Source organism: Indicator indicator, chromosome 9 (genome assembly GCF_027791375.1).
Source record: "Indicator indicator isolate 239-I01 chromosome 9, UM_Iind_1.1, whole genome shotgun sequence".
NCBI lineage: Eukaryota > Metazoa > Chordata > Aves > Piciformes > Indicatoridae > Indicator > Indicator indicator.
In genome coordinates, this window is record NC_072018.1 from 19,104,649 (window position 1) to 19,176,737 (window position 72,089).

General features: G+C 36.2%; 1 protein-coding gene across 1 annotated transcript; it reads right to left on the minus strand.

The window, feature by feature from the left end:
* Positions 1 to 24,214: 24,214 nt before the first annotated feature.
* SUPT3H (SPT3 homolog, SAGA and STAGA complex component) lies at positions 24,215 to 55,617 on the minus strand. The gene is made up of 8 exons (XM_054383780.1): positions 55,588 to 55,617; positions 54,318 to 54,408; positions 52,810 to 52,946; positions 31,468 to 31,543; positions 28,746 to 28,858; positions 28,021 to 28,128; positions 25,025 to 25,135; positions 24,215 to 24,298 (listed from the first exon to the last, which is right to left on the minus strand). Exons 1-8 carry the CDS (start codon positions 55,600 to 55,602, stop codon positions 24,215 to 24,217), a joined length of 735 nt encoding a protein of 244 aa, XP_054239755.1. The 5' UTR covers positions 55,603 to 55,617.
* Positions 55,618 to 72,089: the final 16,472 nt, after the last annotated feature.

Genomic DNA, 72,089 nt, shown 5'->3' on the forward strand with positions numbered 1-72,089 from the left:
ATGCTGCTCTGTTTTTCTCTTTTTCCAGTTCTCAACATTTGCCCTCTTGTCCTGTATCATTTCAATTCCACTGCTGTTTGGAAGAGATGATGATGGTAGCCTTTGCAATTTCCACAGTGCTTTTCAGCCTTGTTTCAACTGATGGATGACATAAAGCACCACAAATGACTAAAATGCTTTATAAATTCTATTCTGCATAAACCCAATGTAAACTCATTGTATGCAAACATGATAGATCCAGACACCAAGATAATTACATGTACAGCAATGCTTCTGTAATGATGTGCTTTAGTAAATGAAGGCTAAAGTGATGATTTACTTCATTTAACATGGAATTATCATCGCTTTTTCTGAGCTTCTTTTCCTCCAGGATGCTGATACACCAACATCTTCAAGAGCAACCCCTACTTTAAAAGAAATATGGAACAAGTTCACCAAGTTGGGCTACAAAATGTGAAATGGCTTCACCTCTGTTTTATTTAAAGAGATCTGAACTCCTGCCTATCCAAACTAATTGGTATTTTAAAGGTTTTTTCTGGTTTGTAAAGCTATTGACAAACCAAACACCATGGTCTAATGGACTAAGCAAGCAACTGCATGCCACAGATTCCTGAGTTTTAATACAGGCTCTCCTGGTGCTCACCTTCTTGTTCCATAAAATTGAGATAATATTTATCCTCTGCTTCACGAGGGTGTTGTGAGAGTGAATAAATGTTTGGACAGCTCTTCAAAAGGTCAAGTTCTAACCTAACAGGCACCTGTATTTTACTGAAGTTTACCAGATTCCCATGATGAGATCAGAGTCTCTTGGATCAGTTCATAATAACCGTCCACATCCATGATAACCATCCATGTGCATAAAGTTAGGGGCTGATTTGGGGCTTCAGAGTGAATTCATCTGTAAACCCATTACCTATATAAATTATCCCTCTGCCACAGGAGTAATTCAGAAAACGTAAGTACTAGGAAGATTCTAGTTTATCACTGATATTAAGCCAGAGGCAAGATGTCTCCCAAAGTGTCAGTAATGTCTGTCAAATTTAAAATAGTCAACTAAGGGCTGAATTAGATGAAAACATAAAGTAGAAAAATATTTTATTTTATAGAAAAATGTTTTATGAACATTTTTCTTCTAGATACTTCAGCAATTGATGCTCTATATAAGTTTAAAATAAAGGCTTTAAAGTCCCATGTTTTATTTGATGGGCAATTCCAGAGACTCGGCACACTGTATAATCCCATCAGTGGTTACTTCTCAACAAACAAGTCACATATGGAAAAAAGACTCTAGGCCAAGGCAGGAGGCAAAAAGAGGTTAAATCAGTTACAGCCAGGTTTTTCCTCAGTTTTAACTCATAAGTGATGACATAAACCCCAGAAAAAAACAGCTCCAACTTGAAAATGATTTAAATTTCCCAGCTCTAGCCATTTCTGGAAGTGAGCCAGCCTTAATTTTGATTTAGGCTTCTAAAAGTTTGCACAGCTCTAACTTTAACCTGCTGCAGCTTAAAAGGTGGACTTGGTTAAGAGAGACAAAAAATATTCCACGCAATTCAACACAAGTGAAAGTTTGTTCTATTCAGGTACCTGAGTGCAGGATCAAAAAGTTTTAGTTGCTTCGTTCCAGGAGAAGGTGGTGCCATGTCTCTATGAGCAAAGCTGTCCACCTTAGAAATGCCATCTGTACCCATTTAATGCTGCCTAAGGATAATGCTCACAACAGGGAATAGGACTTGTTTTCCAGGAGGGAATATTTTCAGAGTTGAGCTTGTAATTTGTATTTGCAAATCTCCAAATTCAACAATTTCTCAGCCTCTATAAACTTGCAAATGGAAAGATCCTGTATTTGGAATAAATAATGTCTAGGCTTCACCTTCTTTACAGGGCATTTTCTGTCAGAAGAGTGCTATATCCTGACTCCTGGAATACACAGAAGCCCTTTGTAGTAAAGCTATCACACCAGGCTGTTCCAAGTACACAGCTGAGGAGGTTAGCATTAATAGTACCATAGAAGGATTGAGGAAAAAAAAAAAAAAAAAGAAAATATCCCAACAAGCATTGATTGGAAAGGCCAATAGCTCTCTCAGGATCCTGCCTGAAATTTAAGTTTTTTTTTAATTTTAATATGTAGAAATTAACTTTTGTACTTGTTAAAAAAAAATTCACAACATTGAAACATAAGTACGTTTATCTTCTTACTATTTTTCCAAACTTTTCCCCCAAATCTGCTGGTTATTAAAAAATTGCTGTGTAAATAAAAAAGGTTCTGCTTTATAACTTGCCTTCTCTTTTCCCTGCACATACACAATGTGATCGTTGTTCACTAGATAATGTTCATTCCCATAGCAACAGGCTTTGATGTCACACAGCAAGTGCTATGACTTCATTATATGTATACAAAAAAAACCCAGAAAAATTCTGTGAAAACATTATCAGTCTACACGATAGATGTCCAGTTTCTTAACCAAACACACACAGAAGCTTTGGAGCAGGTCTCTGCCCATCAGGAACATATAGCAAATATACAGGCCACACTGGGGTATACAAGACTACTGTTTACACCTACACAGTTTTGACATCACTCCTCCCAATTGCATTAAAGCCTTTCTTACAGGAAAGCAAAATGGGAAAAAACCCTGCTTGTATTCTACTTATTAACAGCAAGTCGACGACATTATCATTAACATCTGCAGTTCACAAAAACCGCAAGCAGCAGTAATATCTGCAGCGTGCAGTAAGACAGAGCAACTTCATACAGTGCTGAAGCCTACAAAATGAGACTATAATGTTAGCCTTATTACTATTATTAATAAGCATCATCTAAAAAAATGCATCAGATACCGAATGCTGTTGAAGGGGATCTAATGCACAAAGTCATGCAGCTCTTAAAGATGACTGCACTTTCTATACTTTCATAGCTAAGGACGACTTATTTCTGAAACACAATTGGCCACATAGAGTGCCCAAGTGGAAGGCAGCCTTTTTCATAGATCATACAGCCTTTTTCATAGATCATACAGCCTTTTCCATAGATCATGCAGCATGTGATAATACCATGACGACTGTGCACATGGCTGCTCTGAGGGACAGTGTTTAGGAATTCAGCTTTACAGCAGTGACAGTAAGTTCTGACCTCAAGTGAAAACAGTCTCGGGGAATATTCCTGGACTTTCAAAAATCCCTCTATCCTTAAATTGTTTGACTAGCCCTACAAATGCTTTTGGTACCGGTCAGCTACCATTCTCCAGTGTCGTGACACGACTCAGAGGTATGCAAGGGCCATAAACCGTTTCCAGGAGGCAGTCTGGAGACAGTTACCCTATTTCGGAGGATAAGAAAATTGAATAATATGGACATGGGCCATTCCATGCTTGTTAGCTTCAGTGTTAAAGAGCACAGACACAGTTAATCTCTCAGTACAGACATAGCTTTATGCAGTCAACTCCCTAGGCTCCTCTGAAAACCTCAGACTAGATAGCTGGAAGTGTGTCCTAATTGAGAAGCTAATAATTGCAGTGCAAGCAAATATACTCTCTAACTTAAAAGTAACTATTTCAATATCCACACAAGAAACACACTTTATTGAGGAAGCTGAATGTGAGGCAAAACAGGTATCTTTGTGTAGTCGTGCAGGCTGTGCTCATATGCTGATAAAGTCTTGTTTCACTAACAAGGGGGGAAAAATAGCCTTCACTTTCAGAAAAGATAACTGATTTATCTGGAACAGCCTCCCAGAAAAGCAGTGTCCTTGTGCACTAAATGGGCAGCCTGCCAGCTCAAGCTAACTTGCCTACAAGGAAGAAGACATAATATTTCATTTAGTATTGGAAAACATTGTAATTTGCTTTTTGCTTGCTATTTTATCTGACAAAAACAAGATGGTTTGGGAAAAGAAACAACATGAGGTGTGCCTGCCTGCCGGCAACTCCTTAACCCTATCCGGTGGGGAATGCTTTGCTTGGTTCAGAGCAAACTATCACAGGGCAGATAAAGACAGGATCAATAAAAACATTAGGCTGAGAAATACGTTCATCAGGATGAGAGAGAGAACAGTCCCGGATGGCAGAGCTTACAGTGGATGAACAGCAGAACAAGGTAGAGAGAAGGCAGAAAAGGATGTCCTAATTTCAGCTCCCATGTAAAAGAACACAGGAAAAGAAACAATCACATTTAATCCTGTCACTGAGAGAGATTAATACTCATATTTATATGAATGCTTATATCACATGTATTTCTATTATAGGAAAACCTCTTCCTAGGAAGTGTAACTTAGAGAAACATGAAGTGATTGTGCTAGAGTTTTAGACGTTATTTATTCTTCCTTCCATTTTTTCTATTCATTCATGAATGCTATTTGTGAAATTATTTACACTTTATTACTATAATTACATCCCATATTTCACTGTCTCAAAGCATATGGGGCACTTCAAGGATCCCTCACAGAGCCCAAAGAACCAAAACCAAAAACAAGGGAAAAGAGAGAAAGGTCAAAGATGATGATAACTAGATCATTAAATGCAGGAGTAAATGACAGTGCAGAGTAGCAAGGACTTTGTGGAGCTCTTCTGGGTGAGTAGGTAAATTCTCTCCTCAGCTTGTAGAAGAAGGTAATTAGGTTTTATTTGTTTTGGCTGTGTTTTTTTTTTTTTGTTGTTGTTTGTTTCTTAAACATATACACTGCATTACCTGGTTAAATTGTTTATTTTGGGTATATGTGCAAGGCACTGAATATTTTGTTTCAGGTGTAATTTGCAATAGGGAGTGCATTTCTGGATTAATATAACATGCCTCTGATAGTGTTTTAAGGCATGAAGGCAGAAGGCTGGATGACATAAACTACCTGAGATGTACAATAAAACCCCAGAAATGCTCTGGATTATCTTAGAGCTATTATACAATGTGATACTTGTATTATGCAAATAAATAAGAACAGTTATGGCTGTGTACTTAGTAAGCCTTTTTCACATTATTACAGCCCAAGAGCTGTTTAACAGCTGCCACCTCCAGAACTCTCAATCACCTTCCCCAACATGCATAAAGTTGGCCTCAAGATCAAACTTAACGGGTACACTTGTAGTCTACCTGTCCTGGTTCATTTAGCTGCCTTGGAGATGATCAGATGCATATCCTTAAAAATCACAGCTTCCTTTGGTAGTCATGCCTTTATCCTCTCCCCATTCACCTTCCACTTTTCATCCCTTTAGGATCTTCCCTGCTGCTTCATCCTTTTCTCAGGGGACTACAGCAATTCAGCTGCCTTCTATTTACCTTCTAGGTTATTTTGAAGTCATTTCAGTGCTGGCTTGAGCTAATGACTTGCATCAAGTGCCCACACCTGCCTTTGGACTTCTCTCTCATCTCTCCTGTCTGATCCTGCCTCTCCATCACTGTCCTTGGCATCTCCAACTAAATATTTCTTATTTAAATCCACTTCACACATCTAAACTGAGACTTGCATTCATACACTGCTTACCTCAATGAGGTCTGAAGTTCCAGTTAAGAGCCTTGGCTGTGATTTTAACAAACATGACCAAAAAAATGACAGAAATCACCAACAGTATAATGGATTTTCAAATTCATCAATTGCTTTAAATTTCTGGGAGCCATGTTTCTCAGTATTTGCCTTGCAAGTAAATATCTGTCTATTCTTAACACTGAATCAGATTCCCAAATGATGTGGTGTTGAGTCACTAAGTAATTACAATGCTGTCTAATATCACCATCTGTATGATTAAGACACCCCAAAAATCTTTTCTCTTTATTTGAGGTGCATTCATCTCAATTAACTTTTTTCATTTTAAACCACAGACAACTCTCAGTCTGAGCTAGTCATCTCCACTTCCATTTACAGCCAGCACTGAGAAAGATGCTGTTTAGAAGGACTTGTATCACTGAAAGTGCCTTCTCTTATATGCCTACATTTGGCACCTGGTCTCATTTTTTGGAAAATTCAAAGTTCTTTAATTTAAACATAGAAAAACTTTATTTGATTATATATGCTATTTTAACCATGTTAGCCACATAAAGTTGAGTTTTCTGGGAAAAAAGGTGTGGCTAATCATGAACATTTTCATCAAATAATAAATTACTACTGGTTTCCTTTAAATGTCAAGCCTGTTGTCAACAGGCTTGAAATGTAATTTTCAGAATTCTGACAGTCCTAGGATTGATATTAGTAGTGTGCAGAGACCCAAAATTAATTTGGCTGGACAGCAGAGAAAAATGACTTTTAGATAGAATCTTGAATTGTAATTTTTATTCCTCCCACTCTCCTGGGAAAAACAAATAAGATCATAGAATGGTAGAAGTTGGAAGGGACCTCTGGAGATCATCTAGTCCAACCTCACTGATATGCACATATCAAGTTGCACAGGAACGTGTCCAGGTGGGTTTTTTAAGTCTCCAGATAAGAAGACTTCACAACTTCTCTGAGCAGCCTGTTTCAATGCAATGGCACTCTGACAGTAAAGAAATTTGTCCTTAAGTTCAAGTGAAACCTCCTGTGTTCTGATTTGTACCTGTTGCCCCTTGTCTTATCATTGGCCACCACTGAAAAGAGTCCAGCCCCATCTTCATTACCTCCAGCCTTTACATATTTATATGCATTTATAAGATCCCCTCTCAGCCTTCTCTTTTCCTGGCTAAAGAACCCCAGGTTTCTGATCTCTTAGTGAAGTCTGGAATTAGAAAAATGTACAACTAAGTGTTAATGCCTATTAGTTTGGTTTAGAAATAAGCAACAAGCAGATAACCAAATATCTAAAAAAAAAAATAACCTTGAAACCATAAAACAACATTTTACCAAGTCTTGGTCCACTTTGTAACAAACATTTTTGCTCAGTGCTAAATTAAGAAATATGCCTTGGCAAGGAGCAGGCCGTAAGATATGTTATCAGGCTGTAATATGCAATAGGCATATCTAGCCACCAGGAACAACACCCTCTTAAGAAACACAGAAAAACACATTTTTGTTTTGGAAAGGCTCACCTCTGACTGATCTTTTCTGAAACACAAAGCCTTGGCAAAAGGACTGGCTAAATTCTTTGTTGATGGTAATGAAACCATGGGGTATTTTGTGCTGCCTTTATAGAATCTACTTTGTTAAAGTGAATTACATCCAGGACACTCCAGCAGGTAACCAAATTCAAAGCTTCAAAAGTAGAAAATGATGGCAAAACCAGGCTTTTGCACATTGGCTTGAATTTCAGACTTCATAAAACCTACTGTTCTGAAAGAGGTGGATCATCTTAACTACATTTTGAAGCCAGATGATGACAGATTAGCTGAGCTTCCGGTGAAGTCCTATAAACACTTTGTCAGTTCACAGCACAGCTACTGTGATCAATTAGGTTAATTAAACCTATATGGCATGCAGGCTTCATGTGCAATTACTAGTATGGATAGAAGGGAGTCTAATGTGTTACAGTATGATTTTAACTGCAATGGGTACAACTACAAAGACTTCAGAATGTAGGTCTTGAATTCAGAGAATGATGAGAAGTCAAAAAACTTGAATTTACACATGCTCTCAACAACACTGGAATTTGCAGGCTGATTGAAGCTGGAAGGCACCTCTAGAGGTAGTCTAGTAAAACCTTATGCTCAAAGCAGGATCACCTAGAGCAGGTTGCTCGGGGATGTGTCTACTTGGGTTTGGAATATCTCCAAGGATGGAGACTCCACAGCTGCTCTCGGCAGCCTTCACAGTGAATTTTTTTTTCATTTTAAGTCTAAATTTTTTTAGTCTAAATTCCTGTATTTCAGTATGTGCCCACTGTCTCCTGTCCTTTCACAAAGAATCACTGAAAAAGGTCTGGCTCTGTCTTCTTCGCTTCTACCTAATTAAGTATTTATATGTCTTGATAAAGTTGCACTGAGGCTTCTTTTGTCCTGGCTCAACTGTTTTCTCTCCTCATATGAGAGATTGTAGAATCATAGAATCACAACATGGTTTGGGCTAGGAGTGATTTCAACACCATCTAGTTCCAACCCCCACTGCCATGGGCAGGGACACCTCCTATTAGAGGTGCTCCAGTTCCCTAAACATAGTGGCATGTCACGGGACTTGCTTCACTTATGTCCCTGTCTCTCTTGTACTGGGAAGCCAGCAGTGAAACCAGCACTCCAGTGCTGGTTTGTGGAAGGAGCACCTCCCTTGATATGCTGGCAACATTCTGCCTAATGCAGCCCAGGGTGCTGTTGGCCTTCTTTGCCACAAGGGCACATTGCTGGCACATGGTCAGCTTGGTGTCCACCAGGACACCCAAGCTCTTTTCTGAAAAGCCCCCTTTTCAGATGCTTCCCTGTGGAAAGACCCTATGTGACACATGACAACAGGGTCCAACACAGGTTGAAAACCTAAATATAAGCCATCCTGAGGACAGTATCATGCCATACTAACTAGACATAAATGAAAATAAGTGAATGGGGGCATGGATAAGAGAGGGTATCATGCTGCAGATTTTTCTAGTCAACTCCATCTGTTGACATAAACACAGCCACAACACAACAAGATCAATATTTGTCAGGCAATAACAGATGGCAAAAAACTTTCTAATCCTCACTGAAAAATATATATAAGACAAAAGAAAATGGAAAGTCACCAGCATAAGAATTAGGCCAAAAGCAAAATGCTGGGCCAGGTATCTCCTAACTTGTGGAAACTTCAGATGCAGAAGTGAGTGACATGAAGTGAATAACCTGTCACCAATATCAAGACTTAAAGCCAGCTGCTCAAGGATTTGAAGAAAAGGATTTCATAGACAGAGCCAAGTTTATAGTGCATCAAATGGACAATTCCTCTGAACGTGGAGGAAATCAGGTTCCACAATCCAGAATTTTTTGCAAACATAAAGTTTAAAAGTGAGGTTAAAAGCAAGCCTGTGTGGACAGAGGTTTGCAATTATAGGGTCTGCAATGATTCCACATACTCAGTGAGAGTAAGATAGACCTAGCAAGAAGAAAGCATTTTCCTTCATGTCGGGATAAGGATTGTTGACATTTTATTTTGACCTTGGTAAGATATATGAAAGATGAAGTTACAAATGTTAGAGATTAATTTGTTTCTCCTGGTCTGAGGTTCAGTTTTCACATTTCTTACATTGAAAGTATCTATTACTAATTTATTATCACTTACATTGCTCATTTATGACAATTATAATTGTTTACTTTAATGCTGCAGTGCTGAGTCCATTCTCACAGCCTAGGACCCTACTGCCTCAAGTAGAAGAGAAATATTAAACAAAATAAAACCTTTTTCCTGACTGTAAAAAGTCCTTCTGGCTGCACCATTTCGTAAAACATTCATGGTCACCATGCTACCTACAACAAGCAGGTGTAACCTGCACTGCAAATCCATTCCAGCTGGTCAGCATGGAAGACAGAACAAAGTTTAAAGTAACAAATTATCTTGTGACCACTCCTGGCATGGGAAGATGGACCATTTTTGCAGAAACACAGCATACAGTTGCTGATGTTAGAACTTAATGTTGTTTATACATGCATTTTAGATCTAGTTGCTCAATTTGTTTGTATGGGTACAGTAACAACTTTGGCAAACACGAAGTGAAAATACAAGTAGGTGCTCAGTATATTTAGCATTTATATCTAATCATAAAAAATAAATAAAAAATCTATGATGTTAGAAAATAATACAGAGACAAAATGTTAATGTAGTCTACTCCACATGCCAAATACTTGTGTGGGTATATGCATAAAGAATGTAGGTACTTAGAGACAGACACTAAGATCCTGTAATGCAATATTTTTCTGTTATACACACTCCAGACTTCCTAACAGCTGCATATTTTAATATACATAAACCCATACTTGAAAAATAATAAAATGTATTAGTTTTCCACATTAGGCATTTATGACCTAATTTAGGAGAGTATTACATCTTTATAACTTTTAAAAGACCCATTTTGATAAAACATCCCCATAAACAGACTGAGAAAATGAGGGTAACAAGCATCTGTTGCTGCGTTGTTTTCTTAATGGGTCAATAAAATAATAACACATTTTTATAACTTTTCACAACAATATAAAGTATTAAAATTTAAACTGATATTGAAAAATGTTCTCATGGTCCATTTTATTTTATTTTTCCACTATGTAAATTTACAGTATTTACCAGATTAGTATTAATATATCTTAATTATGTTGACACAATGGAAATTTGCCAGAGACATTCAAAGAATGGAAATAACTTGTTATTTCCACTACTCGAATTAAGGTGGTTGGTTTAGCCCATTTTATTCACAATATAATAGTAATATGAATATTTATAAGAATATACAGAGATACTGTATATAGAAATAATGATCAACATTTTCTGAGTGTTGAAGAAAATGGTTATTCCGTTAACTTTTAAGAGCAATGCTGATCTTTTTTGAATATATCTGTTCCAATAATGAATTTCAAAATTTTATTTGTAAAGGCAAATGTCATATAATCAATAGCCTCTTCCCAAGAACTTTTTACATAGCTGGATGTTTATTTTTTTAGGAGAAAAAAAAAATCAGACTAGTTGTGTAACACAATGCTAATGAACAGGTATAGAAAATTATAACTCTGAAGTGAAATTGCTATATTTAGAAAGGCAAATTACCAACATTTTTGCAAATTATTTCCTTTGAAACTGCATCTGAACATCATAGTTCAAATTAAGTAAGCATTCAAAGTGGATTTTCACATTTGCAGTTTACTGAAGCACCATCGAAGTATGAATCATAGCTCTTATGGACAGAAAGGACCGTCTAGTCTAACTTTGCTGCATAACATAACTCACAGAATTTTCTGGAACTGGCTCTCCAGATGCAATAGCTGTGGTTGAATTTCAGCATGGCTTCTGCAGAAACATCTCATCTTGATTTTAAAATTTCCAGTCATAGACAATCTGTCACAATCATTGGTTAATTTTTTTCAGCACTTAGTTAAGTTGTTAAAAATTTATATGCCTTATTTCTAGTCTGAATTTGTGTAGCTTAAATGTCAAGCTACATACTAGGAAAAGGATTATTCTCCCCTAACCTAGAGCTCTGCAATGTCAGTATCTACACGCATCAACCTGTCAAGGCAGAGAAAAAGATACTTCCACAGTATGGTTCATTTGACCCCTCTTAAATATCTGCCTTATGAAGAGATAAACTCCAGTCCAGAAATGCTTATTTCTCTCAACTGACTGTAAATGAAACCTAGTCATCATGCTCAGACACAGATGTTTGTATCTTGCCAGAGGATGCTCACACTGACCATCCTTGTAACTTTGAATGCTAGAATTGAAAAACTCTAAATCATGACATTTTTCTTCTTTAGCAGGTCCTTAAAGAATTAATGTGCATAACTTTTTCAGTTTGATAAACTCCACAGATAAAGCACTGTGTGTATCTCCATGTCAGGGATTTTAAAGTATTTTGCAATTTCTCCTAGATCTTTGAGTCCTCTCCAGTTGTTGAAGTTTTGCCTAAAACTCAAACACAAAAACTGGAATTTAGCTGTGTTTACCCTGGCAGAGCAGAAAACTCTTCCATTTCTTATTCCATTGCCTGCATACCCAAGAACTGCATCACCCACTGCAGCTGGTGTGCTGTGTTGGACCCACCAGACTCACCTGATATCTCAGGACCTGAGGATACTCTTTCAAAATCACTACTTTGCAAGATGCAGAGCCAGAGCATGTAAATGTTGTCCATTTTCCTAATTCACATATTAAATACTTAACATTTGTCTCCTCTGGAATAAAAATAGTTTGCTTATGCTTCATTTATCAAATTGGTAGCTCTCTCTGTCACTAACTTGTCCTCTTCATTACTTTGCAACCCCAAATTAACTATTTTTTCCCAAAAAAATATTTGACAAGAAAACTAGACCCTAAATAAACTATGTTTGGAGAATTTGAAAGTTTGAGTTTGTAACATAAGCTTTCCAAACCTGCAACACTCAGTATGAATGGAGAGCTCCAACCACTTGGCCTATATCTATATCTATATCTATATCTATATCTATATCTATATCTATATCTATATCTATATCTATATCTACATCTACATCTACATCTACATCTATATTACAAAATACAGCAGCATCAGCGTGTTCTCAGACTAACCAGCAAAGCCTTATAGCTTTTACATTACACTGTACTTAACTCCATATTTCTTCTGCCCCAACAAGGTGCCCAAAGGTCTTAAACTAGAATATTATTCTATGTGTCTGGTGTCTGATTCAGTTCAAAGTATCTACAATGATGTTGGTGCTTTCCTACCAGAATCACATCTTCATATGAAACAGAGGATATGTGCTGAATACATTTGACATGTGGCTTAAAAACACAATGGTGTTTCCAGGTGCAAGGTTTCCCAGCGCAGTGTTGGCAAACTAAACAGATGAACATATCCAATCCAGGATGTGTTCCTCTGAGAGAAGTTTCTCTGTCTTGATATTACAGTGTCAGTCTCAGTTATAATGGTAAAAGTCAGAATTTCCCAATATCTAGTACTGTTCTTGGAGTGTATGTCAATAAGCAGTAAAGCCAAAAGGTTATTGCTGACTACAGGCAACTGAGTACTGCCGTATCAGTTTAAAGTGAAATATAACTTTTTCAGAAAAAGACATTATTGGAAACCTTGTACCCACCACTTCTTAAAAACAAAGTTTATGGGAATTTATTCTTTCCTTCTTTCCACAAAAAAACCAAACAAACACAACCACCAACCCCCCCTGATTCCTTCAGAACCTAAAGGAAATGGTGCTCTGATGAACTGGGAAGTGTGTAATAAATTAGGGGAAGCAAATACTACTATGCATTGTAATCTTTGCTCACAGAATTGGCAGTAAGTGTTTCGTACCATATAATACAACTGATAAAGATTTTTGGCTGAATAACTCAGGGCTAGTTCGCTTTTCATGCCCCTCAGAGCTTTTGTGTCAAGCTGCCAGTTCAGGCTGAACATGGAAAAAATGGAATTTATCACCTTCCAAATCTTTCATCTCCTCCATCAAGAATTTCATGACCAATACCATCACCACCACCAAGGTGTGTAACAAAGGTGTCCTATTTTACACTGTATGCTACCCATGTTCACAGTTGGATTGAACCTATATTTTATCTTTTTCTTTCCAGTAACAACCTCAGTAGTGTGTAATTGCTTTCCTGGTCCTTTGTCCAGATTCTCATCTTTTCATTGAGGAAGTTAGAGAAATATGAATCTAATTTTGAAAAAAAATATTTTCTTGTTTGTGTCAGGTCATAAGGCTCTCACCAAGCTCATTTGTCCTGCCCACCACTTTGAGTATTGCTCTCACCTGCATATTCATTTTCCTACATGATGTATTCCTCTCCTGCGCAGCAGTACATCTACCATCTACCATGTCAGATTCCAACCTGGATCCATGCATTTGCCACCATTTGCTGTGCACACACCAAACATTCAAGCCAGCACATCTTCTGCATTATCTTTTTGGCAGGTACAAGCAAAGAGCAGATTAACTTCATCATCCACTGTCCCTTAATTCTTAAAACTCCTCTATGATATGACTCTTACAGAAAAAATCTCATACTAATTGGATAATTTATACCCTGAGGCCACTTCCTCACAAGCTAAACAACACTATCTCCCTTTTCTTCTCCTGATTATCTTATCAAATCTTGTCATTTGTCATATATACATATGTATGTATAAAAATCTGTTGAGCCACTATTAACTTCTGTTCTGCATTGTGTATTACAAATAATATAAAAACACAGAGGAACTCTGGAGCTTTATTAATGTTCTTACATTGAAAAGCATTAGTAATAAGATTTTTTTTCCTTTTAAAAAGTTAAATGATAATTTCCTTCTGTTATGGGAGTAGAGACTCCAGAAAAAGTCCCACTTTCAGGAAATACTATCATGCACTTTTAGAAAGACACACAAGAAAGTACTCTTACATATTTCATGCTAAGCATTCCAAATGTCTAGTCAGTTTTGATAATTTGGAGCTACTTATAAAATTATGTATTAAAATGAATACTCCATGATCACATGAATGGCTTTCAAGGTGTTCTAAAGTGCTGCAATTAATAGCTTCTTAGCAATTTGTTGGGCTATCCAGTTCCTCTTTTTGTATCTATCTATTGCCTAAGTTTTATTGTAGTAAATTCTGGACAAAGATGGACCTCATCTACCCAGTAAGCTGTTAAATCCCAAGCTTCCTGAAGTGGCACCAAGCATATACCTTTCTCCTGTACCATATGCTGCTTCTTAAAAAACAAAATGTACAATAGTGAGATTGTTTAACTTTCTTGTTAACGGATGCAGAAGGAGCTGTATGCTTTCTCTCAGAAGCACCTAATCTACACTCTGAATCTGCACTATATCTTCTGATGGTATTTTAAGTAGTGTATCTAAACACCAATTAGAACTGCAGACTTTTTGATGGTAAATATTAATAATTTGTCCTCCTTGTGAGAAAAAAAAATACCCAAACCCTTCACCACCACCAAAATTAACCTAATACAATTAATATGTCTCCCTTCAAGGCCATTTGCATTGCAATAATGCTTGCCTCCAGCAGTTTTATCAGCTTCTGCAGTAAAACCAACACATGTAGATCTCTAGAGAGCCTTATTTCTTTTCCTGTTGTCTCAGCTCTTTACCATCAAAAATGACAATCCTGTCAGCACATCACCACATTTAAAGACTAACGTGTGCCAGTACTCAGACTGAAATGTTGCATTAGCACAATTTCTCCAGGCTGCAGAACAGCCTCTTCCTCACCTACCTAAACTGCCAATGTCAGCAATCCTATGCAAACATTTATTAACATGACTTTTTCTTATTTATATTTTTATTATTGTTCTCCTAGCATTATGGAAATTTATATGAACTTAGAGGCATATCTTTTTTAAGCACAGCTCTTAGCCATGGAATTCATTCCAAACTGGAAAAAGAGAACAGAAAGTTTTTTACCCACTCAGGTATATTTTGGATTCCACAGTCATTCAGTGATTGAAGCCTGAAGACAACCAGCTATTTGACAAATCTTCTCAGGGCTTGGCAGAATAGCCAGCATCTTTATGAAAGACTAATACATTAAATTTTTATATGTGTGCATATTAACTAACATATATACCTACAGAGCCACAGAATAGTATCTCACCAAGGAAAAATCCTCTCTCCTGTAACTAAGTGATATTGAGAAAAAAAAAAATTCTACCAATAAATAACTAAAGAACTTAATCATTGAGAAGGGAACTGAATTTTCCAAGGTATTGCAATGAGGAGTAAGAAGCTCTTGGTTTAAAAGCAAACAACCGCCATTCTAATTGTGAAATATTGTCACTGTGGAATAGTAGATACAAGGGATGCACTTGAAAACAATGGCTGAAGCATAATCACAAAGTGAACATCAGAATCACAAATACACATATGGTACTACACAGTGCTAAAAACATGACTTCTACCTCATTAACCTTTTTTCCTAGAGTCTGATACTGCTTTCAAGAATTTCCCTTAATTTCATTTTTTTTCTCTAGTTCTGCTAAGAATACAATATTGACCCACTGCTGTATTCTATTTAAGTTTAAACTCTTTAAGTATCTCCCAAAAATTTCCATTAAGGCAAATATTACAGGGCCAGAAAAAGGATCAAATCCTCATTTCATCCCATTTTATGCTTATTGCTGGTACTTTTAAAGGACCCTTTTCTTATTCTGTCACTTACCTTTAGAGTATACACAGATACATAATTTGCACTTCCACAGCTGACCAGTTTCCATGTTTATTTTCAGAAATAGAACACACAAAAAATAACTGAATCTCAAATTTCAGTCCACCTCCTGCTTAAACTATTCTCTCTCTCCACTAAATGTATTTTTGAAATATTCCATCTTCCATTCCAGCAGCAGAAATGCCAGCATTTTGTTTTCTCCATCAAATCTGTTACTGCTGCCTGTAAGGTCACCACCACTGACAAAAGAACTACTGTAAATTAAATGTCCAGAGAAACCAAGAACCAGGAAGAATAACTCTATTCTCCATCTTTGTTTATATTTTTGAAAATCCTTTCCTCCTACAAGCATCCTTCTCCATCTTTTTTTTTCTTATGTGCAATAAATTTTAAAGTTGACATAAAGCAAAACATATCTTAGTAATAATACTGAAAGCCTCAATTTAGCACATGCTTTTATCAGACTGAAGGTATAGTTTAAAAATTAAGCAGATGATTGCTTTGCTGAACTGAGGTTTACACGTCCTTGAAGTTCGTCAGAAAGCTGGAATAATGCAAAACCTCAAGGAAGGGAAGAAACATAGAAACCCCAAACTGAAATTTATAAAATGTGTTCAGTTGCCTCAAGCCTGGTGTTTTCGTCTGATTCTGCTTGAGAAGTATTTGCAAGCACTACCAAGCCTGCAGTCAGGCTTCCTGAAATGGGTCTAGTTTGGAAAAAAGGTGAATCTTGGTGTTGATGAGGTTTTCTATCAACCATATACCAGTGTTGCCTGGAGGGTTATCAAGGGGATAAGAGGAGAACAAGTATCATTGCCACAGGGGAGAGAGAGGACAGAGGACACAAAGCAGAGGAAATCAAGCATCATTTGCACCACTGCTCAATAAACAACTTTCATTGCTGTTAGTGCTATCAAAGATATAAAAGAGAACTGACAACTCACTGTATGCAGCATGATAAACGGACAGAAAGAAATCACAAAATCCTGGTGTATACTTCAGAAACTTTTTGGCTCTTTCTGGATGCAATGCCTAGCTCAAGGGGTGCCCAACTAGGAGCATTATCACATGGCTTCATGAACAAGAGAGCAGGCAATGAGAATAGAAAATAATAGATCGTAAGAGTTATAAAAACATATTTCCACTTGCGTTTGACTGTTCCTTCTCAGATTTATGCTGTTACTCTAGAGATTTTCCAAGCCAGTGATACCAGAGATGTCCACAGGTTTAGCTTCTATCAAAGCTCAATACAATAGGACAAGCTTGTCAAGTGTTAGTGATAGAATCTAAAATGGAGATCCTTTTGATGAGAAATTGTTCCATGCAATTTTCTTCAACCATACATTAATCCCCAACCCAAACAGTTATATTAAATGATCCTAAAGTTCTCATAATGCTTCATCTAGACAGCTCACGTTTGGTGCTACAAAGCTGTGCAGCATGGCTATAGACTTATACAACTGCTGCATTTCACATCTGAGCTGCCTCAGTCCCTGCCATAGGTGAACTGGCAAACACGAGCAGTTTTTATAAAGCACTTTTAAATCTTTCAGGGAGAAAAATATGAATGCTCATTTTCAAGAGAAATATGAAGGAACTGTACAACTACAACAACTCATCTTGCATTGTACAATGGTATAAGTAGATGATACTGTCCAAAATCTAACAGACACAAAAACATGAAACCTGCAGGACGCTGCACTTATTGCTCTATATAATGACAAATAAGAACCCCCCCACTTCGTTCTTAAGATTCTTCTGTTATCGAGTTTCTATTTATGAACTGTTGTACCAGAATGTACATCCTACATGGATGCAATGTCACTATCTTTACAAGAATTAGTGTAAATTATTGAAAATGAGCATGTTTGTGTATCTTCTATTTGTATAATATCTTCCAACACTCAATAAAGGCACCTTCCTTTCCTGGTACCTGTTGTAGAACTATACTTGGTCACCTTATCCTTGAAATCCATATTTATTTATTAAATGTTAGATTGCCTTGAGCAAAGTACCAGGAGTCAGATTCTCATTTATATTAAGTTCTTTTAAGCCTCTCAGGAGGTATACAAGAACATAGACTTCATGTAAAAAGTAACATATTCTTACCTTTGGATCCTTTTACGTCAGTACTATTGTGTGTAAAATATCTCTACAATGTGCTTGAATTTAGACATACAGTCAGAAAAAAAATAATTACTTAAGTCTTACACGATTAGGAGTTGCTTTGCTTATATGAGAGATTCAGCTGGTTGCAAACTTCATAGCTCACTTATCTTCTCACTAACACAGCTAGTAAAATTATTTGCTAAATCCAACAGTTTTTAGATATTAGATATGAAAAGTAATAAAATCTTACACTTCAAGCTCCTATGTTTAGCAAGACAGACGTTTTGTATAGTACTTCCAGTGTAACATGCTTGAAGAGGCAGTGACACAATGGAGTAGTGACCCTCCATGCAGTGGTGCAAACCGCATTAGCAGAGTCATTTCATGCTGGTATCTCCTACCTCAACAGAACCACATCTATACTGCCTGAAAGCCTTGCATGCTGCTTGCAACAATTCATGTACTGTGTTGTGTAGTAAGACACTGATGTATGTGCAATTTAAGAATTTTAAATGTCCCCACAGGATATCAAATACTGTCCAGACCGTTTGTAAATACTTTCCCAGTGCTCTGCAGAAAATGAGCCTGTTCTTTGCAAATCTACTTAAATGACATTTTTGTCTTATCTAAAAATCTATGTTCCTGTTTAATAAAATCATCTGGGCAACTTACTGTTTCATCAGTACTGCAAGCTTATGGCTTCATTAATAAATTCTGTTTGAGCGTTAAGATTACCCCCAGTAGAGACAGCTGGAAAATGGCAATATAAAGTCAAGCAGCACATTTAATGACCAATGAACTTCTGGAAACTTAGTCCAAAATGATACATCATTGTGTCAGACACTCTTAAGCAATATGCAGCTTGGTCTCCCTCTTTAGAAACATGAAACCTCCTGAAACCGCTACCACAAATTGTGAACCTTTTAAATTATTGCCAAGCCACCTGCTTTTCTCCAGGAAACTTCATAAAACTCTCCAAATTAGTAATGTCATTAAGTAAAGCTTACAGAACTGTTGTTATTCTGAAGGAATATTAGCTGTTTAGTTTAAGGAAACCAATGGGGATTTTTATCATGGAAAGAATTGTCATGTATATGGTATAATCTATTCCAAATGAAATGCTTCAAAATATTCTTAAATGTGCTATTCTTTCACATCTTAACCTTTTTGGGAGAAAACTTTATAACCATATTCTCAGGACTAAACTCATATAATGAAGGTCAGTTCTGGAAGGGGTATAAGGAAGATTCTCAAACAGTTTATGTCTCTTCAGATGGTATTTAGAGCTGTATAAATCAAAAGGCTGATTTTGCATTTTTGAATAGCACTGGAAGAAGTAGTGCTTAGATCGAAGGAGCCTGATTTCCCCTGTTCATTCTCTTTTTTGTTGTTGAATGGTTCTACAGAGTGAGCAAGGATGGATTATAGGAATGCATTCTGTCAAGGAGTCGGCCAAACCCATACCATCTCATCTTGGAGTAATTTATCCAGTAAGTTGATTTAGAGGACAGTTCAGTGGCACCATTTTTGGAAGGCAAAAGCAGAGGGGAAAGAATATAAATCAAAGGTGACTGGCAGGTAAAGGATATATGCAGCAATCAGCCAAACCATGTGCACACTGGCACAAATTCAACAAGATCATTTATAAAAATTTTAAGTCAGGAGTACACAAAAGGGGGTCTGGTGCTAACTAAATCCACAGATAGATTACACGCCACTGAAATAAACACTTCCAGATGCTGGCATACAAAAACCTTTTACAGAAAGAAATGTTTTCTTTCATAAATCTGAAAGGAGGAACCTTAGGTTGGGGGTTGGGAGAAAAGGGAACAAGATTTCCAAACTGGGATTTGACTTCCTACTCATTTATAAAATAATAACTCATATTTTTCAAATGTTCAGTTTTAACACTGTAAAATAACAAATAACTACAGACAATAGCTTGAAGTACAGACAAAGACATCACAAGAATATAGCTGTTCAATGAAATACTATTTTTTTCTCTCAGAAGGAGAAGAAACAATTAAAATGTCAATTCGACACTTCCTATATCAGAAACTGAATGTGTAGCTGAAGGGGAAGTTTTAAAATGCCTTTTGTCATAAATGCATATATTTCATTTTTGAAAACCAATTAAGAATGAAATCCTGACATCTTCAAAATCAGTATCAAGTGATTCTGAATTTCTATAGGGGGAGGACCTAACATACATATCATATACAGGACCCTCAATATCAGAGATTTTTTCTTTGGCTTCTTGTATCTAATTTCTTTAGGAAACATCAATTCAAAATTTTATCATTTCAGTGCTTTAGAAAAATTCAGTTATCATGTATCCACACCATGTACAGTGAAAAAATTATTGAAGATTGTATTACAGAAATTCTCCTTACTACTATAATCTGAACTATGTAGAAAGAAATTTCTTTCAGTTAGGAAGTCTAAGTTGCAGATCAAATATAAAGCTTCTTTTTTTTAAAAATTTTAAGTTTAAGGCACCTAAACTTCCTTTTCAAAACGCTCTATTCTGTTTTTCTTCAGAGATATCATACCACCATACTAGCTTTACATTTTCAGTTTCCCTGCTTCCACGTTTTTACATTTTTAGTTTCCCTGTCTTTTGTCCACCTTGAGAGTCTGATAGGTTAGTCTCTCACAAGCTCAGCTTTGCCAGATCTTCAACTACTGTTCCACAAATTTTATTTTCTAAGTGAAATCAGTAGTCAATATAATCTTTATTAAATTGAGAACTAAAGGTTTGTGATTAACTTCAGTAACTTTTTGCAACAGAAATGGATTTAAGCATTTGCAGAAAGGCTGAGATAAGTCAGGATCAATAATGAGCACTTTTTATGTATCAGAACGGAAATTCTTAGCGTGGCATACAATTTGATTGTCAAACTCTTATTTACATGTACATGTCACACACTAAAGTGTACACAGAATACCTGCTTTAAATAATTAAGAACTTATGAGAATATAGGCAGGGCTGTGCCAGGCCAAACTAATGCAAGTCTCTGCCACATAGCACTCTGGTATTACATGTTGTTCATGCAGGTAATGTCACAAGCAGTATCATAAACATGCTTTTGTAAATATTAATTGTTTTACAGTGCTTAGGTAATTTTATGAGACTGAATTTTTTAACAAGAGATTTAGACTAGCAAGGCTTTTCATACTGAAATGACTTAGAGCCTGAAGGAGTATTCTCCCCCAAAAGCAAATACTCAACCAAAATTTGGTTAAACCCTGTATTCATTCAACACGCTCCATTTACACAGGCATATGCTGCTGAATAATGGCCACTGTCTCTCGCAGGTCTGTGAACAATTACAATTTACTTTATAAACCCAGTTGCTCTTTAACTAAGCATCTAAAACATTTTATTTCAGAACTGGCATAAACTAGAGGGCACAAAGACTGTGTTTTGGAAAAAATTTCTTATTATTCCTGCCTGTGGTCTTCCACTGCTGCAGCTGACCACTTTGTTTTTAATTTCAGAGTAGAGGATGCTAGCTGTACTTTTTACTAGAGTTATTATCTCATGGTCACAAGCACCACTTGGGAAGTGTTCATGTACTTATCAAGGTTTCAAGTAATCACCATATATTGATCACAGAAGAAATATTTTAAAATAATTACTTATAGTTTTTTACTCTTAACTGTTAAAACAGAATTGATTTGATTTATCTACAGATATTATGCTTGTATTCCTGGTAAGAATTACTCACCTGATATTTTTGTGAACACCTTGGCATAGTAAATTTTATTATTTAGAATAGTATTCAGATGAATATTAGGATTACAGCTATAGGCCTAGTCAAGACTGTAGATCATTGTCTCTATGCACTATACAGAAAAGAGATTTTGAGATTAAATCTTATTATTATTACTTTACTTTTTCTGGCCATTTTGTTGAAAGACTGATCTTGTTATAAGTTGGTATGGTATCGATTTTGATCCCATTAAAATTCTGAATCTTACTGAAATCAATGTTGCTGCCACATTGTAAAGTAAGTAAGAGTCCAGAAATAAAGTCTGGTGATGAAGGTGGGATGTACCCAAGTCATTCTACAAGATGCAGCAATTTTTGCTCTTTTCCAAAATGACCTTCCACTAACTTTCCAGTGAACTTCAATGCATTTTGTCTGTACAAGATAAGTAATCCTCTTACTCTTTTCATTCTAGGCCACACTTCAATGTGTCTAATAATTAGACCACTCATCTGAATGAAGCATGAGATTATCTAATCATGTTGCTATAGCTTTCTTGCAAAGGGTTGCAGTACCAATGTCATTGTACTTGAGATTCTGCGACAGACTGAGCTGATGTTAATTACTGGGCACTCAGGATTATTCTACCTCCTTAACTATCAAAAGGAAGAATAAGAAAAAGAATGTGTTTAGCAGAGTACAACTACAAATAGATATTATAGAAAAATATTAGACTATTCATATATACTAGTTTTATACCAAATATAAATTAATCTCATAACATAAGAAGTCCATTAATCCTAAGTAAACATATTTCCCATTTTCCTTGACCAAGGAAGCAAAATTTAGCCTGAAATCATAGAATCATAGAATTATAGAATGATCTGGATTGGAATGACCTTTGAAAATCATCTAGCACAACCCCCCCTGCAGTAAAAACAGGGGCATCCTCAACTAGATCAGGCTGCCCAGAGCCCCATTGAGCCTCATTTTGAATGTCTCCAAGGGATGGGGTCCCAACCACCTCCCTGGGCACCCTATTGCAGTGTTCCACCACCCTCATGGTAATGAACTTGTTCCTAACATCCAATCTAAATCTGCTCTTCTCTAGTTTGAAGCCATTGCCCTGCATGATCACTGCACCCCAGGCTGCCTTCAATTTTGACATCCCTGATTACTTCACTTGCATTTGTGACCAACAGGATCAACAATGCATCCCCTTGTGTAGGGCTGTTAATTCCTTGTCTTAAGAAGCTGCCATCTAGGCACTCTAGGAGCCTCCTGGATTGCCTACAGGTAGACGTGCTACTTTTCCAACAGATGCTGGGGTGGTTAAAATCCCCTAGAAGGATGAGAGCCTCTGACAGTGATGTCTCCTTGAGCTGGAGTAAGAAGGCTTCATCAATAGGCTCTGCCAAACGGGTGGCCTGTTGTAGACTCCTATCACAAGGCTCCCTTTGTGAAACGAATCCATTCACATAAAATCTCTCACTTCCTTAAATGCACAGACCACAGAGAAAGAGATTCAGGTGCTGTACATGGAATTGCATCATTCCATGTGATGACGAGTTACATATTTCCCATTCTTGCAAAATTATATGGAGCTCTTTTAAAAATAAATCATTTCTATGCTTCGTAAGAGGCTGGATTATGCTTTAGGTTAGGTTGCAGAGTGGAAACGGCTGAAAGCCTGACTTTACTGAATCTAATGGTAGATGCCCGTTTGATATTTCTCTCTGCAGTTTTTCAAGTGTCACCACAGAATCACAAGAAGCACGTTGAGTAAAGGCACCTGTCCCCATGGTTCTGTCATCCTGTCTAGAAGGTCACATAGATACACAAAGAAACTGTTGTGAAGGCAGTGGCAACAGGAGAAAGCAGATATGTTGCCGCAGTACTGTGCAAAATGCCTAGGGGTAATATTTTTTCATACAACAGTGTGAGAGTGGCAGTATCAAAAGGTAAGGTCAAAGGAAGTATCAATCTACCTTCATGCTTTCTGTGCCTGTAAGAAACTAACAGGAAATTCTGGGTACTTCCATTGTGCACAACTGTGAGAGCAATGTTTATCCTCAAAACTGCCAATAAGGGCACTGACAGGAAAAGTGGGCAGATTTGCAGACCTAATTGCATACTGTATAACACGTCTCAAAATGCACTTCCTGAACTTTTTCATTAAAAAAAGTAATCATATTACAACTCTACAACATCTGTGTGTATCTAGAAGATGACCCAAGATTCCTTCTTCACTCTTGGCTTGTTTAGAGGGAACAAGATCTGCCCTTCTCATCAGCCAAGCTGACAGTAGGTAATGTCAACAAATCAAATTATTCAGTCAGTTGTACTCTCTGGGAAGTTCTCAAGATTGCAGGAAATTAAAAACCCCAAACACAAACCCAGCAAAAGACAGTATTTTCTTATACCTTGTGGTTGCAGAGGATTTTCAAACTCTGGTTATTAATTAACCAAAACACTTTTAGGGAAGGTTAGAGAAGGAATTATTTTCTACTTTATAATAAATACATTCTGTTTTCATAATCTATTGACATTTTCTTGGTAGCATCTTTTCTTCTTCTGCTAAAGACAATTCTCTATTTTGTGTTCCTCGCTTCCAAAATCACTATTTCCTTCATATTTATGGCCTTCACATATTTCTGTATATTTTTTTGTGAGATGAATTTTCTCTAATTCAGAATAATTCTCCATCCTAATATCTCTCCAAAATCAGATAATTTTTTCCTTATATTTAGGAGCTCAGATGCAGTTTGCTGGGTTTTGTTTTGTTGCTTTTTTCTTTTCCCATAATTATTTCTTTTATATTTTATTCCTGAATGTAGATATTCTGAGGTAAGCAAGGAAGAAATCCCAATTTATGGCATTGGAGAGACTATTTTCACATTTTGATTAGCTAAGAAAATTAAATAAAAAATTTGTTCGCCTGCTCCAAACAATGGATTTGCAATTTGCATAGAAGAAAATGATGGCTAAACCTCATATCCCATCAGTGTTTTACCACAAACTCAGTTCTATTACATTTTAGTGGAGGTTCAAAGTTGTATAAAGAAACAATTCTCTTCTTTCTCCAACCATAAATGTGTCACTTGAGAGTTCAACTTCCAATAGGACCAGTATCTGACACACAACTAATTTTAGAATATAAAGTGCTCCTCAACATATTGGAATACATATAATTTAAAATAACTGTAAGCCTAAACGTTGCAAAAACAAAAATTCAAACACTAACAAAAAAGCATATTTTGTAATTGAAAGAAAATAATATTTAAAAGAAAAAAACAACACTTTTTTTGTCTTTCCAAAATGAGACAAAAATTACTAAGTTTTATTTCCCAAGAGGATTATGCCACTTTTATAAAGAAAATTACAGTCACCACAAATTGCTCTCAACAATTCCAAAGCTTCTTCATTTGACCACTTGAAAATCAAAGTTCTTTAAGATTATAAATATAACTTTTTATAACTCTGTTATTACGTACTGTGAATGGGGAAAGGGGGCCAATCTTGTGGCCATAGCGTCGAATAGCCTCTCTGATGTGGCTGGGCTGGATGGCATCGCTTTGAGCCTCTATACCACAGGCTGCAGTGCTCTGCAACAGAAAAACACATAAATTGTTACTAAATCAAAAACACACAACAGACCTACAGTGCATAAAGTATGAAAATAAACCTTTATAAGATGGACCTTTTTTTTTCTGAGAATACACATCCGTGCAGCCATACACTACATTAGAGAAAAAAAGCTATTAACAAATCAAAGAGGACTTTTACATGAACTTTGCTTAAGAGACCCAAGGAACACCATATTTGTCCTCTTAAATCTTTCACCTACTGCTGCTCTATGTTGCAATTGAAAAGAGCAGAAAATGTTCAAACAAAAATGAAAGGGTCATATAAGTCACACTGTAATAACCACAGAAACTATTTTTAAAACATTTCAGGCTCTCATTATGATGTCAAGGAGTGGGGAAAATATTGAACAAGTACCCAAAGTAGAAAGCAATTTGACACCAAAATCACCATTGAGTAATATCAGACTGACATTTGAACAAAACCTGACATAGTAGTGTTAGGGGGACGCAAAACAATTTTAATTACCTCAAACTGAAATGCTTTCAAATGAATTTTTGGATTAAGGACCCTAGATAGAAAAAATGCTAATTCACTTCTACCTGATCCATTGATTTTACAAAAATACTTATTCTCTTCTCACTGATAGTTAGACTGAAATGTTGGTTTAGGTGCCATCTAGACACAGCTATTTGCCAGAATTCAGACAATTTAACAGAATGATGGCTACTTGGTAATAAAGTAATGAAAATTATATTAGTGAATGAACTAAGAATGACAAAAAATGAAAATGAGCACTGTAGTTTAATGTACACAAACATTCTCCCCCTCATATACTTACATCATATACTAATGCTTTTATATAATTTTTTAAGAGTGCTGAGTCTGCTGAAGCTTGGGTGTGTATGCACAGAATTATTCATAATAGGATGGCAGATTCTTCCCTTGATGATTGACATTCATAAAGGGAATATGAAACTCAAGTATTTTCTGCTGGACTGGGCTTTCATGGACTAAGAATAACATTCTTCACTAAGTTAACTTGTTTGTCTCAATATTTCAGTTACATCCAGGATATACCTAACCAAATTGGATAAGACATGGGAACATTTCATTAAAACTGTGCACTTTGTAGACTCTAATTATTTTTAAAAGCATTAAGTCAAACATTAAGAATTTAAAATAAACTCACAACACTAGTGAAATATGATGTATCAAAAATTACATCTCAAGCTAAATCCTTATTCTTAGGAATGGAAATCTACCACAGAAACAAAACATAGTCAAATGTAATATAAAAAAGGAAGAGTAAAATGCAAAAGTCTTCAGAGAGGTTTATAGGATCCACTAAAGGCTTTTTAAATGGAGTATTGTAAGGGCAGAGAAAATGTGGAAGGTGTCCCTGCCCATGGCAAGGAGGTTGAAGCTAGATGGTTTTTAAGGTCCCTTCCAACCCAAATCTAAGATTCTATGATCTGCAGCACTGACACTAGAGAAAATACATATTTTTCTATCTGCCATTGTAAAAATCACTGGTTGAATTGGATGAAAAATGAGTAGTTGTTTTAGGAGAATAATAATACATAGGAGAAAATCACAAGTCACTCCATTGCTTTGCAGCAAAATGAGTACTGCCATCACATTTTTTCCAGAAGGCCCTATATGACTAACACAGCACTTCCTACCCAGGTTATTTAATCAACTTTATTTCCCTTGTGGTTTTAAGGTACATATATCTCCCTCAGATAGAATACCAAGGGTCTACAACTGAAAACAGGAATTTTAATATTTGCATTTTATGTCTGAATATTGCAAAAACCATATTTTTCACAAAGTAAACAAATATTTAGATTGAATGCAGCTAATTGGCATAAAAATAAAGCAGGTCAGTCAAAGTTGTTATACTCAAAGAAGGCAGTTGCCTAAGGCTGCTGACAGCAGGAAAATCATAACCATCTCTTTGCCTACTTTGCTATGCTAGTTCCTACTGTCAGAGAAGGGGATGATTGTTTGGGGTGGCATCTCCTGCTGCAGCTGTATCGGAGCAGTTTATCTTAGAAGCAGCAGCTGTTAACAAAACTTAGTTTGCAGGCTTTACTGAGAAGCTATAGCCTGACAGGGAAAACCACACATTTGGCCCTAAAATAATATTAGTAGTTAGCATCTGACATGGGTTAAAATTAATATTTAAAATGTTATTTTCTGAACATGCTTTGGTATCATTTTCAGACTTTTGCACTAAATACCTTTTTCCTTTTTCTTTGTTTGGATTTGGTGGAGTCCTGTCCAACTCCACCATTCCCCAGGCTTCCTGATGGGGTTTTCCCAAGATGTTGCTGTCCTGCTGATGCTGGGGGTGTGGGTGTAGGTGGTGGTGTGTTTTCAGGAGAATCAAGACTAGTCTTCACACTTGTAGATTGCCCTAAGAGATGTGGCTATAAAAGCAAAATGTCAAAGAACCATTATATAATCGAACCACACAAAAAAATTATGCCTCTTAGATCTATTGCTAGAAGATATTTAATATAGAATTGAGTTTGCTTATTCTAGAGGTCACTATAATACCTGCATCAGAGCAATGCATGCAATACAGGAGTTACTTCACTCACCACTGTTAAAAACTTTAATCTCCAAATCTGCAATAGAGAGAGCCTTCAGTACAGGAGAAGGACTTTCCACCCATGAAAAGAGCATTTATACTTGAATACAAAGATGCTGCTAAGAATTTAAAATTTGTAGCTATAATTTAATATTCCATCTCAATCCATAACTACAATGTTCATAAACTCAATAACAGAATTATCAACACCAGATAAAATGACATCTACTTTGAAAGAAATGAAATTCCAAATAAATGTTAAAATAAAACATAAAATGCATTAATCTGTGAAAAAGCAAGGTTTACCTCAGTAGAGTTGTGATACTGTATGAAGGTGGCAGATATGGCGTGACTGAATGGGTCACCAGCTTTGGGAGCCATGTCCTGCTTAACCAAAAGGGCCAAGTCCACCAACTGAAGAGGCAAAAGCAGCCAAGAAACAGACACATTTACTGACACAATACTTTGTAAGAATTGCATTGTAACAATGAAGAGAGAGAGGAGTTGCGGGTTGAGGCAGATTATTCTTAGTGTTTCTAGTTGAAAACAAAGCTATTCAGAGATATTTCAGCCCAAGGAACCTTTTTTTTTTCCTCTACTTCTGTAAATATATGGAGTAATCTATCTACCCAAGAGGGCTCGGCTTGGCACTAAGGTAACATTTTGTTTTCCAGGAAATCCTACTTTTTAATTCAATTGTGCAATGGGTTTGAATGAGCCTCAGTGCACTGCCAAAGGTCACATAGTGAAGTATGTGGTTTCAGTCTGGACTTGAATAAAGTTCGTGCTGGACTCTGTTCTCTGTAACTATTACAAAACATTTCTATTTGTGCATCACATGGATGAATGGAGTATAGTATGCATCTCATACAGTAAGTTGAAAGAGACAGGAATCCACTCAGCTTGGTTGGCTGAAGTGGTGACTGCATGCTTCTGAAGGGGCTTATACCACTATCACTTGAGGCTGAAGTACATGCAAGGGTAATTAATCCATTTTGCTTAACTAGAGTTAAATCATTATACTCCCTTACCTGTGCCACAGTCTCATATGCTAAATATGCCAAAATCTCCATTGCGACTGCATTTGGCTTTATTTCCATACTGCTACAGTCCAACCAGTCACGAAACTTGGAAGCTTTCTTTGCTGTCAGTTAAAACCATATGGGAGAAAGGAAAAGTTAGCAACAGGTATGCCAAAATAATGTGTTTTTTCCAGTCACAGAAAATACTGCAAAAAAATACTATGACACAAGGAGTGTGAATGGGATTTGACCAGCCAAGGAAAGAATTATGAAAATGGAACTAGAGGGTAAACATTTTGGAGACCAATAAGCAGCATAGAGTAAAGAGTAAAGCATACAGTTATCAATCATATGGGAGGTTTCAGAACAAGGAAGGGACTACCTAAGGAACATGATTTTGAACATATTATTAAAAAAGAAATATTCATCTTTGATGAATGACAGAAAGCACTAGAAGAAATCAACACAAATCTGAATCTAGATAACATTACATAGTTGTATGAACAATATTGAAGACAAACGAAGGACAGAAGAATTGGGAAGTCTTTGTGTTAACAATACAGGCCCTAGGTAGTGACCAGCTCACCAAAATGTTTTGCAGATGAGGTTTTTAAAGTGTGCTTTGGATATAAAGAAATGAGGATATATGTAGATCTGCAAATGTAGATCTTCTCATTCATATGAGAACTTCACACTGCTAATGGACGAGATCACTTAGGAGAAGTACAGAGGAAAATATGGGGCAAAGTAACATGATATTTGCTGAGAGAGTAAGAGAAAGATGATCTTATTTAGGTCAGTGGTGGACAAGCTGATCACAGTAAGTTGTGGATACTTGGGCAGAAAGGAGCTGGTAATACAGAGGTGTTAATGAGGGTTGCTTGTGAAGACAGGGCAACCAAAGTGAAGTAAATACAAGGGGGGAGAATAATTTGAAACAGCTCTTTCAAAGAGTATCCAATGAGTACTAAAAAATTAAAGACAAGTCAGGTGTTAAACAGAGAACAGGATATTTTTTTAGGAGAGAATGAGAAGACCACATTGGGGTTCTAAAGACATAAACAAAAATCCAGAGCAAGGAAGTGAAGATGACAGCAGGATCACAGTGTTCCCTTGAATTTAAATTTGTCATCCTGTAGTACTTGATTCTTGGATGGATCTATACTTTTGTCTGTCTTTAAAAGTCCACAGAAATATGTGGAGCTATAATTACTAATATGTGTATTGTTAGAACAGGCTTCTTGAAGTCCCTTTGAGGTTTAATCTCTTGTGACAGTTTTCATCAATTAATATTACAGTAAAAAGGGTTTACTACTTTAGACATAGCAATACATAAACATAGCAATCCAATTTTTACTAAAATATATTAAATGAAGTAAAAAACAGCCTTTGTGTTAGTTTTGAGCAAAGGTTTGGCATGGCCTTTAGTATGTTCTATCTAGCTGAATTTGTGCATGAGTCTCTCTTGCTGCTATTTTCTAAGCACTGTTAATTCTTCTATACTTTAATGACATTAAATGTCAGTGAAAAAGAACTGTACAGAAATTGTCATTTAAAAACACTGCAAAAATACTATTGAGATCCTTTTATAAATCACAACTCCTTGGTCAGTAACATTTGACTTTAATTCATGAATTTAAGATTTCCATTTGTTCCATCTCCAGACGATTATTTTGGGGTTTTAAAAATTACTTTATCACAAACCTCTCATTTCCTGAAATCACCCTAATCTGAAGCATCATTTATCTAATGCTTCACAGATGTGTGGTGCCAAATTATAACTAAGCTTACAAAACAGACTGAATTAGGAAAAGAAAATTTTATAAACCACGTTTTCCTACATTTGCTGACATTTGCTGATACAGAGCAGTAATTCAAATGTGTCATTTATTTGACATAAATGAGTCACCCTTTCATCAAATTTAAAAGGAAGAACAAGATAAGGTCTCTCATTTAAAGACACTATTGTGCTCATGTCTGTGCTGTAGGATCATGTGCTGTTTTGTCATGATTTTTACTGGATCCTTCATCTCACTTTCTCTGACATTTGACCTAAAACCTTAGTCATCACTTAACTGCTTCTGTAATGATGTTTTGCTACATGATCAAGTCCATTAATTTACAGCTCATTATAGTTGTGGCTCACAAGTACTTCTAGTAAGTTGGTTTTCAGCTCTAGTAAAGCCCTAATTCTGTCATCATGTTATTAGTGTTGGAATGGTGTATACTGATGAATTTGGCTAATGCTGAATAAATTCCACAGCAGGAGCTTACAGCTTAAAATAGAAAAGACTCTTTAGTAAGTTCTTTGTGTCTCTTCAAATAGGGAAATAAAAGCAAAACTTGCTGCTCTTCTCTAATTTCAGATGCCTTCTGACAAACCTGCAATTATGAAACTTTACTAATATGCTGAGTATAACACCACCATGAGAGACTTCAGGCAAGTATGGTTGTTTTAATACATTAACTCCTATCTCTGCAGTTCTCTCCACCAGCACAGTATTTAAGCATACTGAAAGCTTGGTAAATATTCAAACAAAATAATCTGCCTGTCAGCCTGGAACAATGCTAAATTAACTGTTCCCAGGAGTTATGCAGACAAAGAATTTAATGTTTTGTTATTGTGGATGAAACAAAAGTGCTTTCCAAAACTATGAGGTTCTGCTGTGTTCTCTGTTACATGAAATAATAATTTCACATGTTAATACAGTACAGCCATTATAATACTTACAAAAACTCAATTGCCGACTTTCACAGAATTCTGCATACTGGACTGAGTCCATCATTCGTGTTTGTCTTTCTGCTCTCTGACAAAAGAGTAGAAGCACATGATGTACCTTATTCCAACAAGACCTTCATTCCACAAAAGAAATTATAGCACCAAAGTGCCCTGCCATGGTCTTGAAGTAACCCTCCCAAATTAAACATGCATTGGATAAGTTAAGATGCAGAAATATAAACCACAGATTGGTTATTTTTCTTGTGAGTTAAATTTCCCAGAGGACCTTGTAAATTCTTATTTTAAAAATCTGCTTGTACATCACTTGCTAAAGGGCTGAGTTAGGAAAGGTGCTGTGCGCTCTTGCCCTGACTGTGGTGCACATTTAAACTGAAGCATGTGAATTGTCTGTGTGGTTACAGATGACCAGACAAATAAAATGTTCTCCTGGACCAAGGCCAATGTGTTCTGCAGTGAGAAAAACTGAACCTGTATGCTTTTAAAATGGGGGTGTTAACGACAGTGAAATAAATAAATTCCACCACATTGAGCAGACAGAGAGGAGCACTGAAGTGCCACTTCCCACACTCAATACACAGTAATAACTAAGGTGTAAATGTGTCTTTTTTTTTTCACTGTTAATTTATGCATGATTTTTTAGTGTTTCTCAATATCTAAAGATAAGGAAAGGAAATCAGACTGGATTAGAGCTCATTCAGAAAAACAAAACCGTCTTAAAATGTTTACTACAGGATTTAAGAATGTATTTCTCAAAGAGTCCTGTGTCAAAAAAAGATTGTATCTCAAAAAAGTCAAGGAATGTAACTGTAAACATTATGAACACCTTCCCCTCCATGAATACTCAACCAGTTCGATTAATAATGGAATCATGGTTGAAGCAGCATGGAAGCTCATGGCTATGTTTGAGCATGTATTTGAGTTTTGTTTACTTATCAGAGCAAGAGTCATTTTTACAAGGTAAAAATCTGTTCTCTAGAAGAGAGTAAATCAGGGGCAGGAAGTGATAGTTAAATTAAAGAGAACATTTTTTCTGCTTCAAAACAGATGGCTTCTTCAAGTCTCTCAAACAAGGAAAGCAAATTGTATCAAACACAAAGGAAAGGAACATAACTATCTTCCAAAGAATACATCAATGAAAAAAAATCATTACATCTGGTGAGAACAGGACCATAACTAAGGATATAAATGGTATCAGGAGTGGCTAATGGCACTGAGACTGCTTCTGCAGTGATTCCATACAGCTCAGGAAGCCATGCACAAAGAAGGTAAATTACAGGCGTGTTCGCATTAAGGATGAAAACCAATGTGGAAAAACCTAGCATACACACACAAATTTTACTCTGATTCCCAGGTCATTTTACAGATGATCTAATTGCAGAGTTCTTTAATCTGATTTAAAGGAAAACACAAGGGTTATCGATAAGTGTATTCAGAAACAGGCTACGCAGCCAGCGCTTGGCCTTAGCAGTTTCTCAAATCAGAAAAATAAATAAATAAAATTCAGTACTCCAAATACACAGTTTCTGTCTCTATTCTCTGCTTTTTAGGTCACTCTTCAGTCCATCACTTAGGAGATCCTGATGACAGTCAGCACATTCAATTTAGTTTTAAACAAAACCACTGACTGGCCAGGAAAATACCTGGATATACCTACACTTTTTTTCAATTATCTACCCACACAGTAATTTCTGCTGTATTTGGCAGGTGTTGCTGAGGGATTTTGCCAATAGACATTTCAGTTCCCACTATGCATTGTCTACAGTAGTTGTCCAAACTGGATTTAATTTTGTTCTTATCACACTAAATCATACAAGCATAGAATGGCTTAGGTTGGAAGGGTCTTTAGAGAGTTTTCTTATGTATGGATATTTTTTCATCTGGTGAAATTACTTACATACCTGTGAAATAAAATTGCTTTCTCCCTTCAGTTCTCCTCTCTTAAAGACTTTCTTAAAGGTGATTTCTAGAGTGATGCTCTAAACCACCATAAAATAACATCTATTCGATCATAAATAACTAGACTATATTTTCTCCTCAATACGTTTTAACAAAAACCTCACATAGAGTCATAAAATCATTTTTGGTGGAAGAGACCTTTGAGTTCAATCATCAACTGTCAATCCAACACAGCTGAGTCACCACTAAACCATACACTTAAGCATTTATCATCTTCAAGGAAACATTGAAGCAGAAGATAAGAGCAGATCATCTTTCCTTTTCACTTCTCAAGATTACAGCCATTTTTTTTGTCTTACATCACTCCTGCTTTGGAAAAAAAAGTTCCTTTATCTCTGCATTGCTAAGGTATATTTTATAAACTCAAAATTAATCAATAGCATGGGATAAAAAAAGATTAGAAATAATGAGTACATTATTGTGAACACAGTGTTACTCTGGGCTGAAAAGAGTTTAAAGGAAATGGCATCCAGTGTTGAGGAAGTCACAGAAAGTTTCTGAAAATCCTATAATCTGTAAGTAATGCTTTCTTTTAAGTCTACAGAATACCCATTTGCTCTTTTTCACAGTCTTAAGTTTCCATCTACTTTCTATTGAAAAGAAATGAGAGAGGATGTTTCAACTAAGAAACAATCTCTCTGTTACAGAAGTGAAAGTTTCCAAATTCTGCTCTTGGAGGCATTAGCAAGTCACTCCAACAGTACTGAAGTTGTCTTTAATCAGTGTAAAAGCAAGGTTGCTGGTAATCTTTCCTATGTGAAGAATCACAGAAAATCCTAATGATACATGACCTTGAAGCAATCAGCTTGAAACCAGATACAATAAATGACATCTATGCCACTCCTGCACTGGTTTATCAAAAGAATTTTAAATATACTGATTTTACTCTCTCACACAGCAGTTAAGAAGCTGTTATGTGCTGTACAGCAGAGTTAAAATACTTTGCATGCCTTCTCTGGAACATGCTGAAGGATGCAGTAGATAGGATCTGACACAGTAAACATATGTTTAGTCTTCCAAAAATGTGTTACATTATATCTTTCTTTCAGCAGAAAGACTAAAAGAGAAGACTACAAAAAGAAAGGAAAGAAAAGGTAAAAAGTTGTGTGTTGTCAACTACCATCCAGGACAGAAAATAATCTTATTTTGAATCCATTTTAAAGCTTTCACACTTGACATATAAAGCTCTTTGTGTGCGGGGAATGCAAGAGGCCAAATGTTAACTTGCTTACCAACTATTTCGTGTCTGAAGGAAATGTGCCGAGTAGCTGCTGTGCTGGAACATTTGAGAAATGCATGCAGCATGGGTGGACACCCCTGTGCTTGGCAACAAAGCCACTGATGAAGACATTGGCTTCCCAAACTGCTTGCATATTCATCTTGTGGCATGATTTCCTGATTTCCTTTGCTAAAGATCTTTTCATTGTACACCTATCGTAGCTTCAAAGGAGCTAAGTGACTACACTAAGGAAAAAACAAAATTGCCCTGCAATTGCTGATATTACTAAAAGAGCATGCTAAATATCTTTTTTTAAAATTAGACTAGAGAATAACAGGGTACTGTATGCTGTGCTTGACAGCTCTAAGAATGTAGGTCAAAACCTACCAAGATTAAAAAAAAAAATCATTTGAGAAATGAAGCACAAAGTAGCTCAATAGAGAAGAGTCTACAAAATATGCTGTAAACATATTTTTAGTCTTCTGATTCTCTTCTGAGAATCACTTTAATAGGTAAGCAAAGAAAAAAGGGGGTTAAGAATAAGTTTCCAAAGATTAAGCTTTCTTAAAGTTTTATACATAAAATAAAAATGCCATTTTGGGAAAGATCAATAACTTTTGTAATGTAATACTTGATTTGGCTATAAAGTACAGACATACAGGGAATTTTTATCATTTTTACCCACCTCTTATAGAACATACCATACATTCTGCAGCAGCCATTAATCTAATGAGTCTGCTGAGCAAACTTGAGGTCTTTGATGTAATACTGTTTCTGAGTACTTGCATGTTTAGTACAAGGTTCCCAGTGTTAGAAGAAAACATGAGCTCTTTTTCTGGCAGACCAAGATGATCCCAGTTTCAATGTATTTTCATAGTTAAGAATAGTAAAAATAGTTTTGAGTTCCCTTCCCCTGCCCCCCCAATAAACAGAGTTTCAGATGTTAAAAATCTTAACTATTACAGAAATGTTAAGTACCTGCAACTTTAAATTACTTGAAAAGAAGCTTTGAGTGAAGACAAATATTAATTAAAACAGACTTTTTAAAAACATAATTTTTCATAGACAAAAGATCGGATTCACTTGAACAAGTTAGACATCTGCAGTATGCTAATTAGTCCCTTTATAGTAAAAAAGAATTCAGGCACTTTTAGAGAACAACTTGATCCTAAACTAGATGTTTAAGAAAAGTCACATGAATCACATCTATGAATTTGTCTGAAGTTCATCAACCATGGAGGTCAAGAATGGAGCTCTAGGGACACTGACTTAGGGCTACATGTCCACAATACAGATATCCTCAGAAAAGCAAGATGAATCCTGTTCTGATGACTGAAGAACATCATCATCAACAGGACAACTTCCCTTTTGGGGCTAAGCAAAAGCCCAGACTAAAGAATGACTCAGTGAATTTGGTTCCCACTATGATTTCAAAACAATGCAACTGTATACAAAGGCGCTTTGTACCCTGGGTGTGTGTGAACTCCACTCATCCTCATCAAAGTATGTAAAATGTAATCTAACAAAGTATGTAAAGATAAGTAGGGGGAAGTGAGATGGCAAGACTATTCAAGATTATGTAAAATTTAAAGGGAATTATGAAGAAAAAAAAGCAATGAAACTGCATAGACAATAACAAAATGAATTAATTCATTCCCAGCAGCCATGATCTCACTGCTTATGGAATAAATGTAACTGACCTCCTGAAAGGGACTCACTGCCCCTGTAAGAGCCCTTGAACATATGCAAAATCTGCATATGCTGTATTTACTTGAACCAGATCCATATCATGTCCAAATTCCTTGTCTGAAATGTGGGGATGGAGCCTGCAAATGAAACATTTCCATTTCATGGTACACCTTTGATTTCTACAGCAAAATATTTTTTCTGCTGTAAAAAGTATCCTCACTAATTTTGTAAAACTATGTGTGAAATGTATGCACGCATTCCAAAAAAACGTGAAATACTTTTGGATACACTATGCTACCAAACTTAAAAAGATATGTGGGGTTTCTTAATATATTATGATACCTGACCTTCCCTCACTTTTCTGGTTGAGGCCACCTAAACACCATTCTGTGGTTTCTACCTGGCTGTGCATCAAAAACTTTACTTAAAGCAGTGATGTCATAATCTGTACCCAGCCTGCAAAAGCTGGAGAAGAAAAAAGCAAAATCAAAACTTCACAGTTGTGCGCAGGTATGAAGAGCAAGCAGATCCTAAAAATTACTATCTAAATTGAAAGGCTTTGAACAAAAACATTAAGATACCTTTATTTATTAATCGTGAACAGACACTGACACAGACAATTAATGACACTGGGAACAGAATTTGGTCCAGTGTGAATATTTTGTTAGTCAAATGTTAATGAATATGTGACACTTGCTATTCACTTGACTATGCAAAATTTTCTGTGCTGCTATTCATTATCCTCATGCCTTGTGAGCATTATGTCCACTGTATAAATGAGACATAGAATCATAAAAAGATTATTTTCCCAAAGGCAGTTTATTTAGTAGGGAAATGCTTTTTTTCTTTTTTTTCTCCTCCCCTCTACTTTCTCTTTTTCTGATTATAGAGAGGAAGGGAAAACACAAAGATGCCAGGATTTAACAATATTATTTATCATTTCGAATTAAGTTAATTTGAACCATCAGTTAATTTGGCTAATTTGCAACAATCTATTTACTCGGTCCCTTACACCATGTTGATTGAAAAATGTACCACAGAATTATTAAGCATTTACATAAAACCAAAGAAACATATACTGTCATTAATTCAAAACAATTATCACCATCCAGAGCCACAACAGGAGTCCTCTTATTAAATATCCACATTCCCTTCTCTGGAAAAAAAAAAAATCTCAAAAAATGCATATTTATATTGCCTAACACTTTCACATAATAGTTAAATTATTTATTTTGCCTTAGAATAGAACTGATACTTTCAGATGAAACTTCACTGATATTTAAAATTCAAAATTTTAATTTGTGAACAAAATTTGCCAGATTTTGTTAGTTTGGCTAAGATTAGAGGAATGAGGCTGAAAGTCAAAACGAAATTTACTGACCTATGAAGAACTATGGATGCATATGCAGGCACTTTTTATTACTGGAAATGTAGATGTAATAGTGAAATCTCAGTTTGTTAAGAGCAACCACCTATTTAATTATATCTTAATTAATCTCAGCTATATAAGGGCAAAACAAACAGCAAAGCTGTTTCAGGGAGCCTCACAGATTTTTCTTAGTTTGCATTTAGCAGAAGAAACGGGTTGCATGTGTCTTGGTCTATTGCTTTGCAGCAGTGATAGCCCCTCCCCAACACCCATAACTACTATAGACCCTTCATGCATTCATAAAAAATAATGTACTATTACAATAGTTTTCATGGCAAATTTATTTTTTTTTAATCCTGAGATGAGGGGAAAGAGAGCAAAGAGCTTCTACTGTACTGTACAACTCATTTTCATAAGCTTTACTGATAGTTTATCCTGTTTCCTAATGAAAGCAAAAAACTCCCACCGTGTCTCTATTAAAAAGCAATCAGATTTGGTATCCTGGTGACACTTTAAAGAGCACATTATGTGGGAAAACAAAATAAACATTTACCCTGGCAAATGAAAGTGAATTTGGGTTTTGACATACTTGGCAGGAAGGTAGAATTATATTCGTGTCAAGTATGCAGAAAAGCTAATATAATATTTAAATATTTGCTTAAATAATATAGAATTTAAAACAACAAATTGATGAAACTTTTAAAAAATGTTTTTTAGTATAGAACATGCCATGAAAGTAATACGCTCAGCTGAAATTTCAGACTTCTACAGCCTTTGTTATACATTCTCTTGTAACTTGGTAAAGAGTCGTCTTCTACTGACAAGTCTTTATTTATATTTCCAAGACAAAGGCAGTTCTTATACTAATTTTTTAAACTGATAATGAATATATGCAGCTTTCCAAAGAAACAACCCTGGAGAACCTGAATCTTACAAATATTGATATAATGCGCTAATGCTAACAGTATCTCAGCTAAATCCTACAGCACTCTTCTACCGTTCAATATTACACATATGCAACTATTTGAAAACTCCTTTAGTTTGCAACAAGATATCATTTGCTGAAGTCAGACCTTAATATTGCTCAGAAGGCATCTAAATGGTGTATGTCAACAAACTCTGAAATTCTTAACTATATTTAATAATCACAGAATTATTGAGGCTGGAATAGACCTCTGAGATCATAAAGTCCAGCCTATGACCTAACACCACCACACTGAGCAGACCATGTCACTAAGTGCCACATCCAATATTTCCTTAAACACCTCCAGGGACAGCAACTCCACCACCTCCCTAGGCAGTCCAACCCAGTGTCTAATTACCCTTTCCATGAGGAAGTGCTTCCTAACATCCAACCTAAAACTCTCGTGGCACAGATTCAGCCCATGCCCTCTCATCTCGTCACAAGTTGCCTGGGAGAAGAGCCTGACTTCCACCTGACTACAACTTCCCTTCAGGTAGTTGTAGAGTGTGCTAAAGTCCACCCTGAGTATCCTCTTCTGCAGGTTAAACAACCCCAGCTCCCTCAGCCTCTCCCTCCAGTCCCTTCACCAGTCTTGTCGCTCTCCTCTGGACCCGCTCCAGCACCTCAATATCTTTCCTGAAGTGAGGGCCCAGAACTGCACACAGCACTCGAGGTGAGGCCTCACCAGTGCCAAGCACAAGGGCAGAATTGCATCCCTAGTCCTGCTGGACACACTATTCCTGATACAAGTAGATGCCATTGTCCTTCTGTGCCCCCTGGGCACACTGCTGGCTCGTATTCAGCTGGTTGTCAACCAGCACGCCCAGGTCCCTCTCTGCCAGGCTGCTCTCCAGCCACTCATCCCCCAGTCTGTAGTGCTGCATGAGGTTATTGTGGCCAAAGTGTAGGACCCTGCACCTGGGCTTATTAAACCTCATACCATTGGCCTCAGCCCATCGACCCTGTCCAGGTCTCTCTGAAGTGTCTTCCTACCTTCCAGCAGATCGACGCTCCCCCCCCAGCTTGATGTCATCCTCAGATTTACTAATAGTAGACTCAATCCCCTCATCCAAGTCACTGACAAAGGTGCTGAGCAGAATAGCGTAGCACTAATTCATAAATTGAGCTGGATTGTCATAATTGAGCATGGACAATCTAAATATGCAGATATTGGTCTTTGCTTTTTGAGTATAAATCTAAATTAACATTAGCTGCATGCACCCACAAGAAAAAAATGTACCAGTGTATCAGAATTATAAATGACTATGAAGATTGAGATACAATATTCTGAATTACTTATGAGTATTTTAAAACATTTAAGAAAAAGCTTTGCTTTATGATTTTTATTTCATTTGGAGAGATATGCGTAATTAGAAAATATTGGCGAATTTGTGTAAATCTTCTTAACATGCATTAGCTGACACACAAATTGTTATGCTGCATAAATAATAACTTTTGAAGTATAGTATTCATTCATCCAGCCTGTTCTAGAAATAAATTTAACAAGAGACACTGTTAAAATTTCTTACAATGCAAAACAATACTTTCCAAAGGTGTTAGCACCATTCAATTCAACAGGCAAACTATTCAGTCACTTACAAAAGCGGAAAACAGATAATATTTTAAAATATAGAAATAAATTTTTTTAATTCAATTTTTATTCTACATTTGGTGAAACAATTTTAAATGTAGAAAGCTTTGAATTCAAGAACTTAGCAGGAGATATCCTGGAATCCTACTACATGGATAATCAACAAAAGAGGAAGTCATGGCTCTAATTCCTGTTCAAAATCAGTTATAAAGATATTGCATATATGTGATTGCTCAGGTTAATACTCTTATTGCTGGGCACTGAACTGCTTTTTAAATTTAACTTGAAAACAAAAATAATTTACTTTTGGAAATATTAAAACTTGTTCACTTTTCTAAGGATTTAAAGGGTATTTAAAAAATGTGTAGATGGTGGTGCTGAGAGATATGGTTTGGTCGTGACCTGGCAGTGCTGGGTTTAATGGTTGGACTCAATGATCTTAAAGGTCCCTCCCTTCCAAACAAAACAGTTCTATGATTTCTCCCATTTTATTTAGATTTTCTTGGAGGTTTAGGCTGACTGAAACAGAAAGATTAGGAAAAATAAAAATTTTTTTAAATCCACATTGCTCTTCCCAGAGAACAATGGAAAAATGTTTTCTGGCTCAAATATCTTATGTAACAATTTCACATAACTGGGATGCAAAGAATGATTCCTTTAGTAACAAGGTTCTGCAGCACAACTTCGAAGGTTGAAGTGCATGTATTATTAAAGGTACTTACTGTGTAGCAACACTAACAACCACAGTTTGGCATTAATTACTTGACTGCACTGTTAGAAATTGCTGTAGATTCTCTTGCCATCATATATGTTAGCAGAGAAAATTTACTATTCAAATGCAAGCCGCTTGAGTTCCTTAGAGTTTATGAATTTTCCTGACATTTTTAGTGTCAGATCTAGCATTTCTCAAGGATACTAATGCCTCCTCAGTGTTTTTGTCATTCTTTAAGATAAAATTGGGGGTAAGAAAGTTAGTGGTCACAGCAGTCATCTCACTAATATGTTTCTTTAAATATTGGAACTAGAAATCAGATCTCCAGCTTTGGGTGCATCAAGAGTTAACACTCATTTTAAGAAGGGTGTGATTAGTAGCTGGAAATCTGTCTGAGTTTAGTACATCTGAGGATGCTATTACAATTTTCAGATATAAAATAATTAGCTGATGATATGAGCTGACAGCTAATACATCTACATTAAACATAAAAAAACCCCTTATTTCCAAGCGGATGTAGAGTATGTGTTCCGTTTCTAAGCTGTTTGATATGGTCTGTATGAGGAGCTAGGACTCAACACCAGATGCTGTATGTTCTACAAGCTTCTTCTACAGATGTCTGCAGCCTGAGAAAATCAACAGTGCTTTGAATAACAGTCCTAGTAAAGGCATCTTCTTGTCAGAGTCACTGTATGATATAGGATATGAATCCCACACAAGTGGATGAACTGAATTTAAATAATACCATCTGACAATGGTAGAAAAAACTTTCAGTAGGTCTGACAAAGTCCTGGAAATGGCTGTTAGCCTTGGGAAATAAAATCCAGCCCTCTGACAGAGACTACCCATCCTTCTTTTGTTTGATCAAGTGGAAAATAAAATCTAACGATTGCCTCTGAAGTTTCAGCAGCAGCGCTTACCACTGCTACCAGAGTCCATATCTTTGCCCTGTACATGTGCCAGTCAAAAGAAAAGTCTGCAAAAGATTTATTTAAGAATGAAACATATGCATTTTAATGTGTTTTTTATATTGAAAATTCACATTGCTTTTTTACCATTGTTTTTAAAGAAATCTGTTTTAGAGCACCAAAATCATAGTGTTTATAATGCAGATACCATCACGCCGAAGAAATTCTAAAAGCCTGCCACCACCTGCATACAGAAGGGAAATAAGCCTCATCTTAAATCATAAATCCACACATTCAGCTGAGAGGAATATATATTTTTTTCTAAAGTTTAAGTTAGGCTATCTCACTTAATGAAGATCTTACTAAATTCACATAGATAAAATTCTCAAATTTATTCTCTATGCAAAATCAGTAATATTTTCTAGTGATAGCATTATGGGCTTGTATTTATCGATGTACAATGTCAAGCCAAAGAAGCAGCAATGTCTAATTTTTGCCACATTCAATTAGCTAAATGTGAACCCCAGATTATTAAAAAAAAAAACCAAATGCTGATCTCAAGAATATGTGCAAGATTAAACTCTGCATGTTCCCTCCATGAGGGCTTCACATGAGGTAGCTATGTGAAAATGAGAATCGTTACTGTTTTTCCTGAGTATCCAAATTAAAGTAACTTTTCGATTCATTTAATGAGAAGCATGTAACTGTCCAGGTATCCTCAATTTTAATCAAAGGTGGCAGAGCAAACTGGAAGAAAGGGGAGAAGACAAAAATGTAAAGCTCAAGGGGCAAAACAAATGGAACCAAGCTACCTTGAGTAGAATTAATAAACCTTACTACCCATGTTGTTCTGTTAGGAACATTGTGGGTCTGTTTCCTAGCAAAATGGATCCCATTTTGAAACATGCAGAGCTTAATTATATTACTTTACCATTTCAACAGACACTTAAGATGCTTAAATCTTGCTGCTTCTGACTCCAGAGCTGCAACACATGTGTGAAGCTATCACCAAGTGCAATTTTGCACAGCAGCCAGATCATATACTTACGGAAGAATACAGCAAGCAACATTATAGATAAAACAAACCACAATGACTGGGACAAAATGAAAGACAGAAAACCCTGTTCCTTGTATACATAAAATGTCTATTCCAGGAAATACCAGCAGTTAAAGATTACAGAAAGTGCAGAAGCTAGAAAGTCCAATTATACGCTACTTAGATTTTCAAACAGTTTTTAGAAATTTGAGATGGTTTATCATCTATGTGTTTTATAAAAGGTATTCTATTTCTACCTCACCTGCTATTTTAATATCTGAAATGGGAAACTTCAATATAGAATCATAGAATGGTAGAATAATTTACATCAGAAAAAGTTTGGAACCTTTCCAGAGATCCCAGTTTGACCCTGTTCAAATAGGTCCAGTTAGATCAAATGGCTCAGAACCTTGACCACTCAGGTTTGGAATATCTCCTAAGTTGGAAACTTCTTCAGCCTCTCTGGCCAACAAATTTCAGTCTTTCATCAGAATTTATTTTTTCCTGTTATGTATCAGTCCAAATTCTGTTCATTACCATGCACATTCAAGCAGTGTCTGGCTCCATCTCCTCTGTATCCTGCAATTAGTCAGTTGTAGTCAGCATAAAATTTCCTTTTACACTCCTCTTTTTCAGTCTGAACTAGCTCTCATTTCCCAGCCTTTTGTAATAGAACCACAGAATGGTTTAGATTGAAAATGACCTTTAAAGGTCATCCAGTCCAACCTCCTGCAATAAGCAGAGGCACCTTAAACTAGGGGCACCTTAAACTAGACCAGGTTGCTCAGAGTCCCGTCAAACCTGATGTGGAATGTTTCCATATCAGCAACTATCATCTCTCTGAGCACTGTCATATATGCTCCAGCTCCCTAAACTTCTTGGTGACCCTCTGTCAGACTCATTTCAGTACGTCAAAGTCCTTCTTTGGAGCACAAAATTGGACATGGATTCCAGAAGCAGTCTCACAAGTGCCAAATAATGGGAAAGCATTATTTCTCTTGACCTGCAGGCTAACCTCTTGCTAACACAGACCAGTATGTGGTTGGACCACAAGCTGTACTGTTGCATGATGCTATTGCATCCCACATTTGCTTTTGTTGAACTTCATGAGGTTCCCATCAGCCCATTTCTTCAGCCAACAAGTTCCTCCTCAATGGAAGGCCTGCTTCCCCAAGATTTGACTGATCTGGTATTATGACTCAGTATTTATTTGCCATGCTATGAATTCCTGCTTTTATAGTTTATAAGATTCAATAGCTTATGATGTCTGAGTTTAATGCATAAAGAGAAAGAAATTATTCAAGAAAATGCAGTACAAGAAGAAGGAACTCCCATAGTTAAGAGATGTCCTATGCTCACTTTAATTCCTTGCATGTTAATTTGTGTGGAAAGTTGATAAAATTGAATTCACAATAACATATATACTTTGTATTCTCCATTCTACTTCCATTCTATTGTTATTCTTGGTACTAAAATGATATGTCCTCTCAGAATCTGACACAGGATCCTATTTTAGGGATAATCTGTTAGGGTACAAACATAGTTCTATCAGAATAAGCTTTGAAACATTTCTAATACACTTCTTAATTCAGTAGCAAGCAATGTATTTACCATTAGATTGCCTTAAAGACTTTACCTTAGCAACAGATCATTTGGCTTTCCTAATGACAACTGAGCTCTAGTGTGACTGTAGGTGGGAAGATTGGCTCCCAGTGGATTTGGAAACAGGAACTGATATGGCAACATTTTTATTTTGCAACTGGGTAATTGTAATCAAATCTTGTGATCTGGTGGCTTTGAGACTGGAACTTATTCAAAAGAGGATAATGACACGTACATAGTGACTACTGAGTATATTAAGTGATTCTTGATCTTTTGCTTAAGTGTTACAAAGTTCACAAAATCGTACCTGAATTCAATCAAACACCATGAGCAATATCAAGCAGAAGCTAACAAAATGTCCTCTCTGCCTCTGAGCAATAAAATTGCACTACTCCTGGCTAATCCCATGGTCAGAAGGAGAAAGCAAAAATAAAACCCCAAGCAAGGACAAAAGGAGAAAAGCAAAAATCAAATGTATGTAATGAGGGACAGAAGAAATATCTGTTTAGCCCAGGCTCCAACATTATCTAGATGTGAAGGCTTAGGGGATAGTACAGCTACAAAGCAAGTCTACAGTAGATAGCTATTTTCCTGGATAGTCATACAGAACCTGGTGATCTGTGGCTCGAGCACTTAATTAACCAAATGCAACATCTGTGTATGCAACAGCTTTCAACAGATTCCACCCCACCCTGACACAAAGTTGTGCAGTTTAATAAATATGAGCTCATTTTGGTTATATTTAGCCGCAGTGCAGCCTGAAAATGCCTTTCAGTGCTCCTCTATATATGCTCCAAACTGTGGATGGAGAGGCTATGATGACACAGAACTTGCTCACTCTGCTATCAGGGGGTAAATGTCAATTTTAAAAGAGGGATTCTAAGAAATTTTGTAGAACATATTTGCAGGCCTGATACATGAGCCTGAGTAAAACTGGCTTTGGTTCCTGGCTGGTGCCTAATACTGAGAAAGACATTGTTATTCCTTTCATGAATATATGGACAGGAAGAAAAGGACTTCTCTGCTATACCTGTAATATCTAGAAACAACAGATAAATAAACCACAGATAAATTAAGTTGGTACTTCCTTAGGTTCAGATGCATGCATCAGACTTTTATGGATGAAGCAGGAAAAGATCCTTCCCTTAGTAACAGTTTGTGAATGTTCCTATTTGTAAACCTAGGACCTTGCAGGTTACATCTCAGAAAACTCACTTCTGCAGCAGTTGAAATGGAAGAACATCATCAAATCTCCTTTTATTTCAGGCAGTAGAGAACCTTCCTCTACAGTCTTCATTTATTAGAAGATCTTCTTTTTTTCCACATAAAACATTTTTTATATATATATGAATCCTTCAATGGAAGGAGAGAAATTCAGGAGCAGACATTGAAGCCTGGTCAAACGGGCTTATGATCCAAAGTGCTCATGCATCATGGAGTTTTGGGAGCGGGAATAAGAGAAGCAAGTGGTTGTGAGGCTTTCTGACGAAAGTCTCAGTGCTGAGGTTTCAGTATTACCCTTTACAATAATGTCAGAAAATTTCTTCCTTGCAACGGGTGAGAAATGAGAAAGCCATTGAATAATAGTATGTTTGACATTTTTACATCATTTTCATTTGTTTTAGAACTCCATAAATTTTTCTTTGGAGTTTTTTGAATCCTGGACAAAACAGTCTCAAAAATGGGTTTATGCAAGTGACGAATTCTTTCAGGAAAGCTTAAGATGTTAAAACAGTTCTCAGGATAAGTCTGATTAATATCTTACCTCAAGAAATAGACTTCTTGCTTCATTTAGAAAGGTCTTAAATACTAGGCTAGTGGAGCGTAGAAGAGGAGTAATTTGCTACATAAAGGTTCAAATATCTGAACTTTTTCCCCTCAAAAGCATACGAATTCAATCCTGTCTAGTATGAAAGATTTGCACTATCATATCTCTACACAATATCTCAGCAATACAAATCATTATCAGCACTGATTTGCTTAATTAAAGTATGACAGCAATTTCAATAATCTACTACCAATGGGACTTTTTTTTAGACCTCAGCTTCATTACTTGTTCCCAATTCTCCAAAGTTTAGATACACAACAACTGTGTTGTGAGTAACAAAGCTTGGTGACTAGTATGTGGAAGCAACAAACATGTTGCACATAGGATCAGAAATAAACACTGTATTAAAATACATTTAGAAGGAGAATGTTTCTTTAGTCTTATATTTGGCTTCTAATCAAATGCTCATGGAATACTGTTTATGTGTGTCCACATTTAATTATAGATACAAATAAATAATTTACATTTCCTTCCAAAGGTTATGTTGCCACACAGTCATTTGGGTGTCGAAAATACAAAATGAAACAGCCCAGAATCATCTTCTTCCTCAGAGAAAGTAAACAGTGGCAAAAAATACTCAAAGAACTAAAAGACTGAAAAGCAAATAACACCTTGTCCTCCCAGCAAAACTGCCTAAAAATGCAGTATGAGCAATGTTCTAAAATCAACAATATTTTGCCAGGAGCGAAGATCCAAACAAATAGCACAATTTATGTAACCACAGCTATCACCCCTGATGTCAGAAAACCCTAACAATCTTAGATTTGTAGCAGTCTAAGAAGCCTATTGATATTACTGGCTATACCAAGAAATCTTTTCCACTTGAGTTTTTTCTATTCCAGCAAGAATGACACAATATTTACGGATGTATACATAATAATGTAACCCCATTTTCTCTTTATTTCAACCAATTCAACCATTACCCAAAAAAAACAGTGTTTTCCCAGGATCCCAAGTGTTCCCAAGTTACGTGTAATCAGAGAAACCATTAACACCAGCAGGCTTATTTCTATACCAGATAATGGCTACAAACACTTTGAGGCCCAGACAACTAATTTACAGTTGAGATGCTACTAGTTGTGCAATCTTTGTACCCATCTGGAAACACTGGACTGATGCAGTGAAATTAATTTCCTCTATACTTACATTCATGACTATTGTGAGGTGTGTTTTGCAATATCAAAAAAACCTTGCCTAGAGAACAAAGGTATTTTTCTTGATTGATGTTCCATCTACATTTGTTTTGATCTTCGCATCTATGTATATCAAAAGAAGTACATAGCACATAGGGAGCTGGTGTTGACCTTGTAGTCTACTAAAGACCATCATTATACTCTTTCTTTCATATCACCAAGGTCCCACTTCATACATAGAACTTCAGTCTCAAAAAAGAACCATGCTGGAGGCACCAGAATTACTTTTCCTAACATCTGATTAATTACGCTCAATAGTGACTTTAAAGGGGGCTTGGGGGGAATGTGTGTGTGTGGGGGGAAGGCAAAGAAAAGCATTTTTCTCTCTGATCTAAGAAATGAACTTCCCCCTGGATTCTTTCTCTCTCATTTCTGAGTACAGAAGCTGGCCTAAGTCACTGGGATGTTTAAACTTGAAGGCAGGTAAATTCAGTGAAGTTCTGCAAAATTAATTCCAACTTGTGGTAGCAATGCACTGAGCTCTAAAAGCAGCTGAAGGGAGTGGCTTTTTTCATCACTGTCCCAGGATCTAGTGACCTTGGGCAGGAACTTTCTCACTCCTATTTGAGTACACTACTTAAGCATTATGGGTCCCTTTACAGATTCAAGACAGCCTCCTCTTATTTGGCCTGGATAGACAGGTGAGGATGGTACTGGTTTGCAATTATTTAGTCCAAACAAGAAACTATGCTAAAACCTAATATCTTTGATGGTATGGCTTGTTCATATGTGCCCCATCACTGGGATCCTTTTGCCTGTATTTGACAATGCTGGGTAAAGACTAAGAGCCTCATTTTCAAAACTTAATGTCATAAAATTTGAGGCTATAACCTGAGTTGCTGGTGTAAATGATACAGTATTACAAATCTGCAATTCTATACATAGAATTTAACCTCACATGAACAAAGGGTATATTCCAAACACACCTATACTTCATTGCAATCAAATGTATTTTACATGGGGCCATTTGTTCAGTGAGCTTTGTACAGAAGCAGACTAATGAATAGCAGAGGAAAGATTACATTGCAATGAACTTCCTAGAACAATAGTAAGTATCTGTAGTTGTAAAATACCTAATGTAATTCACAGGACAATGCATCCTAAAGGCCCACAATCCCTTTTTGTAGGGATGTAATTTAGTTTTAACATTTTGCTGGCATCCAGCCTGTTTTCAAGGTAGTATATTCTAAGGAAGTTATTTTTTCCTCCACTGTTTATGCAAACTTGAAATGTACTATGAAAGCACTATGGTAGCTACTGCAACTGAATTATTGCCATATAACATCTGAATGTTGGCAATGCATCCCTAAACTAGCAGAGTGACAGATAAATGGTGGTTCTCTTAATCCTAGGGGAACAAAAATTAAATAGAGCATTAACGGTCTGATGCTCTATGCATTCCTTTTTATGCGAGTTCAGATTTCTGATGGGAAGATTTTTTTCTGGAGGGAGAGGAGGAACTATAAAACAAATTATTTAAAAATGGTTATTTACAGAATGAGACAGAAGTCAGCTTTGCAATGACACTGACCGAAGCTTTAACATAAGTTTACTGAATTTTAGTAATGTGGGAATGGTAAAGTTGATAGTGGTTCTGATACACAGAATTTAGCAGAATTGCCATTACAATTCACAAAATCCCAGACAAACCTGCAGTTTGTTTTAGTACAAACAGGTCACCTGAGAGATTCAGAGTAGTAACATAAGGACATAAACATCAGAAACTGCATCTCTACCCAAACTGCAAAATCAGGAAAAAAATATCTAGATTAATATGCACCTTCTCCTCACATTGATTCAGCCATATCCCACAAAAATCCCAGCTCTAAATGATTTTCCAAAAGACAGAGGAAAACAAAACTGCAGTCCACTTGCAAGGTTTTATTTCTTATGGATTCTGTCACACAAGAGGCAACAGATGGGAGATTGAATTCCTGGGCACCACCAGTCTTGGTTGTTCTGAAGCCTAACCTGTACAATAAAAGGGGTATGAGGCAGATAATTACACCATCACCTGTTTAAGAAGATGACTTCTACGATCTGGATAGCTCTCCATGTGGACAGTTCAACTACATCTATGAACCAGAATAGTTTATTTCATCTATAAATGTTCTTACTCAGGAGTAGTGTTTCACTAGCGTTTTACTGACATCTTAGGATGGCAAAATACAGCTAGGAAATGAGACAGAGATGATATTCCAGTCTTAATTTTAGTTTGATTCTGCCAGTACAGTCGACTGGTCTGTCACGATTTATTGATAAATGTTGAGGTTTTTATAATAAGTCATGGTTGCACTGTATTGATAATATAATCACATACTATGACAAAGTAATGTGAATTTTGTTCGCAATTTTGTTCTGTATTTTAAGATTATTCCACTCCTCTTTGCACATTGCTATTATTATTGCTCTAGAGATAGTCTCTGCTTCAAATTAAAACCACAAGATATCAGTAAGTTTTATATATCCAATCCTAGATTAACGTCCTTTCGTTTTAACATGACAGCATTAGTGGGTGTTTTTCAGCCAAAAGTGTAAACTGTTTGTTCTCCTTTGGTAATGTTTGACAGTAGCTTGACGTTTTCCCTACTCTTCTGTGGTACAAAAACTGAATCACTTCACAAAACAGTAAGTGATCTCATGGAATTGTAGCTCTAATTTTATAAGATGCTTTAAAAGAAATGACTATAAACCATATTTGCTTTTTGTATCATAACTGAAACCATACTGCTAAACAATCATATCCTGTTCAGCCGATAATGACATCAAAAATATACGTTTATCATCTGCTCTGGACAACTTAGCATGATTTTGGCCCAAGGCAAAGTGGAACTGAAATCATTTACAGTTGTCCAAGCCAAGATAACCACACATTTCTGAGGTAATGGATACCTAAAAAGAACATTGCCTTTAGATGACAGTTCATGATTTAAGTATACTAATTCCTTAAAAAATACTATTAGACTTTTTAGTGTCTATTGTAGATTTCTTTCAAAAATTAGCATGGATTAAACCATCTACTGCACAAAGAAAAGGTGATACATGAGATTAGCCCATCCACTAACAACTCCTTTAGGGATGGATCACATTTCCTACTGTCTTTGATTCCTTTACCCACCTCAAAGTGACAAGAAAATCCCAGACAAAAAAAGCCAAAAGTATGTTAATCATTTTGAACATAATGTCTCAAAAAATCCTTCATGTTTTGTCATTAGCTTTAAAAACTAATAAGACAGAAAATGCATTGTACTTGCTTCTAATTATAATTTATGGATCTATTCTAAAACAAGTAGGTCTTGATTTTTTACCTTTTTTAAAAATGTAAACAGGGTTCACAAAATGTAGTAGAGCAGCAGAGAGAAGAATTACTTCAAATATATATATACATACACACATTACAGTTCATGAGTTACAGGTTAGTGAGAGAAAACAAAACATGTAGTCAGATGAAAGACAAATATTTGATTACAGGAACACATTCCTGGACAGAGAAACATAGAGTCAGATTTGTCCTTGCCTAGGACAAGGAACTTCATAATTCTAACAACTTGAGTAGTTTTTTATACAAAAAAATGTCCTGGAATGACAGAAGAGAATGTGAAATCAAGCAAACAATCCATTCATTCTGAACAGTGTTGTTATGTATTTTTATGTGTACAAGCCCAGAGGGTTTGCCTGCCTTTATGTAAAACATAACATTTTGAATGAATAAATAAGAAAGCAAAGAAAATAAAACCATCAGTTTCCAAAACATAAACAGTGGTTGGGAACAACTATCCTACAACACTGATTCTTAGCTGGGGAGAAATGTGACTTTTTCCTAGCTAAACTCTTAAAAATACTCTTGATTAGATTTTGCATAGTTGTAATGGGGAGAAGGAAAAGGAAATAGAATTGAGCCCAAGCCAGGACATGTCATCTGTTTTCATGGCCACAGAACTAGTCCTGGCATAGTTTATTGATTAGCACATATCTAGATTTTGGATCTTATAAATACTTTAGAGTAAATGACATTCAAGAAAAAGCTACACTGATAGAGGGGGCATAGGGTTGATAATATCATGGAATTACAGATTTATGGAATGCTTTGCCTTATAAGAGGCCTTTAAAGACCATTTAGTCCAAGCCCCCTCCAGCGAGCAGGGATATAAACACCTAGATCAGGTTGCTCAAAGACTTATCCAAACAGACCTGGAATGTTTCCAGGGATGAGGCATCTACCACCTCTCCTGACAACTTGTGACAGTGTTCCAGAACCTTCAATGTAAAGACTTCCTTATATCCAGTATCTTTGTTGAAAACCATTACCCATTGTCCTGTCATAACAGGTCCTGCTACAACAATTGTCCTCATATTTCTTATAGGCCCCCTTCAAGTACTGAAAGACATAATATGGTCTCCTCAGAGCCTTCTCTTCTCCAGGTGGAACTCAAACTCTTTCACCATATGAGAGGTGCTACATCCTTCTAATTATTTTGTGACCCTCCCCTGGACGTGCTCCAACGGGTCCATGTCTTGTACTGAGGACTCCAGAGATGGGCACAGCACTGCAGGTGGGCTCTCACCAGATCTGTAATGCACACTTGCTGTGATGTAGTACATTGTGTTAGTATAGCTAAACCTCAGTGAAACCAAGTAAAACTGATATCAAAATATCAGAACCAACTGCTATCAAAACTATCATTCCACAGACTTCCATGCCAACACATCTATACTGCTTTCTTGGTCCCACTTAGCTTTCTGAAAGTCATATGGTACTGCATTCTGTAATATAGGCATATATTTCATAAATATATAGATTAGAAAATAGGACATGGAAGAAGGATGGAGGGAAGAGCATGTTTGCACCGAATATTTTAACTTTATCTGTAAGCTTTGTTATATGAAGAGTCCTCAAATGTTACTGAAGAAATTTTCTAATGAGATGAATAGTGAAAAAAATTATTGTGACAAATGCATGTGAAATGTTTATAAACAGAATCTAATTTCTACAGGAAGGAAATACAAATACATGGCAAACCGAAAGATCCGTAACTACCCTTTCACAATCTTCCTTCTCTGCATGTGTGCTTAGATATCAGGAATCATTTGAGGGATTAGAAAAAAATATGGAAACAGGATTCCTGTAGACCATCTGGGCAAAAGGAAAAAACATGTAACAATGACACAATATGCAGCATGAAAAAGGCATCAGACCAGCACGATGTATGAAATATTTCACAGTTTTCTTTGCTGGAGTTTGGTATCAGTAAAAGAAAAGGAATACCTCCATCCGCTCTTGCTTGACATCATCAATCTCATCATCTTCAAACATGGCTAAGAGCTCTCCAGTCTGGTCAATGGAGTTGAGAAAGTCTTGAGCAAGCTTCTGCCTTTTGTTAGTGTTATTACTGTTGAATTTGTCTGCACAATGGTAAGCAAAGAACGACAAACGTAAGTTGTCTTCTCCAAACATCAAGCAAATTTAGAATCAGATGCACTATGCAGAATATGTTTGTTCTTACTGTCCTCATGCAAGTTGTGCTACCTGACCAAAGTAATGTCACTGGTGTGTTGCAGACATTCAAAACCTGCCTGATGTGTTCCTGTGTGATCTGCTCCAGGTGGTCCTGCTATAGCAGGAAGGGTTGGACTAGATGATCTTTTGAGGTCCCTTCCAATCCCTAACATTCTGTGATTCTGTGTAATCTGCAATTTCTAGTACTACTCTACTGGTCACATATCATCTCTCAGTGAAGAATCCACAGTGGACAGAGATGTAGAAGAAACTGTCTTTCTTTGGCTGCACAGAAACTTCACTCACAGAACACAATACGGAGAGGAAATACTCTTTCCTGAAAGCACACGGAGCATCCCCATTATCTACAGACTACGTACAGTAGAACGTAGAGAACCCTGGCAAGGTGATCTCTGTTTGTTTTAAACAGTGCCACAGAACTAAGTATTAGAAAAAAAAAAAACAAAACTGAACCTGTCAAGTGGGCAGCTAAACTGACAGATTGGTTGCACAAAACAATATACTCTCACATGTGGTGAAAATTAAATGCTACAGGCAGATTAAATCCCAAAGGAGTTGACAAAAAACTCATCCATAGATTGACTAAATTGAAGCAAGAAGTACAATGTTTACTTAACAACAATATAGATGCTCAGAGGAACCAAACACAAGGAAAGTAAGTAAGGGGAAAAAAAATGTTCTGAGAAAGGAAATAAATTAAATACAAAAAGTTGTGTATGGACATTGCTAGATTTAGATTTGCTGTAAGTTTTAACTTTCTACAATGCAAAGTCCAAGTCTTCTATTTATATAAATCCACAAAATTTTATACTGGCAAATTATATGACATAAAACACACTGCAAAAAAAAAAAATCCAGGCCCTATATTAACATTGAATAATTTTTGATTATGAGATCATATTGCAAAATATCCTTTTGTAGAAACTCCCAAAATTCTTTGATATTAATTTAACAATTGTTCATCCAATTGCAGACAGTAGCTGCCACATTTAAATTACACATATGCTGGAATCAGTTAATCAGCACCCATTTCTTACTTCAGCAGTGTTCTGACATTAAGCAGTCTCACTTATTATTTAGATGGTAGATGAAAATACTTTAGAAGTATATCAAACAGAAATGCAGACATTTTAGAACAAATTACTTGAAGTCAATATTTTTTGGTCTTTAAGCATTAAGCAAGTCCTTAATAGTGTGCTGTTCAGTATATTAACAAAATATTGAGTCTCCCTTAAATTAAGTGATTGTTTTTTTACCTTCGAGGAGGTCATCTTCTTCTATTCCTTTGACAATTTTAGATTTGTAGTCTCGAAAAAACATGTATTTAAGTAATCTTCTCAGCTTCTTCTAAAAAGAAAAGAAGCATTGACATTAATTAGCATTTATAGGGGGTCTTTTTACTTACACTTTGTAACACACAAATACAAGAATGTGTAATATGTTCAATAAATTTAATTTTTAAAAAGTTCATAATTTCTGATTCTGCAGAAAATCCATACACAGGAAGTGCATCAAGGCCAGTAGCAATTCCACATTAAATATTATCTAATTGAGCTCCTTTGTACTTTACTAGCTAGATGGGAGACAGAAATGAGTTTCGCTTTCAGAAAGAAAAAATTCAGAAATGAGGTTATTCCAAAATATTTTCTTAGTTTGGAAATTCAAACCTAAAAATTGCATATTTCTGTGAACTTTGATATTAATATTAACCATTGTTTTTGGAATAGCCTTAAGAATCATACAAAAAAAAAAACCCTGCAACTGACTTTCATGATTTAGTATTTTTTAGTTTTGATACAGTTTTGGTCATTATATTTCACCTATCAAAGGAGGAAAGAAAATTAGAGGGAAAATAAAAGGGGGAGATAAAGGGAGGTGACTAAGGAAGGACATAAAGGAACAATAACTAATGTAGGTAAAAAGAGATGACATAATTTTAAAAATAATTTTAAATCTGAAAAATAACACTATTTTAATCTTTACATGGAAAATTGTTTATTTTAAAAATTATTGACCTGCTTTACTTACTATTCAGACAAAGCAAGACCATCCCCAGATTTTGAGCTTTTAGTGATGTAAAGTACAGGAAAAGTATTAAAAAGGAAAATCAAGAAAGGATTTATTGACAGCCTAGACAACAAAAATTTAATGGTCACACTTTCAAATGTCATATCTACGTCCTGCATAAGTAGGAGGAAATTAGAATGATTGCTTTTCAGTAGAAGGAATAAAGGTTAAGGATCAATATTTATACCCATATTAAGAAACTAGTTTGAGTTCTAATGTACATTATGCACTCTAAACCTTGCTGAAAACAAACTGAAATTACTAGAAATAAAACCCGACTTCTCTAAAAAGTTAAACACTTATTGCACCATGCACATACAATACACTGGCAGAGCAGTTATACTTTTAAATGAAGCTATTCATGATGATGGACTCCTTTCACATAGGTTAAGCAAACACCTTAAAACACAATAATCAGCTTACTATGTAAAGTAAGAAATTTCTGTCTTATTACTGTACCTTATCTTTGCGCATTAAAAACAGGAGATCTTCAGCAGAGATGACTCGAGCTCCTCTCAGCTGAGAAACTTCAGCTGCTTGCTGCAACTAAAATAAATAAATAAATTAGGATGGCTAGTTCTGTGTGAAAAAAAAATTATTCACTAGGGTTTGTTTTAAATAAGTTCAGATAATATTTTGTGTGGTAGGGCAGAGAAAAACATGAGCTATGCACTAAAACACAAGCTGGGACTCTCAAAGGTGTCAACTCACTCGGCTCTTGTGAGCCAAAAAGCGAATAACAATTTTACGAAAAGACTGAGACTTCTGACAAATCTCGAGCAAAAGATTTTTTGTTTATATTTAAAATTATTGCTTTTAAAAAGTGCTACATCCCTTTTTTTTCTTTCCTTGCTCCACATTAGCCCAGAAAATGAACAAGTAATTCTCTCAGGCAATGTAAAAATGCCAAGTTCTTGCCATAGCACTTTATCTGCAACTGTGGAAGGGTGGCTGATCCCGTTTACAATTTTTTAGAATAACAAATATTAATTTTAAACAGCTTACCTAAGAATTTTTTGAAAGAAACTCTACTCTTCTTTGACTTATCATTAGTACAAATCAGTCCCACATGACAAACTTTTGTAGGCACACTCTTATTTCATTTGAGAGAAAGAAAATTGAAAGGAAATGCCAACTCTATCAATAAAGCAATTGGAAAAAACTTACTGAGTAGAATAGGCCATTCAGATATGAAAGAGACAAAGATGGGATTGGGCAATGAATACCACTAAAATTGATAAGAGATAGCCAAAGGAGTGTCAAGCAAAGAATTGTACTGGCCTCTATCACAACAGGCTCCAAACACTTAAAATTGTGTTGTAAAGCGAAAAATCTCTTAATAAGTGCATATCAGCCTTGAATTCACCTTCAGCAGGTGCAGGGAATTAGGCTAGTTTGTACACAAAGAGTTCATATCAAAATTAGAACAAGATTAGAAACTAAAATTGCACAAGCTGATGCTTATCAAACCACTGGGCTAAGGTGGTCCAGCTCAGAAGCAGACATCTACAGGACCTCTTCCTTTCATCTCACTAGCCTTTGGTTCTGGTGTAAGATGATGCTGCAGTTTGGGTGGGATAGAAAGGATGCTTCATCCAATATACTTTTGCCTCTAAATTCAAAATGTAGTCCAAAAGGAAAGATTTAGTCCTAATCTCTTTGCTGCTATCTTTGTTAACCATCTGATGGATGGACTGAGAGCAAGGACAGTACAAAAGTTATCAAAAGGAGAGACACCTGAAAAAATTCTTGATATTAAAACTCATACACACCTGTAACATGGTTGATAAACAGAAATTTAGTTTATTTTCAAATATCTCCATATTCTGCTTTCAGAAATGCATTAATGCACCTGAAAATAATTTAAAGAAATCCTATCCTTCATACTCACACTAGCAATGGTTTCACTCAGTATCACTGGCTGAATAAGTATATTATTAATCTGAGGTCCCATGCTGCTATGACTTGAAATAGGCCTATTCAGAAGTTAAAAAGATCAACAAAAACAGTAGCTGTTTCTAATATCCAAAGGAGGAGGAGGGGGGGAGAAAAGATTTTCATTTTGGCAAGTGTTCAGTGGGCAAAAGATTCAATCCATAAATCATAATACTGGACTGCATTAATTTTTTTTCCACACGAATCACATGCATACAAAACGTTAACTGTATCTCAAATGCACAACACAAAACATACTGCATGAAGAGTTTCAGATTTTCCCTTTCAAACCCATTTTTGGCCCTTGCAATCATAGGGACCAGAGAGATTTCAGGAATTCAGAAGTCACAGTAATATAATATTGCTTGAAAAATGTAAGAATGTGGAAAATGATAGTTCTATTTTTTGGCATAAGCAAAACTGTTTCTTATTCTGATTAGTTTGAGGGCACGCAAGCTACTTATATTTCTAACATAAAATAAAAAGAAATTTACCAAGAAGGAGCCAATATTCATCTCTGGTGTAAATCTATTGCAGCTAATGGATTTAAGCCAAGGCTGACTTTGGCCCCACTAAGCTTAAAAGTGTTATAAAACCTGACTTTAGCATGGTGATAACACAACACAGCTTTTCTAAATACCATATAAAACAACGGCAGAAATATGTGATGCACAAGTATGCTCTAGTTCCCTAACACATACAGGACATAATCTTTTAGGTCCCTTCCAACCTGTGTCATTCTGAGATTCTAGAAGACATTTATTCTCTTACCATAAAATTCAGGTATGTTAATTTTTGTGTATGGCTGGAATATATTATTTTTCTAAATTACAAACTGCTCACAGGAACCTCCCAATGAAATAAGGGAGAGTTAGGAGGCCAAATTCACGTCCCATTTGCATCTAAGTAAATCCTGAATAGCACTGCTTACTTTAATGGAGTTATTCTGGGCTAAACACAAGATCAAAATCTGGAATAATATTCTCAGTTTCTACCAAAAACAATGAAAACTTTATTCTCATATTGCCTTGACTTTTGCATCTATTTTATTTTAAGGAATGAACACACAGCATTTAATTTCTTTGGCTTAAAGAAAGCAAAATACGAAAATAATTACTTCCTGTGCAGTTATAAAATATGGATTATTTATCCAAACAGACCATAATGAGTTCCGCATTGGTACACATATTTACCTGGGAAACCAGGATATGCTCAGGTAAATATGTATCCAAGCAATTAAAAAAAAATTACGTACCACACAGCCGAGGTTGGGGGGAAGATGTATTTATAGTTTTAACACAGACATAATTGACTCATTCAAACCACAACATGCGTGCTTTGCTATAATTAGTATTATAACAGACTGTCTTATTTCACCGTCCCAGAGTTGCCATTAACATGCAGCAAGCCCCAATTCCTTAATTTCCGGAGCTGAAGGCCTTGTTGAGTCATTACCACGGCTGCGTTACACGATGAAGGGGGATTTCAGGAAGCTGTACGAAAGAAACGATCCATCTCCAAGCACATGAGCATTTATCATTCCAGAAAAGCCATTTTAGCTATGCAGCCTTGAAGTCAGGAGTTCTTTCACCCTTCACTGTAGTGGAAGTACTGGAGGTTTTCACTTTGCTAGCAGTGGGTCTACTGTGCATGACTCCAGATGATACACATGATTTAAATGATGCAGTAACTTTTCATACATGAGACTACTATATGGCAACAGTGGAGATATGACAAGAATTTCCCACCACCTCCGTTCTCCAAGCCTCAGCTATATTCAGTGTCAGACACATAATCTGGGGCAGTAACAGTTCCAACATAGTCATTGTCTTTTCCTAATTTTTTATTGATTAAAAGTATTTAGTCTACATTATAAAATATTTTGGTTTGGATTATCCTGAGGAACAGCAAAGAATTCAAATTACTCAGATTCTTAAAGAAAAAAAGGCTACATTTCCTAATACCAGCAAACAATATTTGAGGCCTTGGAGTCTGAATATATTTTTTATTACAGCCAAATTATAAACCCCTAAAAGTGAAGTTTAAATAACGGAAGTGTTGGAATGACTTTAACTATAGAAGCGCAAATAGCTCTGTTAATAATTAGGAGTTTAAGAAAAATAAGCGCATTTTACAATTTTTCACATTACAAAGAAGGCAGTATATACAGTAAGTATATTTTAAAGTCTAAGAAGAAATAGCTGGGGAATAATATTTTAAAATGTAATCACTGTTTTAATGACTTTATGAAGTTAACTTTCTTGGCAGGATGAACTGAAGTATGTTAACAGTCACCTTACGGCTATTTTCTTTTTGCAACTTCTGCAAATTATAGATTTGTTGAAAGGAGTATTCATTCTCCTCTGACAGAAGCACAGTTACTTCAATGGCACTGTCTGTCTTTCCTTTTTTTCATAATTATTTTTTCTTCCACTACCTCCAAAGTCAACAATCACCAATACTACTTCTACAAAACTCTCTTGACAGACAAATAGACAAAAAGCTGGAAAACAAACATGCTATGTTGTGACATAATCCTTCCAGTGAAACTGCAGGATGGAGTCGAAATGGTAATGTTTGCATGCCTTGAAACTGCTGGGAGCCAAGAATAATGCTTCAGGAGCTATGATTTTGTTTTCATTATGCAGGAAAATTAGATCATAGTTCACCTGGCTGAAATTTTTTTTCTTTTTTCTTTATTTTTGAGGCAGGAAGGTTGTTTTGTTATTAAATATGCATTAAAATGTCCTATGTTTTTATCTCTATTAGATCAAAAGCATGCAAAACACCAGTAGAATATTCTGAATGTAGATATATTGCCATAAATGTATCATAAATAGAGCATCACAATAGTTTTTTCAAGCAATAAACTTTGTTTTGCACTTCAATCATACTACTAATGCTGACATCTGAGCTGCTAATTCTAACACAGAGAGGAAAAACAGAGTTTTTTCCACTAGTCAGCATAGGATCATGCTTTACACAGCACATACTGGAAGGATAATCACATTATGAGGTGCACTAGAAAACTCTAACAGATAATGATTTAGGATGACCACACAAGGTTTAAACAACATGACTAAATCATCACAAGCTGTCTGAAACATAAACCTTTCATCTGCAGATTAAAAGACAATCAATTTCCATCTCATTAGGTATCTACTTTCAAATCTTGGTATTTTTTACTGAAGACCATTTAATGTAACACCAGGTCATTATGCGACAGTGGGAAAATAATGCATTTAATGAACAATAACTACATTTTACCTTAGCTTCAGACATCACTTTTCTTTATTTTTAGTTCTTTCAATTCAATTCCAAAATAAACATTTTGGGCCAACATTTTATACCTGTAGTTCCTCTACTCTCCAGGAAACAAAAGAAAATCTATTGTGCACCTGAGTTTTAGAGCAGACAATACTGACTAAAGAAAGTGAAATCACAACATTAAAAGCATAAAATGTCTAAGTGCAAAAAAAGTATTCAGTGTCATTGAATTCAGTTTTAATATGGTCAAATCATACAGAAGCTAAATAGATATTAATTCAGAATTTGGTTACAGCAGGCAAGAAAACAAACTTGGAAACTTCTATTCTAGTTATAATGATTACAAGGGAGAAAAACTAAGCTTGAAAGATATCATCCAAGGAGAAACGATGGAGTAGTGTTCTCTAGAACAAGCATAAGACCATGAAAAAAACTGTGAAGTGTGAACTTTGTAGATATGAAAGTCCCTAGAGAAAGACTTTTTACAAGGACATGTAGTTAGCAGACAAGGGGAAATGGCTTTAAAGTGAAAGATGGTAGATTTAGATTAGAGGTATGGAAGAAATTCTTCATTATGAGGGTGGTGAAGCACTGGAATAGGTTGCCCAGAGAAATTGTGAACACTTCATCCCTGGAAATGTTCAAAGCCAAGTTAGATGTGGTTTGAGCAACCTGATCTAGTCCCTTTCAACCCTAACCATTCTATGATTCTATGATTCATTACCCAATATGAACCTGAGAAATTCTCATGGCCAAAAGCAATTCAGCCTCTGCAAACACATCTCTGTACTTCTGAAGATGATTGTAGAGGTTCTTTATTGACTGTCCATATTCTGAGACTGTAAAAATATTCTAGATGCTGATGTAAATGGTGCTGTCCCCCTGAAAATTACTGGCAGCAAATTTACCTGCATCTGAGCAAAATGAATGCTAATGTTTTAGAAAAAATTATCATAGAATCAAAGAATACTTAGGGTTGGAAGGAACCTTTAAAAGTAATCTTCTTCAAATTATAATAAAACTAACTAAATTTGGACTCAAACTTTCATAATGAGTTGTTTCATTTTTACAGAAATATGACTACAGCTATTCAAAGTTAAGAATCTCAAGTTAAGTTACTTCCATCTAAGGTATCGTACTTTGAAAAAAACAGCAATCTTTTCAGCAAAAAAAAAATACATTCACATTTCCCCTAGTAAAATAAAAAAGTGATTAGAATCTAACCTTCTTGAGAATTGAAGATAATATTATTTTCAAATATTTAGTCTATTAACTCAGATTTATTTCCTCTCCATCAATTATTTATATTTCTTTGCTTTCTCCAATATTACTATGGCATGCAAACCAGCAGAGGTTTACATTATACCACAGTTTCCTGTCCTTTGGTTTCAAATCCCAGAAGAACTAAGGAAGATAGACTTAGACTAGGTCTAAGGAAGATATTTTTTACAGTGAGGGTGGTTAAACACTGGCACAGGTTGCCGCAAGATGCGGTAGAAGCTGCATTCCTGGAAACGTCCTGGATCAGGTTGCACAGGGCTCTGAACAACCTGATTTGGTTGAAGATATCCCTGTTCACTGCAGGGAGGTTGGAATAAATGAAATTTGAAGGTTCCTTCCAACCCAAACTGTTCTATGATGTTAGAAAATCAGTATAGCCAATACCCCACAGTCACAGTCTCCCCTCCAAAACTGAAGGAGACAGTGAGCTCAGTATGCCTGTGTATTTATACTACAATATTCCTGCTCCAAGAGACATTGTGTGCTGGGAATTTGTTCCATAGGCCCAGTGTTTGGGAATTGGAATGTGAAAATACATCTCCAATAAACAGACTCATTCAACTGAGATTGTTTTGTATCAGATCTCATCTCAGAGTGTGATTTACAGATTGGATCTAACTCTAGCTGGAGCCAGGAAAAAGATTCCCCTTGAATTTAAAAAACCTGGGAGTAACCTAAGTAACCTTAAACCTGTGTTCATTGCTTTGGAAACCTGCGTTCATTGCTTTGGAAAACCACTGGATATCATAATGAGGAAAGTGGCAGGATGAAAGGAGAAGGGACAGTTTCTCAATGATACAGAAATGCTGGTAAACCGTAGCTGAAAGAATGTGACCATTTCCACCCCACCTGCCTCATTTTCCCCCTTTTCTCCCAAATCCCAGAGCACCTGGGCTCTGTTGAAGTCTCCTCCCACCCCAGGTGCAGTCACTTTGCCCTCCCCACCCACTCCCCTTTTTAATCCCCCCTAGTAAAGGCAGAAGGCCTAAGCTGAGCCCATCTGGGCTGAGGACTCCTCCTCTTCTCATCACTGGTGAGTCCCCATGGTGCACACCATGTGACTTGGGGTGGGGGGGGACACAAAGGCTGGGGGGCCTGGTGGCCCCCCGGTCAGTTAGGAATAGGGTTGATGAATGCTCAAAATATTATCTATGGATGCTGGCTGGGCCTCCTTACTGAGGCTGAGCTCCTCTGTGTGGTATATTGGCTGGTTGAGAGTCTTGCTTCAGGATGGGTACAGTAATGGTGGTGGTAGAGCAGGAGCTGTTTAGGCAGGATGGGGGATTGGGGAGTGGGAGCTGCTGTGGATATTTGTTCATGAGGAATAAATAGTTACTGTGTATGGCTCCAATAGGTTCCTGTAGTATTGTTATATTAAAGCAGTACACACTTAAGGACAAAGTACTTCTAATTAAAAGTATCTGAGATATCTTTTTTAATTTATTTGCCCTATGGAAATTAGGAGTTTTATAAAATAACTTCATTTGTATCCAATATTTGTTAGAAGAATGGAAAATGTATTGATCTGGTTTTAAGAGGAGTGACAAAAATAGGTGCAGGGAGGAACTTACCATGCAAGTTGCCATAGGAAGAGTAAGCCTGCTATGGATTAAGTGTTTTGTGAAAGCAATTCTCTAAGCTAAACCACTTGTTTTTAATGCTAGAAATGCATTTGGTAGCTTAGCCTGTTTACACGGAAAAGGTAAACCTCTGGGGAGACCTAATGGCAGTCTTCCAGTACCTGAAGGGGGCCTAGAAGAGGGATAGGGGCAGACAGTTTACAGGGGCTTGTGGTGATGGGATGGGGGGCAATGGCTTTGAACTGGAGAGGAGTGGATTTGGATGGGATGTTGGGAACAGGCTCTTTGCTATGAGGGTGGGGAACAGATTGCCCAGAGAGGTGGTTGAGGCTCCATCACTGGACATATTCAAGGTGAGGCTCAATAGGGCTCTGGGCAACTTGATCTAGTTGAGGATGCCCCTGCTGGCTGCAGGAGGGGTTGGACTAGATGACTTTTTGAGGTGCCTTCCGATCCAGACAATTCTATGATTCTGAGAAACCACCACTCAGGATTATTGTTATGCAGTTTTCAGTGCTGTAAGCAGGAAAAAAAAAAACGTGTTCTCTGCTGATCGAGTGACCATCTAGCATAAATAAGTTTCTTTCTCCCATCACTGTAGAGGAACATTTGCTTAAATCGTGCATCCTTACATTGCTCACATAGGAAAATAATCATTGCCTTATATTAGTTTCACCAGAACACTAAATAAATACACTTCCTTTCCATATGACAGCAAATTGGAATCAGGCTTCAATGTTTGTCACAGGGAAAATAAGACAAACGTTTACCAATACCAAGGAGAGATAAAGTGCTTCAAGAGCAAGCCTCAGGCTAATAAAAGAACTGCAAAGCAAGTTCTAATACAAAAGGCAAGCAACCATCAGTGCACTGAATATAAAAAAGACAGGATCTTGATCCTCTGGTTGAACTGATCCTAAAGTCATAAAACATTTTTCTTCAAACACTTCGAAAAGAGAGACAAACACCTACTTAAAAAAAAAAAAAAAATACCACAAAGGACATATGAAGAGATTGCACTGAAAATTTAGGAGAAAAGACAGATTCAGGCTCAATCAAAACCACAAAATGGCAACATTTTCCATTAGAAAGCTCTATTTTATAAGTTAAAATATTTTACCTGAAATGATTCACACTGGTATTTCTTCTGATTTCTAATTCTCTTCTGCTCAAATGCACATGTGGACCAATTGGGACCTTATCAGTTTGCACAACAGCTACAGGTAAATGCTACAGGATTGCTCAGATTAAGTGGTAAAACTCAAAATGCATGTAAATTACTCCTGGTTTAAATGGTTTGGGGTGGCAGACAGGCCATATGGGTGTCTGGGCTTAAGGTAAAATTACACTGCCTCAAGAATTTCAACAGACATGTAAGTGTCAGCTTGCAAGACATACCCAAATTATCAAGAGAAAAGTAAGGGGAAAAATCAAAAAGGGAAGAGAGGAAGAAGTGAAACACATTTAGTTTTAATGCTTATTCAATCAGAACATATGTCTGGAGACACTAGAGAATCTCTGTATGCTTTATAATGTTTAATTTCAGGTGAAAAATAATTTACCATTGTCTCCAATGTACAAATCACCAGAATATATAAAAAAAATTTGAAGTTCCATGAAGTTTTTCTCTACTACCAAGAATCTTCTAATCCAAGAAAAAGACAAAAATTAACCCATATCGGAGTAGACACGCTTCCATGCAAAATCAAGAGAAAGGAAGTCCAACTTTATGTATGTGTTCATTTGATGCATTCTTTTTTATTTATATGAATTATAATTATCAGAGCTTCAAAAAATAGAAGGCAAATTGTAACTGTGATGGCATGGTTTTCTCTGGGCAGGTTTTCTCTTGGGAAGATGGAAGAAAGAAAAGAGAGCTCTCACTCAGAGGAAGAAAAGGAACACGAAGGAACATAAATGTAAAATCTGAATAACAGATATTAGTGCCTGAAAAATGACACTGATTTCCTAACTTTTATTTAATGTTCATTCTTTAATTAACATTAATTTCCCAAGAACATAAGTTTGACAAGACTGTTTCACATTAGTTTAGCATGAAGAAAGAATCACTTTTAAGGCATGAAAAGGCTGGGGAAAAAAATAAACACGCCTTCTGAACATAATTTCCTCTTCATTGCTACTGCAAAGTTATGAAATGAAATCTATTATTTAATTACAGTGGATCAAGCAACAGGAAGAGAAGGGAGTGTTTGAGTCACAACATCCCTGTAAGGATAAATTACTACACTTCCTCTTGCTAAAAGACAGTTTTAATGGACTGAAACTGTGCAAATGGTTAAAATCAAACTCCTTGGAGGTAGGAAGATCATCTTGCTGACATAAAACCCCCATAAAATATACTCTGAAATTCTTAATACAAATATCGGTAACAATAGGGGGGGAAGTAGCAACATTTGTGCCAGAACATTAATAGTTTGAAAATTATTACATTTATTTGATTCTTTCCAGAATTTGAAGATTGTTTACAAACTATACAATAGCTTCTGGGCACACTTTGGTTTATGCTATGCATTGGTAATGTTTAGATAATCTGCTATGAAAACTTCAAAAATTTATCTGCTATTACTACCAAGATTTTATTAGCCATAGGGGATTTCCCTTAGCTGTGCTTCAGTACTGTTTACTAGATCCTTCAAATTGAATGCAACTGTTGGAAAAGTTTAAGCGTTTTATTTCTTAAATATGTTCTTGGCATATAAAAATGGGAGAGTTTTAAACTATTAAAAAAAAATAGGTTGGATTCTACAATGTTGGAGTAAATAACTTGGCTGTTTATACAGAGTCCACAACCAGGATAGAAATGTGCAAATGCTGTGATCTGTTATGTAACTTCACTTTGAGTTGTGTGGAGATGATCTGAAATAACCTTTCACTGAAATTACTATCTTTTCTTGAAACTAAATCCAGTAAAATATGAGGGCATTTCACAGATACTTGGAGAACAATGGAAAATGTTTTTGTAGCCATTCAGGAAAGCTGCTCCTCAGCCTAAGGGTACTATGGGAGAAAGCATTTATTTAAGAAAGCTATCCTGGAGGCAACAGACATTGATTTCCTGGGTCCATCAGAGACTGGACAAGATCTCTCAAGACTGCAGGGTGGATGACAGGAAGAAGGCAAATATAAGCTATGAAGGATTTTAGGGTTTTGAGAAGGATAAAGGAACGAAGATACAACATATTTGAAAATGTTTTCTAGATCAAAGATTTTCATGTGTCCTCCTAGTACTGATTCATGGCCTACTTCTAATACTGACTATGAGTATGAAGGCTGTCATAAAGTGATATCTCACAGAACTCCATGGTTCTTATAAAGAATTCTGATTTTTTTTTTTTTCAATGGAAGTAGGAGGCTACTTGTTCATAGTGAGTAGAAGTTATTGTATCTAGAAAACTCAGACTTCACTTGCTGAATGTTGGAAATCAATAAAATATGCTAGGAATCTTATCATGAATTTTCTGTTTCTTATTAGTTTCTTGAAACAAGTCATTGGCTACTGTCAGATGGGGGGCATTTGATTTAATGTATTTTCTAATATTTTACCTACTGATGTCCCACAATTAAAACTTACACATTCTCAAAATTGTTACAAACCAGAATGGTTTTGGCAGATAATCAGTTCAAAGTCAACTACAAAAAAAAAGTCAGTCAACTGATGGAGTCTGATAGAATACAACAAACAAGAATTTCATGTTAAGGGGTAGAAGTACATGGTCCTTCACAAATATTTTTGGAAAGGGGTGCCATCCATCCATTAGGAGAAGACAATTTCCTCTCCCCTGAGGAAATCTCTGCTTTGGGAATCCAGCTGTACAATCTTATAATTAAGTGCAGCTCCACTGAAACTACCCACATGTTAAGTTACTAAGGCTGAACAGAAATCCAGGATATCCATTACTGGTACCAGGGAAGTCACAGACAGATAATGTCAATGATGCTGGTGGGGAGAAGGAAAACTAGTGTGTTTCTAGCATTCATCTTTGTCGCTTTGAAGCCACAAAGGAAAGCTTTAGCACTACAGGTTTGATTTCAAGAGACACTGAAGCATTACCAAAATCTTCAAAAGCAGGAACTCAGGGCAAAAACCAAAGATGAAAAGAAAAATCTCGATTTTTCTCCATGATACAGATTGGTATATGCACAGTGATTCTGACTGTGGTAAAGGCAGAATCTTAGCACAATAACAGGGACCGAAATTGTTCACATAATTAAAAAATGGTAGTACAGGTTTCGTCAAGAAGAGACCTTGATATTTCTCTGTAGCATGCAATCTAAAGAGTCTGCAAAAGGGTCTCTAAAAACTGCAACAAAAAGAGCATCAAAACACGCATGCAAAAGTACCTTAATTCCTCAAAAGCAATGAAACACTTCCATTTCTATCATGTACTTCTAAGAGAGTGAACTCAGTCATGAATTGATAAATCTATTTACCAAAAGAGAATGAAAAAAAGGTATGATGTAGACAGAAAGAAGTCTGGTTTTGTAATGAGAGTGGATGGCACTTTTCTAAAAGGTATGAGGAAGGGGTGATGCAAAGTGTAATACAGAATGGATGAAGAAAAGTTGCAAGGCTGGGTAAGATTTAAGAACACTGATTACTGAAGGGATTTAACAGATCAAGAAAGTAGGGGTAAGACTGCTGACAACAACAAACAAAACATTCTCCATTAATATAGATTGCTCCCTTTTTGGGTTGCTTTTAAGGTTGATCCTTTATTTAGGAAAGCCTAGGTTACCCACATGTTTTTTAAACTGATATCTGTTCTATATCCATTTTATAAATAGGCAAAATAAGACATGGAACAACTCACTGCACATGGGCAAAGACAGAACCAGGAGGAAAAAATCCTCAGTTTACCTCCCTCAATATCAACCAGCTGCACTGAGTGCTAACTCTTCTTCTCTAAAGCAATAGGAAACATCTGCAAAATAATACAGAAATATAAAATACTACCAAACAACAAACCTCTTCTGAGTTTAACTTAAGAGTTTTTTTTTTTTAATCTAAACTTGTATGCACTCCTAAATAAAAAACCACCTACAAATGTTTCCCAGAGCCTAAAGCTCTGAAATACAAAGGTGATTTAGCAGACATGGAAACCATAAAAAACTGTGCCCAACTCTTCTAATTTAGAGTAAGTAGGCCAGCCTTATATCATATATAATCATAATTCTCTGTGACATTTAAACCTAAAACCAACTAAACATTTAAGGCCAAGATCTGCAAACCTCCATAAAGTTTTACAAATAGTATCAGTCATTTTAATACAAATCTAGGAGACAGTAGCATAAACAGCGTCAACATCACCACGAGTTTGCAGTTTGGAACCGGGACCTGGAATATTATAAAAGTAAATCCTTATGTTCATAAGAAATCACTTTTCAGTCAGCAGCTTTCTGAGGAAGGATAGCATCTGCAGCATACAGTAAAACCATAGCATTACAGGTCAAGAAGTATAGGAATAAAGAACTGCCAAGAGTAAGTTTAATTAGCTTTGCAAGTCAAATTAAGAAGCAAAGTCAAGAGGGCTTCAGAAATAAAACAGTATGAAGAAAGATAATCTGTGCAGGATGAAATAGAGACAAAAAGAATCTAAACATAGTTCCAAAACAAGAGAATAATTCTTACTGAGCATTGAGAAATGAGATTTTGAGTATGGGAGGAAAGGTACAACTCATGGAAAAGGTATATGGAAAGAAATTATTTCTAAGGTACTGAATGGAACTAAAAATTGAAGATTTTAATGCTTGCCAGTAATCAGCACTGGATATCTGAGATGTGAATGAAATATAAACCTAACTGAGTGTCTTCTGGCATTAATATTAAAATAAATCAGGGAAGTCTTGGGAAGCTGAGGGATCAAATCAGCGTAGGCTGCTGCATACAAACACTTGAGAAGCAATTAGAAAGATGACACATCCAAATTCTTGTTGGAAGTATCAGATGATGTAACAAGGAGTGACAGCCAGAAATTGCAATTTGGAAGGATTGGGTAGTATGTTAGGAAAAACTTTCTCACAGGAGAATAGAACAGCCCTGCAGCAGTTAAGCAGGAAAGCCTCTGAAAAAATCCTCTGTGGCGCTTCCAAAGCCTGAGCTGGACAAAGCCATGACTGATCACCTGGTCTAGAACTGGTGACAGTCCTCCTTTGAGTGAGTTGGACTAGATGCCTCCAAGTGTTTAATCATTTCCCGTTTCCTTCGCCTCTGTATTCTGTACATTCTTACAGAGTTTTTAATTAAGGGAAATTCTTTACTTCTGTTTGTACAAGTTCCAGTCAGTCTTCTCTCCTTGTGGAATAGGGTCTCCTATCTACCACTACAATCAAATTTTAACTCTTATCAAAATCAGTGTGCCAACGAATTGTAGTGCAGAATGCCAGTTCTGAGGACTTTGTAAAAGGCAGACAATATAGGTGCAGGTGATACAAACCTCACTACATCCTTGAGCTGCTGCTACAGCCATTAACTCAGAAAGTCAGCTCAGGCCAACTCCCTAATATTTATCGCCAACAAGGAAAAGCCTCCAACATCACAGCTAATAGGAAGGAAAACCAATATGGTTTTCTTCATACCAGCAGTCCCACTGAGCACTGAACAAGACATAGGACAAGATGAAATTTGCTGACTCCTTCAGTAAGACAAATAAATGCATAAAAATAATAGGTTCATTTAAAACAAATCATCTAGGCTGATGAATAGCAGTTGTGTGCAAAATGAGTTGAACAAGGTTATTGGGGGTTCCTTCTGATACAACTTGAACGAAAATCATCTTCTGTGATGGTGTAAGTATTCCCAGACTAGATTCCTTAATTATTTGCAGCCTTGGTTCATTCAGATAAATAGCCTGTGCTAATATGTGTTTGATCTTCACTTCCCACATCAGCAGCCATTCTAACAAGTAAGACTACAGGAAAACAGAATCATGAACTTCCCTTTCACTGCTGGGAACACAATGTGAACCTGAAGTACTAAATTAAACCAACACCCGATCTTTAGCTGCCATCCACTTCAAAAAATACCCTGTTCAGGGTGTGCTGCAACTTGACCTAAGTGGCATACAGTGCTCAGGAACAGACAAACAGTGCTAATTATCACTCAAGTCCAAGTCAGGTTTGAGGTCATGGGAAAGGAAGTGTGGAGAATGGTACTGTGCTTGCATCTCACTTCTTGCTCTTCAAGACCACAATTAGAACATTTTAGCACAATTTCCACAAAACACAGATATACGTTTTCAAAAGGTCATCTGTGTATTCCTAAATTTTTCTATTATTGCCTCCACAGATCCAGCATCACTAATGCTGGCTATGTAAAGCATCATTTCATACTCCTGCTTTTTAGAGAAAATATGAAAACCCCACAGCTATGTGTGACTGAATTTGCCTGACAGCTTAATTTGAATGTCCTGCCAAGGTTTTATATATGTATTTTAATGTTCTAAAACTCTTTTATCTTAATCAACACTTAGAGATCAAGGGAGAAAAGACAAGGAGCTTGGTTTTATCCTTCTGAACTTTAACAGATAAAAAAGTACTTCTAGGAAAAAATGCCAAAATTAAGTCCTGGGGAAACATAGGAGAATCAGCAGTGGAGAGAAAAATATTCAAAACACTAGCATTAAGAGGATACTGAATCTGTGAAGCAGATTAGGTGAAAAAGCCCACTGATGGAAAAGAAATGGGATAAGAAGAACAGAAATTTGTGGCATACCCAAATAAAGTAAGAAAATTCTGTAAAAAGATGCATTGAATTACACAGTGGAGGGAGAGGAAGATCAGAAGAATACGGTGTTTCTCCTTAGAAATTATGTAGACCCTGTGAGAAGAATCACTGTGCAGTTAGGGGATCAGAGTTTCTCAAAAGTGTCTCAAACATAGCTCTTCCCTCCAAATGCAAGAAGAGTGGTGTTTTCCATTTCCAATGCCTACTAGACACAGACGGGGCACATTATAATCTGTAGCCCTTCATTAACAGCTCATGGGGAAGGGTAAGCCCATTCATTAGAACACATATTTCTGACAGCCACCAACCAGTCCCCTTCTTACGATGCTAAACTTGCCAAAGAGTTATACTGAATATAAAGCACCATATTACCCTTATCTTCTGTTTGAGTTCATACAGAGGCAAACTGTTTTGCACCTGCAGCTTTTATAAGGCAGGAGTGGGATTTTAAAGGAACTGTTTAAGTGACTGAACACTTTATGTGTGAGAGCCAGCATGTGCTCTACATACTTATATTTGCTTAACAAATCATTATCAGCCAAATTAAACTGAAGTGTGAAATATGGCAGTCTGAAAAATGATATCACTTGTGCCCACTGGTGGAAAGCAAAAGGCAAGAAAATAGGAAAAGCTCTCACACCATTCATTGGATTTTGAACTTTAAAAGATAACTCAGAGAGATGCATACATGAAAATAGGTTCTATCAGAGAAGCATCAGCATTTCTTAGTAAAGTGATGCCTAACTCTTTTAATCACAGAGTGGGTTCAAGAAGAAATAAAAAAGTAAATTTTTGCTACTAATGCAATCCCATATATCTGCAATGTACATTGATTCAGTCACATCTGATGTTTCTTTCTGCATTGTTTTTACCCATTAGAACTTATCAAATGCATACTCAGTAAATCTGGTACTCAAAAGTAAATGATGCACATAGGTACTCATGTCCTGAACCCTCCGTTTACCAGCATGGGTTGGAAAGTTCTTTCTTGGATTCTTAGAAATTACTGCCACCTTCATTTTTATTAGCTCAAGATTGTTACCTTGAGATGTCTAGTTGCAGGGATGTGAATGATGAATCATTCAAAAAAATGCAGCAGAAATAGCTCACTAGTTTACTGGCATCACTTAAGGGAAAAAAATTGCTAAACATTG

What these genes read in the sequence shown, in the direction of transcription:
- SUPT3H (XM_054383780.1), bottom strand. An exon ending in AAGTCGGCAATTGAGTTTTT is followed by an intron (nt 28,859 to 31,467) that starts GTAAGTATTATA and finishes TTTAACTGACAG; the next exon opens with CAAAGAAAGCTTCCAAGTTT. An exon ending in AGTATCACAACTCTACTGAG is followed by an intron (nt 25,136 to 28,020) that starts GTAAACCTTGCT and finishes TTTCTGTTGCAG; the next exon opens with AGCACTGCAGCCTGTGGTAT.